Raw genomic sequence first — 72,089 nt, 5'->3', positions numbered from 1 at the left:
AGCAGTTCATAAAGCGGCAGTTACAGGAGATGCGGTTTTCATCGCGCCATTTCTAAGCACTTCGAGGCAATGCGCGGTTTATTGATTGTGCCTATGCCCTGCAAATCAATTCGTTAAATGTCGGAAAAGACAATGTGAGAGCATTTCTCACCAAGTGTGGGAAAATACGGAAATTCAATACACCAGAGTCCTCTCCCATTTGTGACTCATTGGAGCTAATGATAAGTATAGCTTCACCAGAGTACTGTCACCTTAGTGGCAAATTAGAACGAATGATACGTATAGCTACACAAGATTGCTCTCACATTAGTAGCTCAAATGAGATATGATAAGTATAGCTACATCAGAGCTTGTCACACGTGTGTGTCATGGGAGCAAATGATATTCAATATAGCTACACCAGAGTCTTCTTACCTTAACGGCTCACAGGAGCGAATGGTAAGTATAACTACACCAGATTTCTCTCATATTAGGTGCTCATTGGAGCTAACGATAAGTATAGCTACACTAGAGTCCTCTCACATTAGTGGCTCATAGGAGCGAATGATAATGATAGCTTGTAAAATATGAGTTCAAAGCTTTTCAAAGTTAGACATAAGAAGTCGACACACGAAGATCTATCGACAATTTTGGCAAAGGCCCGACCAATTGTCGCAATCTCTAGCGATGCTGACAATTCAACAATTCTTTCGTCATCTCCTTTGCTAACTCAGAATAACCTGTTAGGTAACAAGAAATATAAATAAGGAAAACCTTTTACTTGTGTCTGTCCAATAACAGAGATCGTCAATAGTTCTTGTTTATTTGTTAGAAAGTAAAATAACAAAACTCCGAGAAAAATTCAAATCGGAAAGTCTCTTATCAAAATGGCAATATCAAAAGCTCAAACACAACAAAGGAATGGAAAAACAACTGTCATATTCCTGACATAGTACATACATTTCCCTCTGTAGAAAATGATGGATTAAACCTGGTTTTATAGCTAGCTAAACCTCTCACTTGTATGACAGTCGCATGAAATTCCATTATATTGATAACATCAGTGAACCAAACAAACAGACATTTTTATTTCTCTTGATAAAGACAAAATAGACATAATAGGTAAAAATGTCAAAAATAGGGGTACAGCAGTCAACATTGTGTTATAATCTTAATCACTATAAAACAAATATATATGTCAACAAAGAAAACCAAAATGGCAAATAAACAAAACACATAAGCAAAAATGAAATACAGGAATACACAAAATGACCACAGCACAACAACACATTGGCGGGAAGCATAAGTTCCAAGCCACGCCTAAAGGATAGATCGACTTTACCTATATTACTTTTAGTCGTTAGCTAGGAAAAGTAGTATAAATAAGTTTATTCAATAAATTTTCAACTAGTGTTATTCATTGATTAAATGAAAATTGATAAACTCATTTAGTAACTTTACTAAAAACAGAAGGTGATATTATTAAATCAGACGGCGAGTGTCATTTTGTCATTTTATAGACATTCTAACATGGCACTGCCGAGAAATATTGTATTTCGCCTTTCGATTTTTTTTTTATTTGGTGCAATCTCAGAGAACTACAGATGAAAATTTGTTCTATTATTGTTTATCAATTAGAGTACACGTTTGGATTTTAAATTAGTTGAGTTCACTATTTTATTGTGTTTGAACTGCCGATTGACGTGCAAGTAGGTCTTAGTTGTTTAGTTCGGCATATTTTATGTGTTGATAATTAAACACCGCTTATTTAAGTATCATTAATGTTTATAGCTTTAAAGTTTATAGTTTAATTATGACATTATATGTTTTGTTTTTAAAGTTAAATTAATTTTATAGATTTTTTAGCAGTAATAGTTGCTAACGTGGGACAAATCTATGCAAAGCCATTAGTGTCACTTCAACAGATGTTGTCTATTTGTCTACTTTGAAAATCTATTTATGGAATATGCTTAATGCCAACCTGATTATCATACAGTTCGATATTTATTTCATGTTTGTTAATGCAATAATCTTATATCTATCCAAAGAAATTTATGTACTTCACCTAAATTTTATAGAGGTCAAAATGGTCTACGAGTGTCAAATCTAGAAATTCATAAGAAATTAGATTTGGTTAACAACTGTAATTTTTAATGAATACCTAGAATTACGGCATAGGAGTTGATGATTTTGTTATATGTCTCTTTGTAACTTTTTACGTTATAAATTGTCAACAACTACAATTAATAAGGCATTTGAAGTTGAAGTGGTTTAAATGACTTCACAAGTAATATTTATATAAGTTATGGACCTGCTGTGTGCTGTGTGGTAATTGCTGCCGTAGTTTAACTCGCCTTGGTTCAAAGATTTTGAATCTCCTGTTCATATTATCATATCCTTTAGTGTCTGTTTTGTATTTTTTTAAATATTGCCTAAACTTATCCCCTTTTTGGACTGCGCAATGCTTTACAGACCAAAAGAGTTGCATAGTAAACCAATTACTGTTAGTCAGATTTTTTTTATACTGAGAAATATTATAATATTTGGTGGTAGACCCGTGTTATCGAAGTAAATAATATTCTCGTATACTCCATACCCTATATAACTTTTATTGTAGTAAGAATTACGTATCAATTTTGTTTTATATTATCTGATCGTCTTAAATATTATTCTGATATACCTTATAGTCATGCCTCGATTTATTAGCAATTCATTTAGGGTTAATTTATAATTGCATTACTTTTGTTTTTAATTTTGTTTTATATTATCTGATCGTCTTAAATATTATTCTAATATACTTTATAGTCATGCTTCGATCTATGAGCAATTCATTAAGGGTTAATTTATAATTGCATTACTTTTGTTTTTAATTTTTAGAGCTATTTACATTGTCTATTTGTTATCATACGATCATGATGATTTCTAGTTAGGTGTTGGCTTTATTTTTGGTTCTGTTCAGTTTATAAGCTGTTCAACATTTGTTGGCTATATACCTACCTCAATATTTTTTTACAAATGATTAATAATTTGTCAACTTGTTCGCTTTAAATAATTTGGATTAATTATTACCTTCATTGTTCTTATAATTTAAGAAATATTTAGATTTATATATAGGTGTTTTGTTGATTTTAGGAGTCTGGTATGGAATTTGTTCACCAAACTGTCTGATGATTTGCTTACGAACAACAACCAGTTAGAGCAGGTGTAAGTACCACAGAAAGCGTGAAATTAAAGAAAGCGGTTTTAATTTTCTTCATTTAACTGATTTTTTTTGTTTTTGTTACATTTGAAAGCGGTGGAATTTCAAATTTCTTCGATGCCTTATATCAAATATATTTCATGTATAAAAACAAATATTACTACAATTGGATTACTGGTATCCCTGATTATAAATTGATCAATGTGCATACGACATCTTGAACAACTGAACCAACTTTATTATTTAAATTTTCTTTATAACAGCATATCAAACATAATATTATCTAAATTTTCAAGATCTGTTATTATTGATAGATAACTAGCAAATAAAGTAAACGTTTATATATGACTTTTGAAAAATTAAGGCATAAAATATTTTTTTATCTGAATTAAGATTCTAAATGCTGTTTTTACCAAAAGTGCTTAATGATTAAACAGCAAGAGAAATATATGAAGTAGACATGCAATATTGTAATATTGTAAACCTAATGCAACAAGTTTTGCACTGGTTTACTTATCACTTTACAAATTTAATGCGCTTTTTCGACGTGATTTGGCGTTAGGATCAATATGTGGCAATGATATCCACGAATATGTTCAATTTGTTGCAGCCTTTATTGAGATTTTAATTGCTTGTCCCTGTCACACACTATGACTTATACAAAATATATATATTTAAAGCATACCACAAGATGTGCTAGTAGAAGAGCTGAAACCACCCACTCCGTTTTTGGATTTTATATCGACTTCTGATAGTATTTGATTGCTTTATCCGATGTTTTGTGAAATAATGTTTTTGTTGTTGTTGTTGTTGTTGTTGTTGTTGTTGCTGTTAACACTATATAGACGCAAAATAGAAATTTCAGAAATTCTTTAAAAACAATCGTTACAACTATAAAAGTAACACTTTTACAACGAAGTACAAAAGTTAAAGCTATATATTTCTTCCATTTTAGATATATAACAGGAAATCCAATCGACAATGTAGAAACACATTTATTTGATAATAACAAAAACCTCAAAGGCCTCTTTGTGTAAGTATTAATCGACTAACAATATATAAAACTCATCCTAATGACAGGTTATCGTTGAGTCAGTGTCCAGTTGCACTCCGGAATACCTGACATCAGCTCATGTGTTTGGTGTTGGTTTGTTTTGGTCATTCTTTCATAGTTTTCTGGAGAGAGTTTCATGCACTGATGTTATTCTTTTCATCATCCCTTCGACATGTTCGTCATAACTGGAACATTATCATTGAGACCCTTTAGATTTTTCGTGTGCTAAAAAGGAAATTTTATTTGAAAAGTAAAATAACAAAAATACCGCACTCCGAGGAAAATTCTAAACGGAAAGTCCCTAAGCAAATGGCATAATCAAAAGCTCAAACACATCAAATAAATGGATAACAACTGTCATACTCCTGACGTGGTACAATCATTTTCTCATATAGAAAATGGTGGAGTAAAACTGGTTTGATAGCTAGCTAAACCTCTCACTTGTATGACAGTCGCATAACATTCCATTATATTGACAACAATTTTTGAACAAAACAAACAGACATAATAGGTAAACATGTCAAAAATAGTAGTGCAGCAGTCAACATTGTGTTATAATCTTAATCATTATTAAAACAAACAAATATGTCAACAAAGAAAAACAAATAGGCATACAGACAACATCCTTATTTTCCCTGCGTTCTGTAATGAAGAAGAAGATCAACTTGTTATATGTCCGTACCATATATTGAGTATTAGACAAAACACTATCGTCATGACTATACTCATATGGTCCAACTATACTGATATGGGCCGTAAAAATTAACAAAAATGAAACGTTATTCGTTAATATTGTTAATTCTATAAAGTGATGTCGCCAAAAATTTTTAAAAAAATTATATATTCAGTCATTCAATTATTTCGAAATCAGTGTTACATGATTACTAACATATAGTGACAATGAACAGCAAGGATAATTTTACTAGCAAATCATTATAGTTTTACAAATTTATTCATGGGCTTAATCAGTTTGTTCTCCAATTGACAGTTAGTTTTGCAAATATAACTGCAAGGAATATCGGAATGAAATAGATAAAAAGACAACTGCTTTTTTATAAAAGAAATTTAGGCGGGATAAAGACACTTTAAATTTACTGAATGAAAGGACTCACCCAGATTCATACCAAATGTCATTGATGGCGGTTTTCATTTAGTACGTTTACCGTTTCGGATTGGAAAATGAATTCTGTGTTTTCACGGAAAAGAGTAGAATTGGTTGACCGTTATGGAAGACCATTTCACAGATGATAGCGGATATGTTCCTTATGTCGTAACTACAATCCCGTTACCTTTTCACGAATGTGAATTACCGAATTAGACTAATTACCGGGTTTGTACTAACATGAGCAACGCGACAGGTTAAACATGTGGAGCAGGATCTGCTTAACCTTCCGAAGCACCTGAGATCACCCCCAGTTTTTGGTCGGGCTCGTGTTGCTTATATAAAAATAGAAGATGTGGTATGATTGCCAATGAGACAATTCTCCACAAGAGACCAAATGACACAGAAATTCACAACTATAGGTCACAGTACGGCCTTCAACAATGAGCAAAGCCCATACCGCATAGTCAGCTAAGTCTTTTTTTTTTTCTATGTTGTGTTTTGTGTACTATTGTTTGTTTGTTTGTCTTTTCCTTTTTTAGCCATGGAGTTGTCGGTTTTTTTTTTTTTTCGATTTATGAGTTTGAATGTCCCTCTGGTATCTTTCGCCCCTCTTTTGCACACACGAATCAATTATTGACCTTTCGGATTATTATGTACATGGCATAGATACACATATGGCTCGACCGTTAATAAAAAGATTAGTATATAATCATATGGTCCAACCAGAGGCGTATTGTCCGAATACTCATATGGTTCGAAACTGAAATAAATCGTTTTCGTCATAAAAAGGGTAGACCACGAGCGCTAAATTGAGTGCAAATGTAAATGTTACCATAAACGATCTTAGTTCTGCCCAAATATAACTACGGTTAAAGTTTTTATAAAATTTAAACAATCTTCCATGGCAAGATACCAATGACGTTAGTATATATAATGAAATTCAATGCTTTTTATAGTGCTGTAGCAAGTCTGAGAGGATAGTGGATAGTGATTTCAAAAACTATGAGCACTCTCAATCAAAACAATTCAATAAAATCCATAATAAGCTTGAAACTGTTTCTCTGAACAAATCAATTTTGCGTCGTGGCTCTGTCATGCTCGTACTCGTTCTCAAAAGAGGACATAGAGAAGTGCGTAATATAATAATGTTTATGTTTGTGAAATTGCCTAATGTATTGACGTTAGTAGGATGTAATTACATTGAACACGTTGTATAATAAAGAGAAAAGATACAGAGGAAGCAATCACAAAATCATCAGTCATGTAATAGAAACCAACACAAAACACAAGAACACGAACCCAAAAAGTACCCTGTAAGAAATTAATTTAATGCATCTTCCTGTAATATAGGCATATATGTTTGATGTATTTTCACAATAAATCAAAATAGCTTTGAGACGCACCTGAATAAAGAAGATTTGTCTTATGTTATCAATTGTAATCTATTTTCTAAAGATATGAATCAATAAAACAAAACTTTTAATTTCTTTTATATCTCGGACTAGATCTGCCCATTTCCGGCAATATCATTTAGAGAAACATTGTTTGTCGTGATATTCTATATGTTCTAACAACTGGTTTCGTTCATTATATAATTAGGTTAAATCTTCTGCATTCGTGCATACTATCTAGATTACATATAAACTAGCATTTGCCTTGTTAAGAGATAGATCAATACCCAAATAAATCTAACCGTATCAATTGCTTTATTATGAGATAGTCCATTACCCAGATAAATCATAACATAGCATTTATTAGCTAACAGAAAAATAGAAGTCAAATATCAACAAAAATATAATCTAAATATGATCATCAGAAACTCAAAGTACTACTCATTTGGATAAAAAAAATCACATTATCAATTCAAGTAACAAAAGGGATTTTAATCAGTGTTTTACCACAGCCTGTATCACTCTGCTCAGCTCCCTTCAATTTCATATCACGGCGTTGTGACGTCACGTGCGTTGACATTCCCTTAATAACGTTGACCCGGACATATCATCGACGTCTTAATGAACAAATCGACGCTAATGAGTTTGACCCACACTTATCACTTCATTTTCCAGTTTGCTGGTGCAACTAAGAATACACTAGTTTTTATCATACAAATACACAAATAAAATCCGATAAATCGACCATAAAATATATTATGAATCTTTTTCACAAGTAAATAAAATTATATAAAAAACTTCTGGATATTAGTCAACAATATAATATTTCAAATTTGTTGTAATTACTTTACCGTTGTCAAATTTGAAATATTATACCAGCTTAGATCGGTCAGTGCTGTTTATTGGGAATGTATTTCCACACAGTCGTTGTTGTAACATCTTAACTGTCGTCACTTTTGACATTTTAGAATTGTACCAGTTCATATCGCACATTACTATTTTTATTTGAATCATATATATGCAGTCTCTGTTGTAAATAGCTATATAACCTACGTCATTTTTGAAATCTTAGAATTGTACAAGCGTTTTGATGTTCTGTTTTCAAGATTGTTATAGTTAAATCAGAATAGATTGATATGATTCATTTTACATCATAATCATACTGATGAAGGATATCTGTTATCCGAAATTTATTTATAGATAATTACATTTAATGTTTTTTTTATTTATTGGTGTTGTTGTGTACACTTTTTAGACGTTTATGTATTTATACATATAACGTGCCTAGAAAATCAACCTAACGATGTTAGAGTAGATCAAATTCTTCACGTCCTCCCAGAGCGGGGCTAGAACCTGCACTTTATTTCTCACTTCTACGACAACACCGCCTAATGCTTGTTATAAAAATCAGCTTTCGTTTCGGGAGGTGTTACCTTCTCGAAGGAATCAGATACAGACATCTGACACAATACACGAAGTATTTCTAAGTGTAAAGGAATTTATCATCTACTCATCACTTCAGTATAATTACAGGATGCTAATCTATTATTAGAAGCATAAAATCATTGTAATTTAATATATATATATGTCTGCCTATGTGTAGTGATAACTGCAAATCATACCTTGTCCATCGGATTTTTTATGATTAAGAAATACCATTAAGAATATGCATAACTACTCTAAATATCAGCACAGCAATGTTAAATCTGCGGGAACAAATCTTTGTTCTGCCCTCGCCGCGATTCGAACTCATGCTATTGGGATATCGAGACAACTCCGCCTACTCTGTGTCCATCGCTCTAGACCACTTAGCCACCTAGACTGAACTAATACTTCAATATTTATGTATATGTATATTATTTGTCTTGGTTTGTGAATATTTGTATATGTGCTTGAATTTGCCTGAATAAAACTATATTTTACTATAATGAGGTCATCTGCATATTGATATTGTAAAATATTAGCTATTAGACACAATATGAAGCCGTTTGCGCTCACTCGAAAAAACACTTCACATTGTAACTCGCAGCTGATATATCACGATCATAATATCAAGACAAAATCGTTAGATATCGAAATAAGTATCATCGGCTTCCCTAGTACCTAATATATGTACTTCACATGTACTTGACACTGTTTCTTCCGTAAATCGGACGCCATTACTTCACAGTGAGCATACCTTTGTGGAAGTGCTAGCGTCAAAGTACCCAAATTGTATCCATTAAGCAGAAATAACAGAGTAAAACCATGTTTTTTTAGAGACTAGACAATTTGTGTATTTATGATTTGACATTTTGCACGTCTTTCAACATAGCTATATACATTTAAATACACACATACGTTCACACACTGGCAAAAGTAAAATCTACGGAAATGGCGCCATGCGACATCCACAAAGAGTCAACTTTAAAATTCAACAGTTAAAATATGTTACATGCATCGATTTCTTTGAAAAGGAATATTAAGCACGGACTATTGTCAAATTGTTCTAAATATTTAATAAATAGAACAAAACATCAGTTATTCAAATTTTACGGATGTGAATGCAGCATTGATGTAATTTGCGTTCTCCACATAAAGAATTAGTATTGTTTGAAAATCGATTCAAACCCTTTTTTTCCAATAATTCATTATAGATTCAAAATTAAATTAATTAAATTATATAATAAATAAGGATACATCTACAATAAAAATGCAAAATATAAACTTTTGTCTGGTTCATAAAAAATGTAGGTGAAATAAAACCTGTCAAAATAGATGCAATTTTGGTATCCTCATGTTATATGCTTCCCATGTTCCTGATATTGGTACTTCACGTGTAGTTAGCAATGGTCCTTCCTTTGTACTGTACGCTGGTTATTCACGTGTACTTGTCACTGGTTCTTTTTGTGTAACTGACGCTGGTACTTCACGTGTATTTGGCATTGCTCCTTCATGTGTACCCGACGCTGGTACTTCACATGTACTTGGCACTGCTTCTTCCTGTGTACTGGACGCTGATGCTTCACGCGTACTTGGCACTGGTCGGTCCTGTGTACCGGACGCTGGTACTTCACGTATACTTGGCACTGGTCCTTCGTGTGTACCGGATGCTTATATTTCACGTGTACTTGGCACTGGTCATAAACGTGTACCCGACGATTGTACTTCACAGTGAATATACATATGAGGAGTGCTTCATGTTTCCAGTGTACCGGACATTGATACCTTAAAGTGGATATACATTTGTAGGAATGCTACATGATCCCAGTGTACCAGACATTTATACTTTACAGTGGCTATATGTTGTCAAGAATGTTGCATGCTACCGGTTTACCTGACATTGACACTTTACAGTGGATATATACATTTTGAGGAATGCAACATGACAAGCCAGCGGCGTTTCATTTCTCGCCAATGCCAATTGTTTCAATGCGTTGCAATTTAATTCACTTCAAAATTGATCTGTTTATACATTTTACATGTTTTAATAGAACAGGGAAACAAAGGGAAGGGGGTATCCATCCACAGTAAAAAAAAAAACCCACATGGTTGTACATGAATGTTAATCTTATATTGCCTTATTATTTAAACATCACATCTCTTTTATTATGGAGGCAGGATATCAAGACTAAAACATCAATCCATTTAATCATCATACAATTACAAAAGACCCTACAAATTTTATTTTTGTCTTTCCTTGTGGTACACATGAAATAAGTCTAATTATTTCTCGCACTGCCTGTACATGGAGGAAATTGTAGTCGAAAGTAGCAAAGAAATACATTGGAAATATTGGAGTTTTTTCCTTTCAAAACAATAACAGATAGCTTTTTTATAACTCTATATTCATGATATTGAAAACAAAAAATGAAAGTTTGAAACATTCATTCTATTATTAACCACTTTTTGCAAAATTCTAAAATTGAGTGATTTTCAAATGTCCAGCAAGACATATTCACATATAACGCTTCTTATTTTTTTAGAGATTGCAGAAAATGTTTTGACTGTGACTGTTTGTCTGTTTCAACCTATAAATGGATTACGAAAATGGTAACAGACCTTGGAAGATTCGAATTCACATGCCGTAACGGAGTAGCTATCCCTAACACCGTCGTTAATTGCTCAGGTTAGTTGTCTTCTAATCATGTTAGCTTTTTTGTTATTATTGCTCACTTTTCAGACTGTTTTCTGTAATTATGAAATGAATATTCGGGATCTCTGTTTTATATAACATTCAAAATGTACAGTACTTTGCAATGCATGAGTCCGCAAAATAGCGACGACATCGCCCTCTATGAAACCTCTTTAAGAATAAATCTATCTTTGTCATTTTTACTTTTATCGTTTTATAATTGAAGTTTTGTCCTAATTATATTCTTATTTTACAATCTCCTTACAGGTGCACGTAAGTTTGGATTATTTAAAAACAAAACAAACAACATCTGATTAGAAACATGACAACTCACGGTAAGGATCTCACCTATGAATAAAAAGAAATCCTTGTCTAATGTGGAATTTCGTGGAATTTCGGGTAACAAATTTTAAGATGCGATCGGAATTTTTTGTAGAATTCAATCATGAAATTTCTAAACTAACTTTTGGAGCGGCAGAACAAACAAAAAAATTACCCTGAAGTGATACACAACCCCGCGGGATGACAGGGTTCTTTCCAGTAGTGTTAACACTAATCGCAGACAGACCTTGAAATTACTTCAAAACGAGTTAACGCTATGACAAGGTGTAATGTGTATTCTAGAACTCCATATAGACGATTGCTTGAACAGAAGTTTAGTATCAAGACAAAAATGATGCTTGGAAATAATAATTAAGTTTACGTCTCGCAAAGCATTCAACATGCTGACTGAAGCCATACATTACAATCGACAGTCAGTAAGACACAGAGTTGCACTGATTATTATTCAAAACAATCAAGGTTTGAGTATACGCGTATTATCACCACTTAAGGATAACATTTAGTTCAATGGAGATACGTTATATCCACAACGTATGCCAGATATGGTACAAAAAATCGAATCAAAATGGACAATCAAATAACTAATTATATACACTCTTGATTAATCACTAATACTAACTTTTAATAATGCATTGATAACAATGTCTTACAAACAGATATGTTTCTTGAGAATTTTTTTTTTTTCTTTTAACAACATAATAATAATCATTTTTCAAATCTTGCTTGGTACAATTTTCACCAAGGGTCCAAGCTTCTCTTGATTTACCCTGTTCCACTCCACTGATTATCCATGAACATAAACATCTGATCCAACTTATTAACTTATAAAAATAATATAAAAAAAAAATGTGTCCTATATAGAGACTAAATAATGCAAAAAATTCATTTTAATTGACAATAACATTGGACATCTTGATTTATATCTATATGTGTCTACTCTCTTTTTAAACATGTTAAATTCATTTTCAAAAATACTAAAGACATCAACAATTTGTGTTCTCTGCTCGGATACATAATATGACTTATAAATAGAAAAACTTAGTACCGTTATTAGATAATTCAAAAATAATATTTACTTTCTGTGATTTTATATCCAAATCTATTTTACTTCTTTTAAAGAGGTCATAGATTTTTTGCCAAAATCTTGTCAAATATGTACAATTCAGAAAATAGTGTTCATAATCTTCTTCTTAGTTACAAACATTACACTTATCTGTCTTAGTTACTTTTAACTGCAATAACAGTTTTTTCGTTGGACAAATATGTTATAATAATTTCCATCTAAATATTTTTATTTTATTTTCAGTCATATATTCAAAAATAAATTTGTGCAATGAATTCATATAAAGAATTTCTTGTATTTCTAGGATTCTAAGCCATCTGTTTATTCCTATTGAGGGCTCTAGTTTTATACTATACTTATTAAAGAGTTATATAACATTTTATTTGTTAATAATGTAGTCTCGGTATATTGATTTTTCCATATGATCTTATTTCTCTGAATATTAACTGTAGTTTTAACATAATTTTCTTTTTGAACAACTTGGATCCATTCTTCTGGTTTATATTTTTTAAATTTATGAAATTCAGCGTCTAGCTTATTTTGAACTTTAAATTGTTTAGAATGTAGATTTCCGATAATGACATTTTAACATCTAAGATATCATTTATGTAAATTAGATCACTCTTAATCCAGTTCTCAAATATAATTGGTTTATTACCAAATTTTATAAATTTATTTCCCCATATTACTTGTATTCTTATATCAACAAATGTGTATGGTTGTTTTGTTTGCCCCCCGCCAGTCAAATTCCAAGACGTTATTACCTTCTTTATAAAACTCAGGAATATCTTTAACATATTTTAGAGATTTTATATCACTAAAATTCATGCTAAATATTGACAAAATTCTGTTTGAAACATTTAAGTATTTAAATGGTATAAGCTTCCAAGTTGCAAGTTAACCATTTACCAATCTTTTTACCCATGATGCTTTTAAAGCCACAAAATAACTTTTAAAGTCAACCTTTTTTGAACCCCCCTTTTCATATGGACCTATTATCATGTTTCTTTTAACTTTGTCACGTTTCCCATCCCAATTATATTTATAGCTACTGTTTTCTTTTTCTTTTAGATAATTTTCTGAAGTTAGATAGATGCTTCCCAAGAAAGTAAACAAAGGCAATATTTAAGTCTTTATAACTAGGATTTTCCCTAAAATTGAAAGATTTCGTTTTTTTCATATCACAAATAATTTATTCATGTTTTCTATTTTACAATTCCAATTTGATTTTTGGCATTCCTCTTTATCATGTCCGAAAAACACCCCTAAAGGTTAAATAGGGTTTTCCCCACTTAATCCCGACAATTTTATCTTTACACAATTTCAATTTCCCAATCCATAATCCCTCTGTTTTATTTATATTTAATAGTAAACCTGAAAAAGAACCAAAAATTTCTATTTCGTTCATTGCAGTTACTTTATCGTTTTTATCCTTACAAAAAAGGGTTGTGTCTTCTGTTAATTGTGAAATCTTAATACTATGACTTTTCCCATCTAGTTTTATATTTATTACTTTTACATTTTATAATTCCTTAATCTCTGGGCCATAATTTCAACAGCCAAAACAAATAAAAGAGCCGACAAAGGACATCCTTGTCTTATTCGACGTGAGTTTCGGATACCCACCCATTGTTCATAACACATGTTTGTATATCTGTGTACATTGTTTTAATCCAGTTAATAAATGATTCGTTAAAACCAAAATGCTTCAAAGTCCAAAACATAAAATCCCATTCCAATGAATCAAATGCTATTGTAAAATCTACAAAAACTATTGCCCCCTCAATATTGTATGTGTCTGCATAGTCTATTACATCTTGAATTTGTCTCAGATTAAACCCAATAAATCTATTTTTAACATAACCGGTTTGATCTTCATAAATATTTTTTGGAAGTACCTTTTTTAATCTTTGAGCTAGAACATATGACAAAAGTTTAAAATCTGTATTAAGAAGTGAAATTGGACGGTAGTTTTCCAAAAGCTAAGGATCTCCTTTTTTGAATATCAGAGTTAATATACTGGTACGTTGTGAGTATGATAAACTTTGTCTATCGTAGCCGGTATTGAGAACATTCACAACTAATAATTTCAGGTTATCCCAAAATTGTCTATAAAATTCTACCGTAAGACCATCAAGCCCTGGAGATTTATTTAATTTCATTTCATAAATGCCTTGTGTGCATTTCCCTTCTGTAATTTTTCCATCACATATCAGTTTATCCTTTTCGTCTACTTTGTTTTCTAGCTTTGTGTTATTGATATATTTTTCAGTTAAATTTTTATTTGTAGATTTTACATTATACAAGTTTTCATAGAAATTTTTCATTCTATAGAGTAAATTTTCTTGATTAGAAATTAATTCCCCATCCTCTCCGTTGAGCTTACGTATAGAGTTTTCCACTTTACTCTTCTTTTCTAGACCAAGGAAGTAGGAATTGTTCTTTTTCCCAAACTCAACCCATTTTTCTCTAGATCTAATCTGTGCCCCTTTTGCCTTTTCCTCATAAATCTTACTTAATTCTTTTTCTATATCATTAATTTCTTTTGCCAAATTATAATTTTCATCAGTGTGTCTCCCATCTATTAGCTCCATTTTTTGTTCCCGATCTTTTCCTAACTACGCCTTCGTGACTTTTTAATCAAAATAGCTACACCCCTACTGGTTGTTGTACCGTTACTACAAAAGGTTTCATACTCCGTTTTATTATTAATTTCTCTTTCAATATTTTCATTAAAATGTGTTTCTTGTAAAAATGTAATTTGACTTTTTTGTGCTGTTATCCATTCTATAACTCTATTTCCCCTAGAACAGATTTCGCTTACATTGAGACTACCTAGATTAATTGTATGTGCTAAAGCCATTGTAAAAGATACAAATTAATATTCTAATTAAATTTAATATATTAAATTTACACCTCATATATGCTAAAAGATTGAAATAAGTATACGGCATTTTTACTCAAATCATATTTATAGCACAATCTTCTATAACATAAAAACATATAATATTTGCCAGTATGTATACCCTGATGTGACCTCCACATAATAATTGTTACAGTACCAAATCACAGGTATATTGTGTGCCCTTAAATACATGTTAATACATACCGATTTAAGTAATTGCCTTATTTAGGAAAAAAAGGCATACATGAATTTTATGCATTCCCTGTATTAAATGCTTTTGCTTGTGTATACAATCTAACAGATATTTATTTATCAAAACATCGTGCATTCGTGTTTCTTGAGAATTACAACCAGTGTAGTAAACAATGCACAGGTAGGAATATAAACCTGACTGCGCAGTTTTTGTTATACAAATTATCAAGAGTAGGGAGATGATTTCTTTGCTTTAGAATAACGTATTTTATACACAAGACCTATTTTGGTATTGTTTGTAATCTTTCATGGATGTTGTAAGCATTTGGAAAACTGTACATCAACAAAAAATTCATTGGATAATTGTATTTCCTTTTTGTTTTTTTTATATATAAACTAGTAAATGTGTAAAGATATTTAATCTCGTTTTTAATGTCACTCAAATCGGCACATAGTCTGCACTAACAACTTGTTGTTAATTACGATATTTTCACTTACGATTATTACCGATTTTAAGGTTATAATGCATGGAGATCTACACATCATAAAATTTGAAAGATAATCAATATCAGAAGCATTATTTCTTTGATCACATAAAAAAAGTTCCAATAAAATATTCCGAACAGATCTAGCACGAAATTAAATGCGAACATTTAATTAACGTGTCCTTTTTCATGAATGTTTTAACTGTTAAAAATTGGTTTAGAAATGTAAGATATACAAAGGATAAGAGAAAGCGTTAATCATATCATACTGATACATCATTATATATATATATATATATATTAAATTCTCCAAAAAAGATTAACAAGATACATTTTTTATAGACGACGGATTACGTTTAGCAGTTGCGAGAGTACAAAATGAATCATCGTGTAATTGCAAAGATTCTATTTCAATGAAATCATACTCTACGGATTTAACGACTGAAACAACCCCGCCTATGGAATCAACCATTGACAAAGTCCAACATAAGACCAAGACCAAAGGCAAGTCCAATTAACTATATTTAAATTCATAATTATATGTATTAGTTATTGAAGATAGGAAATCATTAATGTTTCAGCAAAGCAACAACTGAAAAATATATATATAATTATATATCAGAAAATTGATAAAAGATAATAACGGTTTTAATTCATCACTTTTACTAACGCTTCGACTGCTTTCACAGATCTTCAGATAATGTGACATATATACTTAAGTGTTATACAAAACAATTGATTGACGTTAACAATAGTATGACGTTAACAAATACAAGTGAAACTACTAATGTCATTTTATAATTTGAGCAAAGTTTTTAAAATGTTATTAAGGTAAAACATGAAATATCATTTAACATTTAATCCCGGGTTGAGAATGTTTATGAATAATTCTTCTATCTTCTTCCGGAGAAATTTATTTTGTCGATTCACCATATACAATGAAATAATCTTAAATCGTCCATTACAACGATGGAAATGGTCGTTAGACCAGATGATTGTTAAATTTTTACTGTTGGTTTGCTGTCTATGAACAGTCATTCAAGTCCGCAGTTCTTTTTTTTTTTTTTTTTTTGGCTCTCCAATATAGAATTCCTCAGAATTTCAACATATGAGAGAATAAATGACGTTTGATCTTTTACAAGACATGTTTTGTTTAACTGTGAAATGCTTTCCATTTTTAAAATAAATCAAACTTTCTTCTGATAAATCTGGACATGTCATACATCGTTTATCTTTACATTTTCTCACAATAGGCAAAGTTTCATTAAAGTCAAATTTTAAAGATGTTAAATATCGTTTTTGAATTTTTGACTGTCTGTTACTGTTCATAATCTTCTTTTTTGTAAGACTTTGTCCATTTTTTCACTTTTGTGTAATTATTTTCAATTTGTCGCATGAATCTAAATATATCATAATCTCGTGGATTATATGTTGTGACAAACGGGATGATTTAGTCTAAATTGTTTGATAATTCTTCGGTTGGTTCGGATCGACGTGATTCCGTACTGATTGGTCCTTTTATCAAAGCCTTTTGGATTCTGTAATCTATCACTTGTTCCGGAAATTGCTGCTTTTTTAAATACACTTTTAATTCTTCCAATTTTTTATTGCGTAATATTTCTGTACTTGTAATGGTAGTTATACTTGACGCTAGATTAAAAGGTATATTTAATTTTACATGTTTTGGATTGTTTGAGTAAACATTTAAATACATATGTGTATTGGTGTCTCTATAGAAGATATCTGTGACAATTTTATTGTCGTCCGTTATAAGCACTAAAATATTCAAAACGGCATTTTGTTGACATTTCTTTTAATTGTGAAACGAATGTGTGGATTTAAAGAATTTAAATCAGAGTGAAAATCTGTTACAGATATATCCGAATTCCTAATTATAAAAACAATCGTCATGAAAACTTTTCCAGTTTTGACGTATGTAAATGGCAAATTCATTTCCGTATTTATGATCCAGTTTTTTGTATAATAATTGTTCCAACTATCCAAGTTCCAAAGTAGAGTATGATGTAGCCATTTTAGTACCCATAGCTGTTCCTTTTTTCTGATGATAGTATGTTCCGTCAAAGCTAGGATTTGTATAATGAGAAGAATTGGAATCTCGCGGGCAGTTTGCATAGACTGTATAGAAAAAGCTGCATTTGCTGAGAATTTGCGAGATTAACCGTAATGCATCTCGTTTGGAGTTTTGCGTCCATCTTTACCCGTTAGATTCGTGTCACTTCAAGATTAAAGTCAGCATATTGTAAGTATAATCAAATATAAATACATCATAATGATACTTTTATATGTAAGTGTATGTCAGTTCTGATTAAGAAATCAGTTAACATCGTTACAATACACATTATTTGCAACTAAATTGACTAAGCATTTTCTCTCCTGGTCATCGTCATAATCCCGTCCAAACCACAACTTTCAGCCGGACAGCAAATCCCTGATTTGTCCGTTAAAACCCCTGATTTATTATTCGAAAATAAAATTCGAAAGTGTAGATAATTTCTGAGAAAGCCATCAACAGATGTTGCTGCTTAGAAAAATAATTCCCCGCGGAACACGACCCGGTAAGAAATCGTGAATTTGTTAAATTTTAAGAAACTAAACGTATTACATGTATCATGAGCGGTATACATGATATCATCAGTTTTACAATTATTTAATAGATATAAGAGTCGAAGTAATGTATCGTTGAAACAAAAATTCAAGTCATTAATTTTCAGTCTTTGGAAACGCCATTTTTCAACTTCGACTGTCATTGACAAATTTTCAACTCGGAACGAATGGACACAAGCCTGGTTTACCTAGGAAAAATAAATAAGAGCAGTTTATTTTGATTTTATAACTTTTTTTCATAACCCATGACCCTGTTTTATCTTGTGATTTTTTAAATTTGATAACATAAATTAATATCCACTAAAAATACAAAATTACATATCATTAGCAAAATGTTATTTTCAGTCTTTTTCACAGTATATTGGCATTTTACTTTTATCAGGTTTATAGCATGTTTTGCAGTACTTAGTTATTTGATATACATGATTGGGGATTGGATTTTTAAGTTGACAAATACTTAGTAGCAGTCACACCCAGAATACATCGTGATACTCTTGGCATTGTCAATAACTGTTATTGCATATATATGTACACATGTTCTATAAAGTAACTTGACATATCTGTTGGAGCCAGAAAGTGTATTTTTTTTAATATTTCTATACTCAGAACTGGTTGTTTCATTTAATTATAAGAGTTGGCAGTTTTTATTTTCTCTTGAAAAATATGAAATTTACTTTATCTCGTTAAATACAGACATGGCAACTCAAGTGGAGTGTGAATGGTGGGTGAGTATCCATGTCATATATATGCCAAGCTCTATATACTCCTAAGTCCTGACAAGTTCTGAATGATAAAAGAAACAGAAAACTTCTACATTTTATAAATGTTTTTACAATATAACCCCTTTTCTAAAATGAGACAGCACACAACAAAACAAATGACATGTTTGCAATCACTGTCAGGCCAAAGGACAAAATATTGTTAGAATGAAAAACCACTGCAAATTCTGCAAAGAAAAAATTTGATTCTAACATAAATTTGTTCAGGAAAGGATTATACTTTTTCACTCAGTCTCTATATAAAGCCCTAATTATATTTTTTATTATTTATTAATTTTTCTCAATTTGTATTACCTTGTAATATTACTACTTACATACACATAGAAATTATTTGATTGGTGAAGCCTTTTTATAGAGTACCTTGATATTTTAATTTTTGATAAACATTGTCATGGGTATCATATGCCAGTGACCAGGAGTTGTTACATTTCAGTGTTCATCATTAGACCTCAGATACATAATTACTTAATTATTGCATATATAAACATATGTAACACACATTTAGAATGGAAAAAAAACTTTAGTTCACAGACAATGGGTCTTAACAAAATTTCTCTAAAAATATTACTCCAGAATAGAATATATAAAACTTGTACATTTCAAACCCATAATCTTTATAAAAAGAAATTCATGTAGATCTACAAAGAAAGAAAAACTGTTTCTGAATCATTTAATGCTCAATCAAAATGAAGTATTTATGCGTATTGAACATGTTCAAGAAAAATACTTGATTCATCTTAGTAGATGTAACGTGAAGGTACCCAAATTGCACCTATTTTGAAAGTTTTTTCACCTACGTTCATTTATGATCCAGACAAAAGTTTCCATTCTGTGTTTATTTTGTAGATGTATCTCTATTTACTATATAGTCACACCAATTTAATTTTGAATCCATATTGAATCATAGAAAAATGGGTTTCAACCTACCTCCAAACGACCCAGGAGTTGGTAATGAAGATTACCCAAATTGCATCCATGGTTAAATTCACATCCTCAAAAATCGAATAACAGCTGTTTTGTTTTATTTCTTCAAATATTTAGAACAATTTGACATTAGTCCATGCTTACTATTCATTTTTTAAGAAATGGATGCTTGTAACATATTTTATTTGCTCATTTTTAAAAGATGACTTTTTCTGGACGTCGCATGGCGACGATTTCGTAGATTTAATTTTTCCAGTAAATACTTCATCTGTTGATCTATACTGTTAATGTTTTGTGTATATTTAAATATATTTACATATGTTGAAAGACGTGTATAATGTCAAATCATAAAAATGCAAATCCCATAATGGCGTCGATTTTATTATTCTGGTCACGTGATTTTCAGTTAAAAAATGACATTTTTTAGCAACGGCAATGACTTTACGAAAGCGACGGCGTAAAGATATGTTATGTATATACATTGCTTAACCAAATATAGATTTTGACACGACAGGTTTCAAACTTTCACTACGTTATTCTGTTAAGAATGAAAATGTAGGATTTCCTTGATTATTTGATTAGCAAATATAAAAAACGTGCCGCGGTCGTGACACTCCTCAATGAATAAATGTAAATTGAAATGACAAACGAAATGGTAACATATTTTCCTTAAGAGGGATGATACCTCCTAATATTAATAAAAATATGATCATGAAATGCCAATTGTTACCAAAAGTCGCCAGGTAAACCGGCCGTGTGTTAATTCAACAGGTCCAAAATTAGAGACCGGCCAATGGGAGATAACTCTAATGAAAATTCGTGCAAGGGACGGCTGATCAGAAACGAGAGAAACGAGAGAAAAAAAAATTTCGCTCAATTTTAGTAGGGGAAACAGTGTTTCTGGGGGATAATATCCAATAAATAATCCGTTTGCGAAACATTCCAGCATTAAAGGCGGAAAATGTTTCAGCATTTTCCCAAATTGCATGTTTTATTGTTTACCTCTATTTTGTCAAACTTTGATAGAAACAATTGTTTAAAGGTATAAAAATATATAGATGCAATTTGGATACCCTCACGTTACATATACTTAGATGAATCAAGTATTTTTCTTAAATACACATAAATACTTCATTTTGATTAAGCATTCAATGATTCAGAAACAGATTTTTTATTCTTTGCAGATCTACATGAATTTTTTTTTATACAGATTATGGGTTTGAAATGTACAAGTTTTATATATTCTATTCTGGAGTAATATTTTTAGAGAAATTTTGTTAAGACCCATTGTCAGTTATATCTGTGAACTAAAGTTTTTTTTTCCATTCTAAATGGGTGTTACATATGTTTATATATGCAAAAATTAAATAATTATGTATCTGAGGTCAAATGATGAACACTGAAATGTAACAACTCCTGGTCACTGGCATATGATACCCATGACAATTTTTATTAAAAAAGAAAATATCAAGGTACTCTATAAAAAGGCTTCACCAAACAAGTAATTTCTATGTGTATGTAAGAAGTAATATTACAAGGTAATACAAATTGAGAAAAATTAATAAATAATAAAAAATATGATTAGGGCTTAATTTAGAGACTGAGTGAAAAAGTAAAATCCTTTCCTGAACAAATTAAAGTACGAATCACGATTTTTCTTTGAAGAATTTGCAGTGGATTTTCTTTCTAACTATATTTTGTACTTTGGCCTGACAGTGATTGCAAACATGTCATTTGTTTTGTTGTGTGCTGTCTCATTTTAGAAAAGGGGTTATATTATAAAAACATTTATAAAATGAAGAAGTTTTCTGTTTCTTTTATCATTCAGAACTTGTCAGGACTTAGGAGTATATAGAGCTTGGCATATATATGACATGGATACGCACCCTACATTTACACTCCAATTGAGTTGTCATGTCTGTATTTAACGAGATAAAGTAAATTTCATATTTTTCAAGAGAAAATAAAAACTGCCAACTCTTATAATTAAATGAAACCACCAGTTCTGAGTATAGAAACATAAAAAAAATACTCTTTCTGGCTCCAGCAGATATGTCAAGTTACTTTATAGAACATGTGTACATATATATGCAATAACAGTATATGATTCATAACAAACCTTTCGAAAATTGTCCGTTTATAAATTTAAAAATTATAAAGAAACTAAGGTTTCAATTCCCTCAGGCAAAGTTGACCTTAGATGAATTTGGCTATTTGTTTTAGGTATTTTTGTCATATAGCTCTTCAACTGTTTCGGTACTTATACATCCCTCGGATTTCAAATGTTTGGCTTTGAGCGTTCCTGATGAAGGTAAATCCAGAAAAGCGCTTCGGACGCATGAAATTATTAAACGTGTTGTTTTCAATTTTTTTATTGACAATGCCAAGAGTATCAGGATGTATTCTGGGTGTGACAGCTACTAAGTATTTGTCAACTTAAACCCCAGTCCCCAATCATGTATATCAAATAACTAAGTACTGCAAAACATGCTATAAACATGATAAAAGTAAAATGCCAATATACTGTGAAAAAAAACTGAAAATAGCATTTCACTAATAATATGTAATTTTGTATTTTTAGTAGATATTAATTTATGTAATAAAATTAAACAAATCACAAGATAAAACAGAGCCATGGGGTATGACAAATAGTTATATAATGAATATGAAAAGCTTTTTAAGATCAGAGACATATAAAACCATCTCTGGTAACATATACTTAAATATGTGTAATAAGATTTAATTAAAAAAAAAATTCCATGTTGACCTTATTAATTAATATAAATTGTCCATCCTCATCAAATGCAGGTACATGTAAAAATATAATGGACTAAATCATCAGTCATCAATTTAGGTAAACTGAATGCAGATTGAACAACCATCTATGGAACAACTAATGAAAGATTGCTTGAAGATGAACAGGGATTCAGCACAAACAATATTATATTATAATAATGTGATATCATCTTCATTCTTTTGCAATTACACCTGTAAGGTACAAACTATATATCTGATTCTGTCCAAACTGTTTTTTCCTGTCTTTTATTTATGATTTATCAGATCTTATTAAATTTACACTGGAGTCTTGTCAATCAAGACAAATCCTGACATGGTTAACTTTTCACAATAATTTACACTCGTACTTCCCAAAAACAAATGCACTGATTAAGGGATATTATTGGGAAGCTTATTACCATATTCTTATATGCATAATGTACTGAATTCAGAATATCTGTGCAATTTATAAGAAAGTAGAAAACTTTTGTTCACATTTTGTAATTTTGTGTACATGTATTGAAAGACATCAGTGAGGCATGAAAAGGGAAAATAAATCACAAAAAAAATAACAGATTTTATTAATTTCAATGACATGTTGACTGTCTTTTCCTCTGTGACAAATTTTGTCATATTTCTTAGCTGTGTTGGTCAAGACAAATAATAGGGTGTCCCTGCAGAGCCTTACCAAATTGTGATGTGTACTGAAATTGTGCTCTTGTGTTAACAACGAATGGTAACGTCATGTGGCTATCTTAGTTCTTTTCTCCATGATCCAGTTTATCAAAATAAACTATTGTTATTTATTTTTCCTAGGTAAACCAGGCTTGTGTTAATGCGTTCCGAGTTGAAAATTTGTCAATGACAGACGAAGTTGAAAAATGGCTTGAATTTCTGTTTCAACTATACATTTGACTTCTTATATCTATTAAATAATTGTAAAACTTATGATATCATGTATACATCTCATGATACGTTTATTTTCTTAAAATTTAACAAATTCACGATTTCTTACCGGGTCGTGTTCCGCGGGGATTTTTTTTTCTACGCAGCGACATCTGTTGACGGCTTTCTCAGAAATAATCTTGATTTTCTAATAATAAATCCGGGGTTTTAACGAACAAATCAGGGATTTGCTGTCCGGCTGTGGATCTCGAATTTTCTGAGTAAACGTGATGGAAATGTTTACACATATACTTGCTTTTGTGTTACAATGGGCGTTAACAACAAAGGTACTGTTTTTCTCTACAGTATTATGTCTTTTAAAACGGACTACTAAATTCGGCAATTACGTGCATGTCCCCTAGTGTCGTAGTGAAGCACGTACAGAGACAGTCATATTTACCCCGATTCGTATTGTTTCTATAATTTTGTGTTTAATATGGTAGGAATTTCTACCCCTACAATATATGTATAACCTGTTACAAAGGTAACAGGAGATAGGTAAATCAGAATACCTTATGCACAGGTATATTCAGAGGTGAGTGCCACTGCGGGTTATTTTGTTTTTGGGAAGAAACTACAATATGATTTGATTCGTAGTCAAAATAATAAAATAAATGCCGGGAAAGGTTCTCAAGTACACAGTTGTGTGCAGAAGTCCGGCTGGCGTTTGAAAAACAGCATCCCCACCCCCAATTCATATATAATGAATTATGCAAAAATGCCTGTCCGTTCATTATTTTCATAGTAACATAACAATCCAAGAGGAAGGGTACACATGGTAGTCTTCAACATTAACTACAAGCTAGTGCTACAACCTAGTAAAATCTTCCTAGAAAAGGATCTGACAAGCCAAATAAATTAAGAGACAACGGTAACTTTAAATGTCTAAAATTTTTAGAATCTACTTTGGGATATATATCTATCCGAAATATTATCCTTCCGTAATGTTCAATTTTACTTTTACAAGTTTCCAACTGTTGCGAAGATTGCATAGGGTACGATTTCTGTGAAATGCATCTATAGAAAATACCTAACTAATACAAAAATAATATCAGGGCTCACTATTTGAAATGTATTAAAATAAACAACACAAGATTAGTAAAATTTTGCATGCTGTCAGGTGCCTAGACCATTTCTTATACTTCAGAGGGGCACAATACATTGTACAGTATATTTTTGAGAGGACATTTATTTTCAAACACTGAGAAAGCTTAATTATTTCAACTTTTTTAGCCAATCATTGACATGATTGAATGCAGAATAAATATTTATTTGTATTTTTCACTCCTTATTTTTTCAAACTTTGTTCAGACAAGGTATTTATTTTCATTTACACATACATGACATATATATCTTAATTAATGATCGGTTAAAGCAAGGATTTGTATATACAAATCCTTGGTTAAAGATAATTTCAGAAGACAAAACAATTTTGTTAAGCTTGAATAAACAGAAGGTAAGAGAATATCCTATCCTTGATCCCTGGGTTTTCTTATGTGTAATCAAAATGAAAGAATACTATTAAAACTATTTTCTGTTTTACGTTACAAAATGTACATGAAGTAATTTCATATTTTTACTTTCAGGTTTCATATTTCAAGATTTCTTGAGCCTTTATTGGTACATCATCTCTCTACATATAGAAAAAGTTCGTATAGATAATAGCCAGGTAAATATTTTCACTTCTTATGTCCATTGTCCTTGACCTCATTTTCATGGTTCAAGTTTATTTTTTTCTGTTTGTGAATTTTTCACTTATCATAAGTAATAGGATATCTATATTTGGTATATGGGTTCCTTGCAAGGTGCAAATGTCTGACAGGGTTCACATGATGTAGATCTTATTTCATGGATCAATGAAATAGGTTAAAGTTATATGATAAACTCTGTTTCTCAGTTACTGTAAGCAGTAGGTCAACTATAGTTAATTTATGGAATGATGGTGTACATGTCAGTCTGGCAGGTTTCATCTGATCTTAACCTCATTTTCACGATTCATTGGTCAATGTTATTTTTTTGTGTTTAGTTTATACCTGTATACGAATTTAAACTTTATGTTCGGGACTATAAACATAACAAACATAACATCAATCAAGGCTACTAAAATAAAGCAGGCAAGACATTTCAGCGTGTGTACTTTTGACTATCACTTAACGGAATATGATACAGAAAAGATCTCTTGCAGAATTTTTCCTTAAAAATTTTGACACAAGTCGATTTTGATATATACACTTTTGAAATATGCAAAGAAAAATATCCCATCATGACTAAGGAACATACTAATGGATAAAAAGTTCATAACACAAAAGACAGGAATTGGGCCTTTATTGTTCTTACTCATCTAAAATTCTAAAGTTGTGAACAAATGTCTGAAATCTTTATTTATCAATATTATTACTATAATTAGTTAACTTCATAAAGGAGTCATTAGAACTGAGGTTAAAAGACTAGTTTTTGTAAAATTACCATTATTATCTTTATAAATATTAAGCAATATGTTCATTAAGTTGCTACATTTTATTGTATTCCTTTTTTTAATTATTTAGTGTATCACACTATACAAATCCTTGTCCACAGTAAAATTAAATAAGAAATTTGTCAAACACATGTAATTTCTCTGAGACACATCATTTACATGTGCACTTACAATGTACCTGAGACACTTTACCTGTAACCAGGATCTCCATGTACCATTGACTGGTGATTTAATTAATACCCTGTGAACTAATAAAGCAACAGGTGGTATTATGATGTAATATAGGGGTAGTAACACCTTTGTGTTTCCCCTATTAGAGGAGAGGGTCTGAATGGGGTTTATAAATTTACAGACTAGAGAATAATGGCCAATTGAAATAATGATTAGAGAAAAATAAGCTAAAATAGAGAAAATGAGATGCAAAATTATAAAGAATAATTATATAAGATAAAAATGGAGGTAATATTTATGAACCATGTCCAGAATAAAGAAATTATCAAATTACATGAAATTGTAATAGCATTTTCATGAGAATTTGACCGAATATGCGTAAAGATCATGAAGATAAAGAAAAATGTTGTAAAAATTGAAATTATTATTAGTTCAAACAACCATAAAAGAGGGGCGAAAGATACCAGAGGGACAGTCAAACTCATACATTGAAAATAAACTGACAACGCCATGGCTAAAAAATAAAAATAAAAACAGACATATAATAGTATACAACACACAACATAGAAAACTAAAGACTAAGCAACACGAACCCCACCAAAAACTGGATGGGGGGGGATCCCAGGTGCTCCGGAAAGTTCACAATTGGGAATCTGAAATCATCTCTTTTGTCGTAAAGTTTTGTTTTCAACTGACCCTCATTGTCAATTTCTAGATGTAAGTCAAGATATGAGGCAGACTTAACTGTATCTGTAGTATCCTTTATCTCTAGTTCGATGGGATAGATTCGTTCAAAATATTCACCAAATTTTGTATTTTTTAGTGAGAGAACATCATCTATATAGCAGAACGTAAAGTTAAAGGATGTGTTCTTACGGTTTCCACTTTTAATCTAGAAACATGGAGTATGTAGGTAGATGTTTCTTTATTGTTAATTGTGTTAACTTTGAGATAAGCCTAAGCCTATCTTAAGGAAGTATTTGTTTGATGTTGCCTACCAATGCCTTATAGGGTTGGGTTTGTAGGTCAGGATTTTTTTAGGTAAACAACTTAAGTACACAAAACAAAATGTAACATGTTTAAGACTTGTAAGAAAACAATGGTAGAGAATGACAAAATCATTTAAACAAAAATTTGAAACAATTTCAGTTATTCAATTTTTCAGGTAAACTGCTTTTAAGGTGAGTAGGTAGGCAACATGAAACAATTTGAATCTTAATTTTGGCCTTAAAGAGATCACCTGACGCTTTACAACTTAAAGAGGGACTAAGGGAAATCTTAAACAAATCATTTTGGCTTTAAAATAAAATCAATATTAACCATAACTTTATGCCAACCCAATTGGGTGTGAAAATTTGATTTATAATTTCTGTTTTGTTAATTTGCAGAATGCCAAAGTTAAGGAAAAGGAGGGATGTTCCTTCACAGAGAAAGCGAAAGAAAGTTCAAACTACTGGCTCACATAATGACCATTCGTATTGTATGCCTAACGAGGAAATAGTTCAATCATGTCTTAAAGAAGAAGTAGAAGTGCGTGGAGAAAGGGTTGACCCTGACTTTATTGAGTACACAGCTGAGCCTGTAGAATACATAGAATGAACATCCTATGAAGAAGTAGTAGCTATAGAGAATACCGAATGTGTGACAGTATCGTATACAGAATGTGTAGAGCTATTCGACAAACTTAAGAAAAATGTTGTCCAGAGTAGTTGTATTAGTTCACCATATGTTTTACATACAACCAGTGATTATATCCAGATAATGCACCTATATCCGTCCGCTGAAAGAATATCTGTTAAATTGAATGTGACGATAAATAGAGACTTTTTAGCCAAAGTATTTGTTCACAGAATCCAGTTTAGCCAAGACCATGACCTATGGATTGGTTTACAAAGAGTTATCAACATATTCAGTCATTACTATTGAAATTACAGAGTTATTTTGTGTGTACAGAAAATTTCGAGGCAAATTTAATGGAGTTCATACCAGTTGGCACCTCAGTTGAGAACGCAGAAGGTTCTGAAAGTAGTCATGGTTTTAGAGATGGCGACTTTGACATGTTTGAGGCAGTGAAAGGTATCATTTCATACTCGTCTACCGTACGAAGCATGAACTGTTTACTACTTGTGCAGGGAAACAGATGCTCACCTTGTACTCAATTACTCAATTACGAAGAGTGTTGATAAGCAGAAAGCACAGAAGAGAAGAAAAAGAGAGAAAAAGTAAGGAAAATATACGAAATTATTTGCATAGTACTATAGGACATACCAAGATGTCTCGACATGAGTTAATCAGCAAAATTCACCAGCAGAAAGATAAGATAACAACCCTGCAGAGTGAAATTGACAAAACACAACGCAAGTTTCAACGTGAGGTTAGTAGTAGAGGTGTTACTTTTGACTTTTGTCAGTCACTTGAAATACAGCATGTTCAACTGAAATAATGAAAGTCTTTCCTGATGCCAATTCATATCAACGCCTTTTCTGGGCTGAACAGCAAAAGAGCACAAATGTGAAGTCCTTGAAGGGTATGCGATGGCATCCAATGATATTAAGATGGTGTTAGTACTTACGTCACAAATCAAGTGCAGCATATGAGGCTTTAGGAGATTCTGGTTTCATTACTCTTTGAAGTTCAAGGACATAGTTCGATTATTCTCATTACACTAAAAGTGACAATGGATTTTTGCCACATGTAGTGAAAGAGTTGAAAAATGAGGCTTCAGAAAGAGACATGTACAGTAAAGATGATCCGTGGAACAATTTTGTAAGACTTCTTTTCGATGAAATCAAAGTCAAATCGGATTTAGTATATGATAAGCATAGTGGTGAATTAATTGGATATTGTAATCTAGATAAGATTGGAAACCAGATATAGAACTTTGAAAGAAATATGAAAGATACAAGTACTACAGAGACAGATGCAGAAATTGCAAAACACATGCTTGTGTTAATGGTGAGAGGTGTTGCAACATACTTGAAATTCCCTTTAGCAGGCTTTGTTACCTTAAGTATTACTGCAGACTTTCTTTGTCCGATTATTTGGAAGGTTATACGCGTTTTACAGACCGGTTTTGCTCAACTTAAAGTACTATTTCTGACTTGTAATGGCGCATCTGCAAATAGGAAGTTCTTCAACAGTCATGGACAGGTGAATGAATTTATTCATTACACCAACAATCTATATGCAGATGACGAGAGAAAACTTTATTTCATCTCGGATGTTCCCCATCTTGTGAAAACAATAAGAAACTGTTTCAGCAATTAAAATTCACACAAGAACACCCGAAAAATGTGGAAAGGTGGGAAAGCAGTTCTTGGATGCATCTGTTAAAATTGTTTGAAGACCATTGCGAACTTTCCCTGTACAGCCCGTGTCCGAAATTGACAAGAAGACACCTTGACATGACAACCTATGGTTGCATGAAAGTCAACATTGCAGCACAGGCTTTAAGCTCCACAGTCGAAAATGCCCTTGAAATGATATATGGAGGTAATGTAAGTGAGACAGCGAATTTTTATCAGAATTATGAACACATTTTTTTATTGTTTAAATGTCAGAAACCTATATGAAGGTAGAAATAAGAGAAACCCCGATCTTGAACCGTATACGACTGTCGACGATGGAAGGTTATATTGGTTGAGAGAAGTCATTATTCAGTACTTCGATTTCTGGGAACAATCGGTGATGCAAAGAGCTGGTAGTTTTACAAGGAAACAACGCAAAGGAATGCTATTGAGTCATCAAACACTGACAGGTTTTAAAATCAGCGTGTTTTCAATTGTAGACTGTGTTAAATTTCTATTAGAATCTGGAGCAAAATTTGTCCTCACACACCAGTTTAACCAACATCCCTTGGAACAACATTTTGGACAATACCGACACAGAGTTGGGGACAATAACAACCCTACATTGAATGGTGTACGCCATATGATGACCTAGGTGAGAGCGATTGGAGCCCTAGCATTGGCACCCAAACGTGGAAATGTCAGTAACCAGAGAGACAGAAACTTTGTGATTGATAACACTTCTCTACCAATTGCAGAACATATTGATTTAATTAATGCAAGAAGTCTTTTGGAACAAGTATAATTTACATGTATACCTGTTATAAGAATTTATTTCCAAATATTGTTGGATTTGTTTAGGCCATTCTCATTACAATATGAGTGTTTGATAGATTGTAAACATTTATATGTACAAAATGTGTACTCGAAAAGTGTACTGTACACATGGTACATACATGTATGATTGCGTGTTTACTTAATATTTTGTAAATATGTTGTCTAGTTAATGAGTTAACAAATATGTGAAATAAATTGTGTATTAAGTTCAATATATGATAATGGTTTTTTTTTATTGCGTCATTATTTGTGCAATATTTTTTTCATTATGTTGTGAATGTGTAGAAATGGAGAGATTTAGAAAACGTACAAAGTCTGTCACATGCTTGTATTATAATTTGACAGTGTATGTAAATAAAACTGTTCAGCAAGAACAAAGTTCTATTATTGAAAGCTATCCGGAATAAATTTAATCTTCATGACAGCCAAGTAGATACATTTGTATGTGTCCCTGATTGTTTATTAGGTCACAGTGTTCCATTCATGTCGGGTTCCCACATTTAGCTGTGATCGTCTTATTCCAAGGGACAGGAATTTAAACGATATAAAGATAAGAGGCGTATGAATGACAATGAGACAACTATCCACCAGAGTTCAATGTTCACCAAAATTTGATAATTGTGTAATTTTTCTTTGTTTTGCTCCTAATGTGCTAGGTACATGTACGCCCATTGTTCTTGTGTATAATCCTACATTGACAGAATGTTGATGGTGATCCTGGATAGACATAAATTCATTTTATCTCTCATGTGTTGCAAACCTTATATTGTTCCTGTTTAATTATGAACTTTCATAGATTTTTGTTGACTAAGAGCTTAAACAACTACATCATATTGACATGATTGAAGGCTGTATGGTGACCTTAAGATGATGTATTTGGGATAATTTTGGTAGTTGGATTGCTGTCTCATTGAAATATACCCCACATCTCTACTGATGGTAAACATGTAGATGTAATGCTGTGAGAACCAATGTTCGGCTACATTTTCTTTCAGTTTTTTTGCTAGTTGGGTTGCTGTCTCGTTGACATGTGTGTACCTCACATCTCCTTTTACGCATGTTTAACATTTATTTTTTATGATAGAAGTGAAATATTTTAGAGTTTACAGTACTAGTTGTAAAGCGGTGTTATGAAAGGCAATAAATAAAAAGGCATGTATTTAACTTTTTCTTAAATATCATTCATGTTCAAACAACAGTTACATCAAGATCACGTGGAAATAATTTAGATAATCATTACATTTCATGAATGAAAAGACACAAAAGTAAATTTCACAGTGTTAACAGTTTAAAGCTTTATCCTTCAAGGCTTGTCTTAGACTGGATGAGGGTTGAGTTTTGGCTTTATTGGTCAGTTTATTGCGCTCTATACGGGTAACAGCAAAACCATGGATGGTTAAAAACAAACGAATAATGTCTTCAGTTATAGCTGACACAATATCTGCAGTTTCACCTGGCATAAAGATGTCACAGTAATGTTTCGCCATAAACGCTTCCATCATAGCTTCTTTTAAAGGATCAACAAGAAGTGAATGAACACTGTATGAAGGTTGCACTGTTTTACGAACTACTGTATCTAAATCGCGAACGGTCTTGAGTCTTGTACCACTTGTCATATTGTTTTACAAAGTTAACACAAAAGGTTAGACAAACTGGACTGTAAAGCTGTAGGGAATACTTCAGCAAATGAACTTTCGTTCAAAGATTCCCAGACTGTGCTAGGTAGTTTACTATCTGTATGAGTGCGTTGGTCTGTTGCTCTCTGATTTTGTCCATGTTGTTTCTGGACATGACCACAGAAACCTGATATTGTTTTCAGAGTCTTTTTGCACACAGGGCAACTGTATGATGGTTTACTACATACATCTGCAACTGGTTCAAACGTTTTCTTTTTGGCATTGTAACATTTTTCATCACTGTCACTTGGGTCTGGATCATACTCAGTATATTCACCTACCAAAGATCAAGGTCAATATCTTGGTCCCAGGATAAAAAATCTGACATGGTTGTAACATTGAATGATATATTGTACAAAATGTTGATAACTTAATATCCCATTTTATATTATATATCTGAGCTTATTCAGATACTGAGGTAATCCGTATTTATAAAAACAGAAAGTCAAACAACAAGCTGCAACAATCAAATAATTATTTCATCTACCTCTTTGAGTAAATTATCAAAGATGATAATATTGGACTATCAAAACTGAGGGCAAATGAGGAGGAATATTCAACCTTAATTTTTTTCCGGCATGAATATAAGATTTACGAATTTTAATACGAAAATTGCACAGATTTAAGACTTTAAAAACGCCAACAGTTCCTTCTGATCGATTGAAGTAATAATCACTTTGAAAATTAAGAGAAATAAAAATTATTTCTTCGTTAAGTCTCTACAAAATATCGTAAATAGATCGTAGCTTACCATAAACAAAGCAGATTGTTTCATGTTGTCAACCAAGCGATAAAACTGGATATTTACACATACAGGCGCGTATCAATATATATAATGGCGAGTATGTGACTTCTCACAATACGCGAGACGTAACGAGATACTGCTAGATTCCAATCTTTCTCACTACCAAGTAAAAAATGTTTCTTGCTAAAATAAGTTTCAAGGATGCAAGTATATATTCTTTTGTAAATCTGTTTTCAATGACGTTTTATATATATATATATATATTGTCAAAATTTATTATTTTTTTTTTTAATCATTATCAAACTGCTATTTATTTGGGATGTTTAAATACGCAGCCTCTGTTTGAACTACTTTACCAATGTCAAATTTGAAATATTATACCAGCTTAGATCGGTCAGTGCTGTTCATTGGGAATGTATTTCCACACAGTCGTTGTTGTAACATCTTAATTGTCGTCACCTTTGAAATTTTAGAATTGTACCAGTTCATATTACAAATTACTATATTTATTTGAAGCATATCTATGCAGTCTTTGATGTAAATAGCTATACAACCTACGTCATTTTTGAAATTTTAGAATTGTACAAGCGTTTTTGTGTGTCGGTTTTAATTGTTTAAATTGTATTAATTTCAAGGTTGTTATAGTTAAATCAGAATAGATTAATATTATTCATTTTACATCATAATCATACTGATGAAGGATATCTGTTATCCGAAATATTTATAGATAATTACATTTAATGTTTTCTTTTTTTAATCTTGGTATTGTTTTGTACACTTTTTAGGCGTTTATATATATATATATATATATATAAATATATAAGTACGTCTGAACCAGTGACAACTCTACGACAGATTTTATCCATCGGATCACCAGTGAAGGTGATACAAGGCTGAAAACACATTCTGTATATATAATTCGTCGAAATAACACCCCAACAATATATATATATATTTTGCCTTCGGGTTTATATGATCCGTTCATCCTATTTCGACTCTTCAAAATTCAAGAGCCTATCCTAAATTGAGGTAAATTATATGGTCTTCCAAATACCGTTTCGTTTCCTTACATCATTGAAGAGACATTAATTGTAGAAATCCGAATATAGTGTACTAATTTTTGTACCTTTTGTTTGCGTTATACCATCTTTTCCGCAAGTTTATAGTTTTCTGTTTGGTATTAAATTAATAGTTAAGATCCATTTTGTTACATCTGGTGATCTGTATATTTGGCGATCGCCAATGGCAGTCAGCAGGGTTTAAGAACATCCGTTGTTCGACCTGTTAGTCAAATGCGTTTTGTTAAAATAGACTTTTTCACTTTTTTGGTCTTTTGGAAAATGTTGTTTGTGCTGTATTTAGACCCCTCTACCAAGAAATTTGTTTTGCATGCACACGTATAAAAATTGCGTATTTCAATTTAGACTTATTTATATACATTTATATATAAACAAGTCTAAATTGAAAACAACGTTCAAACCTATGATTGCGCAATTTTTATACATGTGCATGCAAAACAAATTTCTTGGTAGAGGAGTCTACAGCACAAACAACATTTTCCAAAAGACCAAAAAAGTGAAAAAGTACATTTTAACAAAACGTATTTGACTAACAGGTCGAACAACGGATGTTCTTAAACCCTGCTGACTGCCATTGGCGGTTGCCAAATATACAGATCACCAGATGTAACAAAATGGATCTTAACTATTAATTTAATACTAAACAGAAAACAATAAACTTGCGGAAAAGATGGTATAACGCAAACAAAAGGTGCAAAAATTAGTACACTATATCCGGATTTCGACAATTAATGTCTCTTCAGTGATGTTAGGAATCGAAACGGTATTTGGAAGGCCATATAAAAAAAATTTACCTCAATTAAGGATAGACTCTTGAATTTTGAAGAGTCGAAATGGGATGAACGGATCATATAAACCCGAAGGTAAATATAATACAAGCCCAAACGAAAAAATATAAATAAGTCTAAATTGAAAACAACGTTTAAACCTATGATTGCGTTGGATAAAAACCGCAATTTTTATACCTGTGCATGCAAAACAAATTTCTTGGTAGAGGGGTCTAAATACAACACAAACAACATTTTCCAAAAGACCAAATAAAGTGAAAAAGTATATTTATATACAGAAGTCATCATTGTTAGGAGACTAGTTATCACTTTGAAAAATAACTGGCAAATCTAGAAACTTGACAAAACATGTATTGATACCATGAAAGATTTACACAGTGAATATCTTGTATCATGATACATGTTATAACATTCTCTGTACTAATTGAAAATGCACCAGTTGCACAACCGATTTATGATGCATTGATCTATAAATAATCAAAAACAATACATTTGCCTTGCCTTATTCCCATTGATAAAGTTGCTGTTGTAAAACTGATCAACCAAATATGCATTCGCTTATTTTGTTCTTAAAACATGTAAAAAGAAAATATAGTCATAACCATACAGTCGTTCTGAACATGCATGAAATATTTTCCACTGGATGTTAACCAAACATCAATGCATAAATGAATAGAAATAAGACAATTCAGCGAAATATCAAATTATACGCATTAAACTTAACGCACTCTACTGTTAAGAGGTCGTATCGATGGAAACTTTATTTAGGTAAAACAGCTAAAAAGAAAAACGTGTTACGTATACATAAGATCTTTATCATCGATAAACAAACAAACCGTATAATCATATTGCACTGACCAAATTGCAATAATGTTACAGAAGCTTATATTTTTGGATTCCCTTTAGGAGATGATATAAATCTATTTGTGGGCCATCATCTAATAGAACCATTATAGTGTTGAATCAATTTTTTTGAATTGATCTTAAATAAGGTTTATTTATTTTTCCTACAATTAGACTCATCTTACCCATATATTGCTGTTACATGTATAATAAGTGGAATGGCTGCATCAATTACACTTATAAAAGTGTTCACAACAATGAGAAGGTTCATAGACACAACGAGTAGAATTACACATGTAAGTATTCTTTTCTTTATAAGACACAGACTTACTTACACGTATATATAAAATTTGAACCACACGTTTCCGGCACAAAACGAAAAATGACTAAAAACAAACAACTGCTACAGAGCTCCACAGAGCTCTACAAAAGCAAAAGATTGGGCTACAAAAACCGAACCAAAATCAGAGGTAATATCAGGTGTCACGAAAAGGTAAGAAGCCATAACACACATATATATATATATATATATATATATATATATATATATATATATATATATATATATATTTATATACACTTTATCCTTTCCCTTCATAGTTTGCAACGAGGTACGGGTCAAAACCAAGATTTCTAAATTTGTAATTCCCGCGTCTTCATCAAGCACGTGACATGAAGGACTTGTCAGTTTGTTGACTGGATGTCTTAGGAGCTAACATGTAAACAATCAAACACAATGTGTCAGTCTGAAATTAAATAATAATAAGGAGATGTGGTATGGTTGCAAATGAGACAACTATCCAACAAAGTTCAAAGAACGTTACAAATGACTCATTAATATGTTATTGTAATTAATATATATGCATAGGATATTTGTCACAGAAAATTAAAAACTTATTAAAAAATGTCTGTATGAATACGATGGAGATGACAGGTCCTTGGTAGTTTGATTATTTGCATATGTGGTTGATAAATTAATAGTCTGTTTAATTAAGTAACATTTTGTCAAGATAATTGACTACTATGTTTTAACCCGTAGAGCTAGAACTAGTTTATCTCACATCTCATGTAATATACAAGTACTGAATACGTTAACAGAACATTAACATTATTGTACATCGTTTATAATGGTTAAACCCTCCTATTTCTTGTGTTATCTCGTATACTTAAACACATAGCAACAATGTTTTGTTGCGATACCTTGGATGTTTAAAGAGGATTTAATTTTGATTGTACATTTTCAACTTTATCATTATGTGTTATGCTTATTTTGGTTGCAATTTAATTGCAAACTGTATAATTGAATTTAATGACAAACAATGATCATTTTATATTATTTAGTCAAATCTGACTGACACTGAACACAACACCACAATCAATGACGGTATAGATTTCATTTCACTAAACTGTAATGAACAGATGGATAAGAAATACAACAACATCCCACCTAAAAGTCACATGATCACAATCAATGATGGTATCGATTTCATCAAAACATTAAACTGTAATGGACAGATGGATAAGAAATACAACAACATCCCACCTGAAAGTCACATGACACTGTCTTCGTTCGGCAACATTCCTTACACTCACCATATAATGGTTTTAGAGAGAAACTCAACCAGTGGAAAAAATTGACTTGTTTCATGTAGAAGCTCCCGAACTGTGTTAACTTGTGCACAAAACATGTGTCTAATATTGGAATTGAATATTGTAATGCAAGTTTTTAAAGTGTGTGTGTGTGTGTGTGTGTGTTTAAATCAAACAGTGTGATGTTGGAAATATTTTAAAGACAATTTGTTTGTGGTTTACAAAATGAAAAAAAGAGAGAAATTAAGGCGTCAGTGGTTTACCGATGTTGAGACACCGACACATCGTACTGTTTAACCAATTCGTGATGGTTACAATAAACTGATGTAATATTGATTATCTGTAAGGAGCATACCTATGTTAATGTAATTCGTATAGTAAGAAAATGCACCAGCGAAAATTATTAACTGAGATACATGTTTGTGAACGCCCTTGGGAGACAGGGTATGCTAATGCTGAGAAATGCAAATTGGAAAATTGTAAAGTTAAAAACATCACGTTTGCCAAAGATTCGTTTTTTTATTTCCCCCAACTATGGCAATAGCGAGATATAAATCGGTAGTTTCCTTAATTTGAAGCTCACTGGGATAAACACTTATTTCAATGTGGGTTATTAATTGACAGAACATCATCTCCATAAAGAAAAACAATTAGAAAAACGTGATCAATCGGCATTGTATAAACAAATGATACGATCAACAGTATATGAAAATACGCGTTTTCATGTTATTGTCTATGCATTCGACTTCGATCTTAATTAACTAAGATTGCAAGGTTTTCTGCAGGAGGTCAGTGTTTCTCTCCGAGCACTTCGGTTTCCTCCAGTTTATAAACACTGGCCAACACGATAAAGCAAATAGTGCCGAAGAAGGGGAAACACGAACAATTGATCAATATATATATAAATATATATATAATTCGTCTAAGCAACAGCCCAACAATGTTTGCGGAAACAAATTTTTTGTTCTTCTTTTGGCCGGGATTCGAACTCATGCTACTGAGATATCGTGGCACTAAATCGCCTTGCACTATGCCTGACGCGCTAGACCACTCGGGCACCTAGGCTCTATAATAATAAAGCTTTCGGTGGCCGGGTGTTACCTTTCCTCGTCAGTTTTTATCTAGCGTCGTAACACAGTACATGATATATAAGGCATGAAGATGGAACTGTTACAGATCAGCTGAATTATCTATTGTAAAGGATATATATATATATATATATATATACAAAGATCACTATAATCAATGTTCTTGTGTATAGAAATATATATAGATTACTAATAAATCCAACATTTCCGGTATGAATAGTTTTATTTCACAAGTACTTTCATGTTTTTACATAACAATCTTCAGGTGAAACTTTACATGATTAACGTAACTATGTAACGGTAGGTATGTAACGTCATAGTTGTCGTTGAGTATATAAAGGGAGATAACTCGTATTACACTTAGTCTATATATAGAAGTACGGAACGTCATGATCTCACAATAGAAAATGCATATTTTGCATTCAATCGTGATTTGAATTTTGAAATAAAATATTTTTCCTTTACTTCCCGTGTAATGTCACATCCCATATTCATTTTATTAAATGGGAATATTTTAAAAAATACCCCGTCACATTCGTCTTAATGTTTGCTAAGGGTTTTTTTTCTGTATTCTGGCTGTGTATATGCTGTCTATGAATTCGCACTCTTTCGGTAACACTGTTCCCTGTTTGGCCGATATAAATTTCCTGGCAACCATTACATTTGATACAATAAAATTAAATTCTCGGATTTACAAGTAATGTCCACGTTGGTAAAAAGTGATTGTCCATTTGGTATGTCCATTTCCTTGCCGACATGGATATACGGACATGCTCCACAACGACTATCTCGGCATTTTGACATGTTCCTTTTTGGTCGAATCTTGCTCGGGTCAATAGTCGTTTAAGGTTTTGTGGTTGCCGTTTACTTTGCAGAAGTGTTTCTGAATTTATCTCCCTGGTTCGGTGGTATGCCGTAAATACTACACGGACGTTCGTAAGGATGAAGTTTTAAATTCATCTACATTCAAGTCCGTGGTCCACAGAGAGTCATATAATAAACAAACATATCATAACCACATAACAGCTTAAGGCCTCTTCTGAACATTTGAAGGTCCCTACTATGTATTGGTTACCTAACCTAGTACACAAAAAACTAGTAAAATATCGTTTCATCTCGGCCTCTAGTAAGTGTTCTACAACTAATCTTACAGTGCTTTTTACTAGTTCCAGAGACCTTATCATAAACTTTTGTAATAAGATATATGAACATAGTGGAATTAAATATTTTTGGAGTGTTAAAATCTTTAGAATTCTTTTAAATAAATTACGTGCTTTTGATGGTTCTTTTGATTCTGTTGAGAGTTTTGACTTTTTAAATCTTTTCACTACACTTTCACACAATCTTATGAAACAAAAGTTTGCCTATTTAATTAAATGGTAGTTTGGTCAATCTGAATGCAAATATATTTGCTGCAACTCATTTAAAGCCTTCTTCTCTAATGAGAAAGGTAAATATGCTAGATATGCTTACTGTAGATTTTATGAGATGAGTAAAGCTGTTAATGTTCTCCTTGATGATATGTATGTACGTTTCGGCAACAAGGTTGTAGTTATTCCTATGGTATCTAATTGCGCCCCTTTAAAAGCAGACTTGTTTTTGTGCTGTTATGAATCACAGGTCATGTCCAAACTCAGTAAAGATCCGTCTAAATTACATTTAATTGATAAATACAACAATACTTACCGTTATCTTTATGATATTTTTTCGTTAAATAATCAAAAGATTTCTAACTATACTGCCGAAGTTTATCAAAAGGAACTTACTTAAGATAAATTAAATGTAAACGGTAATAACTGTCCTTTCCTAGATTTAGATATTTCAGTTTTACACCGGGAACTCAACACAAAAATTTACGACAAAAGGGACGATCTTTCGTTCCCTATTGCTAATTTTCCTTTTTTGGATGGTGATGTTCCTTTGGCACCATCTTACGGTGTTTATATTTCACAACTCGTTCGCTATGCCCGTGTGTGTTGCGACGTTTTAGATTTTAATGAACGTTATCTATGTATTACTGGTAAATTATTAAGTCAGGGATTTCGTTACCACAAAGTACTTTAAACCTTTACTAAATTCTTCCATAGATAGAAATATTTGGTTTTGAAGTTAGGTTGTACCTGTAGAAAACTTATTTCAAATGGGATAGCACATCCTCATTTTTACGGAGATGTTGTTTACCGTGCCCGGACATTTTGAAACGATCCTGGTAAACTTATCGATCCTTTAAATAAACATATTCTAAAATGTTATCAATTCAACACTGTAATTAGATCTTTGAATATTGTTTTTAATGGTATGAATATTGATTTTGTTATCAGTAAATTAAAAGCAAACTAAATATTATTATACACACATGCACATTCATGGATCTACAATCTATCGATACCTGTATCTTGGCATTGCACAAGGTCATGTTTTCTCTGACTGTTTATGACGTCTTTACACTAAATCCATTGCATGTTGGATGTGTACTGATTGATACTGTAGTCTTAGATGCATGATTTTTTTATTAGTTGTTATTGGCTTTGAATTAGCTGTCGAGTACTTTCGGATCTGTACTTAGTGTCTTTTTGTTGTTGGGATGTACAAGTACCCGGCCACGTCCCCTCTGTGTTTTTGTTAGATGTATTTCTATTTGTATCGATCTGATGGGTTAAGCCTTTTTCAACTGACTTTTATAGTTCGTTCTTATGTTATACTGTTGCACCACTGTCCTAGGTTAGGGGGAGGGTTGTGATCCTACTAACATGTTTAACCCCCCCCCCCCCCCCACATTCTGTATGTATGTGCCTGTCCCAAATCAGGAGCCTGTAATTCAGTGGTTGTCGTTTGTTGCTGTGTTACATATTTGTTTTTCGTTCATTTATTTTTGTACATTAATAAGGCCGTTAGTTTTCTCGTTTGAATTGTTTTACATTTTTAATTTCGGGGCCTTTTATAGCTGACTATGCGGTATGGGCTTTGCTCATTGTTGAAGGCCGTACGGTAACCTATAGTTGTTAATTTTTGTGTCATTTGGTTTCTTGTGAAGAGTTGTTTCATTGTCAATCATACTACATCTTCTTTTATATATATAAAGAACAATATCATATGCAGCTGATAAGAATACACGATGTTTTGTACAAGACACGCTTATTTGACTTTACTCGCGTTAATCACAATGAAACAAGAAGACATGTTGCCCTTCTGGGACTAAATATTCTGACCCGGTGCTAGCCATTACTTGCAGGTTTAATCCACCATTTTCTACATATTAAGAAAATGCCTGTTTTCGAATCTCAAGATTTAACTTTTTTTTAGTTCAAATCCCCAGTACATTATCTCATCATAGTTACCAGAAACAAAGTTGTGTACGCCAGATTTTTTAGTGACACTCGTATCAAAACAGATAAAATGGCCAAATAATGTACATAATAAAGGCATTATAGTTCTTATACAATAAAACAAATGTTGCTAAATGTTAAATAATAACATACGATACCATAACCCTGACGTATGTTAATTAAACCATACTATGAGAGTATTCTTTAAAATAATGTGAGTCATCTTTGTCCTTACTACTTTATTCGATAGTTAATTCAATGCTACGAACTCAAAAGCTCTGGTGAAACTTAAAAAAAGGGGTTGATTTATAAATGCATTTAAAGTTTAATTATTTTTACGATCTAGCTTTGCGATTTAAGTCCTAATTATTGTTTCAATATCCCTTAAATTACTAGTCTTATTAACTATAAATCTGAAAAAAATGCGATATTTGTTTTTATTTTTCCGAACATTTTACATGATACATATTGCCAAAAATATAAGCCCTATAGATATCTTTTTTGATTATTTGTCCCGTATAATATATAACACTCATCTCTACTCATATATTAATAAATTAATGTAAACACAATTTAATGTAGTTGTAGTAACAGCTAGAAAAGTATCATTTCAATATTGATTCGTTTGAATAATTATCATAAGTTTGAAAAAAATGGAATATAAGTGAGGTAGAGTAACATAAAAGAAATGATATATGGCAGAAATAATGTGGTTTTCGCATGTAACGATAAAACGCTGTAGAATAGGTTTAATTACAATACTCATCTTATTGAAAAAAGACATTAAAACTATAGAAACAGTGATGAAACATTTACTAAATTTTATCATCGGTACAAGAACATCATTCGTAAATATAAATGAACATGCAGACATCTTAGACGTTCAGGTATTTCAAATCCAATCTTTTATGTTGCTATATTCTATACAAAGCACAAAAATGTCGGCATTCATCTCAAAAGCTAACCAAACATTCAAACAGACTCATTAGACTTAATTAGAAGGGATAGAGTTACGATATTGTGTTAGATCATTAAATATGGCATGTTTTTGGTATTGATATTGATTCACTAATTGGGTCTTTGCATCGGAAATAAACACATTTATTCTAAAACCAGTTGTTGGCATGATACGGGTTATGTTCTTCTCATATATGTTATGATCGTATGATACTAAACTCCTAACGGGAGGGATGGTGTTTAATTTTCATATGATGAAGACATAATCTTTCAATCAGTTTAATTAAGGTTTGGAGCTGGCATGTCAGTAACTGCTAGTAGTCCTTTGTTAATTTATGTATCATTATTATTTTGCGTAGTTTCTTTTGTTACCTATTCTGACACAACGATATACACAACGCGAATATTCAAGATCTAGATTCAGCAAACAAACTATTCGAGAGAAAAGGACTTGTATTAGACCACTTTGCAAAACGTTGGTCTAACGAATGTATTAATGGGATTACGTAAATATCATCGACAAACATAGTTAATGTAGATCAATAAGAAAGTGAATCTTATGGAGATTATGAATAATAGAAGACGTTATCAAAGGTGGTGAACTTATTCGTGCAGCATAAGTACGGACTTCTATAGACCTAGTTACCACACGACCAATTGTGAAGTTATATCCCTTGAAACTATAGTTATTGGTGGAAACAAGACTGTTAACTGATTTTAGTGAAGGACATTTAACGTAATATGATATTTTACATAAACTTTCAATGTGATCTATTTTTAGAACTCAAATTGTGTTATCATTTTAAAATTAATTTATTTTTTTTTTGCATTTTGATGCCCCCATAATATTGTTATATTTAGAACGTAATGCTGTGTAATTATTTCCCGGACATTCGCGCACACGATTGTTATGTAAAGTAACGCTATTGTTACGTATCGACGAATCTTTAGAATCATCAAGCATCTCAACTAGCAAGACGTTGTTTTCTTTACACAAGACTAACAAATTAATAACCATCATGATACCTCTTTTTTTTTCTTTATAAATTTGTTTTAACGCTAAAAAAATGCAATCAATAAATTATGTTGATTTGTTTACTCATCGCGTAGCTTTGATACATTTTCGTCCTTTGGATTGTTATTTTTTTAATTACATCTCTTTGATAATAAGTATATCAACATATCATTCATCAAACTTTCATTTATACCCAAATACATTGACAATCAGTAAATCAGAATCGAGCCTTCAAATGCACGTATGATTGTGCGTTTCCATTGCAAGCTAGAAGAATGCTAAAACCCCAAAGTTCTTCTTAGATCAGGCAAAACTAAGAAATATATGTATTCTTTATCCTGATATTTATCTCAGGTCTTTCAGTTTATATTTTTTAGTAGGATAAACCATAGAGTACGAAGGAAAAATGCCTGTAAATCATTCATAAATAAGACATGTAATTTTACTGTTTACCATCTTAAACAATTGATCTACTGTTGATCTAATAATGGTGTTAGTATTTTGTTTTTCAAATTAATTCCTTTTGATTAATAGTTATCCGTTTGTTCTTCCGCTGCAAAGTGCCGCAAATCTTCTGATTTCTTCTGACGTACCCGTACCCATTTCACGACGCAAAAAATAAGAATCGAAAGAATTAGAAATCCGGAAAAAATACAAACTCCAAATCCTATAATACTTTTTGCATCTTTGTGATTTCCATCTTCTGTGCCTGCAAGAAAGAAATAATTTCAATATAAAACATTAACACATGGAAAACATTTTAAGAATTTCAATTTTTATGTATTCATGTTTTAGCATCAGTAAAACATTAGCAAGGGGATCACATTTCTCGCTTTTCAAAAAAGGCAACGCACACATTCCACGGATAAAATATGCAAATACTAATTTGTTTCTGTAAATTTAAGCTGCAAGGAATCAAAAGAAATTTCAATGGAATAGTATTCAATCGTAAATTCATTCCTGAAACACGGATAATAAATTTGGCTGTTTAAGGAAAGATAAAGAAGAAACATCTAACCTCTAAAAATACAGGAATAATATTTTTCTCTCAGTGTAGTAAGACGGGTGCCACATGTGGTTTAGGATTTGCTTACACTTCAAGAATACCTGATATCACACCATGTGTTAGGCGATTTTCTTTTGCTCTGTCTTTAGTTTTCTATTTCTATGTTGTGTTTTTATGCTGTTGTTTGTCATCTGGCCTTTTTTGTTTTCTTTTTTTTCCCCATTGCGTTGTCAGTTTATTTTCGACTTGTATACTTCGTAAAACACCATGTACAAATGGAATATTGAGCCTTTATAAACATGTTCTTAAAGGATATCAAATAAACACCGTAGATGTTGTGTCACATGATGTCCAGGGGTACATGCACAGTCGTTGTAAACTTGTCCATTAGTCATATCATGCAATTCAACCATACACTGATACCAGCAATAAGTAGGGCGTATGCCGTTAAGGATTTCTTCACAGGCATAACGGTAATTCGTTTTCGACATAGCATATGAATCTGTTAGGCATGTTGGTGTAATACCACCAAATCATAATACTTCACATTCAGTTAAATACGACAAAACGTCGACAAATATATTCCTTTCAATTTGACAGTTGTGCGAAATTAATCCTACATTTCCTTGCAGTAAAAAGATATTTTTGAGTCATCAACATATATTTTGGTTGTTTCAAAGCAACATTATTTTTTATTTGGTGTTTCTATAGAATATTATGGAAACTTGACGTTACATTGTTACTAAAGCTTGTAAACGAGAAAAAAGGGCTAAAAATTTGATTGTTAAACTGTCAGTGATTTTTATTTTCTTATATGTAATGGAATAGTATGTGAAATTATGTCTATAGTACTGGACAGGATAAAACTTTACTTTTGCCAAGTATTTTTTTATTTGAAACAAAGATAATTTCTGCACATTTTTTTGTTAAGTGCAAATTTAACAAAGACTTATAAGGGAAAATCAATAGTGGTATTACACCTGTCGCATACTGTAGTTTATCGTACTTGTCCAACAGTACACATTCGTAAAATCCGCTTGGTCCATAATCAGGATTGCAGTGCCGAGTACCCTTATTAAAGTTATTAAACCTAATATAAAAATTGCTATGCCCAACAATTTAAGACAAGGGGTACTGTGAAGAATTCCTAGGGGGGGGGAGAAATAATCAGGATTTAAACGTATCCCCGATTATAAAACCTGATAAGATGATATGTTGAGAACATATTTTTTTAGAAGTGGGTTAAATGTACTTGACATCGTTTTATCTTTTTATGTTTGGTGTAATGATATGCTACAAAGGACGTGTTAACATCAAACTTTGTGTAATATAAATATGTTTACACTTAGCTTCTTGTTACATGTCTAATGAACACTGTTTTCACATTCCATCTAATATTTTAACTTCCTGTGTGTATTGGGATTGTGCACACCAATGAATTACCATGTTAAAATAGTTTGAATGTATTTGAAATGGCATGTTCTCTATCAAGTTGGGTGCCAATATGCATCGATCGTTTATTTTTTGTTTAAAAGGGAGGGTATATGATAATTTGTGTTGATTCAACATTTCTGGACAAAATTTGTGTTTTGAATGCACTCGAAGTTCTTTGAGATTGTTAAGGATGTCACGATCACGTAATACGAAAGCACTGGCTAAAGCAGTAAAACATTTGGCGAAAAGGGATAAAATGTTCAGGTTATTTTATTATCGCGGAATTACTGCATTTTGTACATGAATATAATCCAAATTTGACCTTTTCCTGCAATGATATGATAAATAGTTTCTGCACATGGTCTTGTTGTATTTAATTTATTAAGGCCTCATTTCGTGGGTACCTCCAATTAATTCGGGAAGACGTTTTTGATTGACTTATGTGTAAAATGATTTCTTTAAGTAAAAATTTGGGTTACATGGAATAGTGTTTTAACGTTTAATAATACGTGAGTCATATTTTGTGTTTTGGAAAAATAAATCGGTTCATGACTAAATTCATAATAGACGGTTTTAGAAAAGTCAACACTACTGCTGGCGCTCGTGTTGGATGGAAGATGAATACAATATGATGTGGGGACCATCTCAATAAGTACAAATACTAAGATTTTTGTAACTTGTATGGGCGTGTTTGATTCCGCTGAGATACATCGTAAACAATTGTATTCATTAAAGTACGCAGGAAAAGATCAAATTTTTTTTCAAGAACCAGAAAAGGTTCAATAAATGTTTTTTTAGATAAATTAATGTTAGTCTTGTGAACAATTAATCTTCTTTGAACAGCTTGTAAAAATAAGGTAAAAGGGTGTGGTCGTATATATTAAATAGCATAAAGGGACACACACACACACAAAATCTGTGATCTCGGATTGATAATCAGTGACCTCGGATTGGCAATCCGTGATCTCAAATTGCTTAACTGTGAACTCGGATTGATAATCCTTGAAATCGGATTTTTTATCTGCGATCTCAGATTGACAATCTGTGATCTCAGATTGATAATCCGTTATCTAAGATTGATAATCCTGAACTGAATAACTATATCAATGGAATCACTTTTTTATTAGATAAAACTCACATTTACTGAAAGCTAACTCAGAGTCATCAACAACTAATAAATAATTCAATGACCCTTATACAAACGGAAGCCGTTGTTATTTACTTTGAGTTAGCTTTCAGTAACTGCAAGTACTCTAATATTGGTACTTTGTGTCTTTTGTCTTGTTAGTTTTGTTTTAACGCTTTCTGCAAAAATAATGAGTCATGCCATTTTCAACCGATTTTTATAATATTTACTTATGTTGCACTGTTACACCACTGTCCTAGGTTAAGAGGAGGGTTGAACGCTCATGAATATATTTAACCCCAAATTATTCTGTATGAACCTGTCACACACCAGCAGCCTCTTATCCGGTGATTGACTTTAAATTTAATTTGATTGCACACACTGGTAGTAAACACAGCAAATAAATAAATAAAAATAAGTAAACAGAAAATGTCAGAAAACAAATTTTAGAAACACAAAATAACCCACCCCCAGTTCATCTGTTATAAGACTAGAAAAGGTGTCCACGATTTTTGTTTCTATGTATCATAATCAAACTTCTTTGGAAAGATAATATAAGCTTTTCTAATAATTTAGATTTTTAGAAATAAATAGTTTGAACGACATTGAAAGAAAGATAAAAACAAACTTTGCTTCAGTTGACATTTGACAAACTTAGCTTCAGTTGACATTGATTCCCGTAGCTACAATCATATACCCTATCACGGGCTTTCATTAATGTTATTCAATCGACCCTTCGAGCCCCATTGGAATCATGTAAATAACATTTGTCTGCATTTCCGATTCCAATGGGTTTTATCCTCTCGCACTAAAAAGTTCGAGGGGATCTTGTAACTAAACTCTCTGTTCGTCTCTCCGTTCGTAACACAATTGTTGACACTCTATATGCAACATCGTTCCAGGATTTTGACATTATTTGGTTCATACTTAGTCCTTATGTGTATCTAGAATCCTATTAATTCTCAAAGACAAATGTCAAGTTGGTATTTATTTGATATCCTTGTTAACACTCTAGACTCGTCATAGTTTGTCATATTTTGACTTAACTTGGCATATACTTAACCATTATGAAAATCCATAGATCAATTCATTTTCAAGTTCATAAGTCAAAGGTCAATTTTCCACTTATTGTTACACAATATGATAGACATCAATTAAGACGGTAAACGCCGAGGGAAAAACGAAATGTAAAAAAAATAAATAAAAGAAATTGTGTGTGTCGACGCAATAAGACGTTTAGAGACAGTCATAGTCGTTTGGAAATTTATGGCGACAGCAAAGGAACGAACTAAAACAAACAGTTGAATTGTGTGCTGGACTTTTCGGGAGACATTAAACAAATTCTAACCAATCATGCAATGCTATGTTATTAGGCAAGTGAACAACAAAATCCTAAATTTGCATTTTAAAATAAGTTTTTTTTTTATTCTATTATTTTTTTTTAAATCGTACCAGAGTAAAAGCAAAATGATAGTTTGTTTCCATTGGGAGATCAGTTGAGCGGGAAAAAACCATTGTTCCTTTATTTTTTGCAAGAATTTGTTGATTCTGAGAATAAAATAAAATCATCCCCCCTTTTTCCTCAAACGGTAAAGATTTGCCATATTGTTTTAATATATTTTGCATTCTTAAATCAAAAAATTACAATAACATGTACGGTTATTATTATCTTCAATTTACAAATGTACTATGTAATTGATTTTAAAATTCACATTCAATGATTAATTTTGGTTCTTTAACAATGCTCGATTAATCATGTCTTGCACACTACAATTAACATATTTCAGTGGCCATTCATGTAATAAAAAACGATAGAGTATTTATAATTTTGGAGATGACCCCATATCATATTGTATCCATCCTCCATCCAACACGAGCGCCAACAGTAATATCGACTTTTCTAACACGTCCAATAGTAATATACTTTTTGGTATTCAATAAGACTATTTTTCCGTGGATATGCATAATAGAATTCTAGTTCTTCTGAATACCTAGTTTCTTGTGCACTTAACCCATACAAGACATATGTTAAAGGTGCAATCAAACACAGTATGCCAGTTGTTCCTATAAAAACGTACATATCACTCTCTAGAAAAAGATATAACAAGTAAATGCGTCGGCAATTTAAATTTATGAAACAAAATTTAACCGATAATTCAGTAAACCGTATCGCTACCTTGATAATATGTTTTGCTTTCAATAATCATGAACTTTTCGATTATATTGCAGAAATTTACCAAAAGGACATAACTAATGATAGATATAATATTTACAGCAATATTGTTCATACATAGATTTTAATATATCAGTTTCACTTTGGATACTAGAAAATAAACAAATCCTGTTAGAAAAGACCGGTGTTTGTACTCGTACTTAGGAAATGACGTTCCTTCGGACCCTCCCCACTCTGTGTATATTTCAGTGAACGTTATCTATTTGGAACTTGTACACTGTTAAGTTAAAAATATCGTTAACTTATTACTTAAAACTGTTACTATTTTTTCATAGATACAAAGATTTATTACGACAGTTTGGTTGTACCTGTTTAATTCTTATTACAAACCGGAAATTGAGCAATAGATAAATTTATTCGTAAACAATATCAATTTGAAACCGTAATAAGATCTTAGAATATCGGTGTTCCCACTGTCTGTATTACTCTGCTCAGCTCTTTATAGAATTGCATATCACAGCTTTGTAATGTCAAATATGTTGACCCGGACCATCATATATTGACCCAAACATATCACCGACGTCAAAATGAATGACTTACAAGTATCACGTCATCTTCCGGTTTACTGATGAAACAAAGAAAAAACCTTGTTTCTGTCATTCATATACACAAATACAATTCAAAAAATCGATGATCAGATTTTCATCATATTGATATTGTAAAACGAACAACTTTAAAGTTTGAAAACAAAGTATACCCTGGAAGTTTGATGGTAAGAAAATATGGCTGGCTGGACTTTGATTATTACTTCAAACGTTTTTCAGTGCTATAGACTTTCTATGTCTTTTACGTCATACAAGTGAGAGGTTCAGCTAGCTATAAAACTAGGTTCCCTCCACCATTTTCTACATAAGAAAATGCCGTACTAAGTCAGGAATATGACAGTTGTTATCCATTCGTTTGATGTGTTTGTTATTTTGATTTTGCCATTTGATGAAGAACTTTCCGTTTTGATTTTTCCTCGGAGTTTTTTTTTTTTGATTTTACTGTTTTATATATATAAATATATTTTTGTGTGTGTTTGTTTTTAATTTACCTTGCTGCATTGGGTATGTTGCATTCCGATGTAAATAAGTATCACTGCAGATATAATCACTGCATGCAAACATGGTATTTGGTTCCACACTTTCCCCGTCAACGACAAATTGAAATGTTCCATTCTCAAAGGCATCGGCCAGATTCGTCAATATATTATCAAGACTTCTGTCATCTGTAGTGTTATGATAATAACTATCATTTTGTCTAAGAGCTATAAGTATCATAACGTACTGGTGCTGTTCATATTTTGCAAGCCATAAAACGCCCTTCTCTTTCCACTTAAGTGCGTTGACGACTTTTGTGAGATACTTCTCGACAACAGAGTGTGTAATCCGTTTGATCTTTTTGCCAAGGTTAAGTTTTACCTTTCTCAGGACACTGACCATCTTTCCATTGGAACAGTCCTGAACTTTTGTTAAGAATTCGGTTATTTCGGAAACAATATTTGTAGTAAAGTACTCGCGTATTGCCCAAAATGCAAACCATATATCTTTAGACTCTAATTCACAAAGTGATTCAACTCCTAGTGGATTTTTAAGACATGTTTGTTGAACGGCACTCGCTTTTCTTTCAAGGGTGGAACATTTTAAATGTATCCATTGTTTTAAAACAGGGGCCATCTGTACCTGCAGGCATGCAGTTACAGATGCAAGCCATTTGTATCCGTTTGCGTCTTTTATTTTCTCTTGAGTATGGCATATGGCTAAAGCAAAGCCTATCATGTCGTTAAAGTTATTCCCACTACACGAATATTTCGCGCGCAAACATTTGTTGAACCATGAACAGTCACGTCCATTCGGACTGTAACAATTCCCTGGTAATTTGATATACTTGGTCATTGGATTATTTGTTAACGAGTCCCCTGGACTACACTCACAATCACTATATACAGGTCCTTCCGCTAGTTCATGTAGTTCCAGCATACACTGGTTCCAGCAATAAAGTGGTCGTGTTCCATCTGCCATCGTACGACAAACGTGACGATTATCGGAATTCAACTTTATGTATAAACTGGTTTGACATGTTGCATATTGGTACTTCTTGTAGTATGGTTTTAAAAGAACGCACGCGAAATTTCCGCTTGGTCCAAATGTTGGATCACAATTACTGCTAACATGACTTAAAAGGCTTCCTAGAATTATAATTTTCAGCGCACCTCTTATCGTCTCCATTTTAAAAATGTGTTTACTAGTTTATGCATCATCGATCACCATATTTTTAACTTTACATTGGGTATGTGAAGGGATATCTTTGTTTTAATAGAAAATACTATAGCAGTATGACTGTGCAATTAATTATTGTTAATAATAACGAAACGAATATTATTTACTGTCGCTGATGATGCGTGTTCTAATTGGTTTAAGATCTCTACATGAACAATTTATCAGATTTTAGACATGCCCTTTTACCAACTCCATATATTAAATCGTACTACATCCGTGTTTACTTGGTTAATTTAAAGAGGCGTTGTGCATCAGTAGAGTTAGTAACGATATTGAATTAAAATAACCACGAGAGAATTTATTGTATCCTGTTAAGTTCACTTATTCTAATATGTTTTTTTATTCCATTGAATCAGTAGTTTTTTACACGGTTGACTGACAGGTAAACACTTTTAAGAAAAGAAGTTCAATTAAAACGGGTAAAGAGACACAAAGATATAGAAATATTAATTAAGGTTACATACTTTGATGGACAGACAACCCTAAAGCCAGAAGAACGGCAGTAAAAAAACACTTCACAGAAAACCCTAGATGGGGTAAGACAAACCTCATTATACTTGGGCGGAACAGTTTATGAATTTCAAAACCCTCATCCATGTCTACCTATTTTGTAGAACTTGCATGTTATCATTCAGAGTCTAAGAATCCATGCAATATTAAGCACTGAGCGTTAAGCAAACAACAATTAATCAATCACTAATTAAGGAAGATTGGTAAAACAAAAGGTGTGCTTGAGGATGTGTACATTTTAATGTAGAAACTAGATAAGTGTAAATTTCGATAGCATATGTCACTATCGTAAATTATCAATATTATTATTGCTGTTTTGAAAACTTGTCTTCTTGGCTGCTTAACCTGCATTTTTATTTATTAAATATATAAATTCATCGATAAAGAATAATTTAATTCAAAAAATTCTATTAACTCGCAAAGATTCTAGTTACAAATAAAGATCCTTGATATGTTGAATGACATGTTCCTTTATTCACATTACTTCATACACGAGCTTCATCAGACGAATGAAAAGAAGCAACCATTATCTTTTAACTTTCAACTGTATAGATGATGTCCTATCACTGATCAATTCAGTTTGTGACTCTGTTGATCGTATATATTCCATTGAAAATGAAAAAAAACACTTATGCGGTATAGACTTTCCTCATTGTTGAAGTCCGTACGGTGACCCATAGTTGTTAATTTCTGTGTCGTTTGGTTTCTTGTGAAGATTTGCCAAATTGGCAATCATACCACATCTTCTTTTTTATGATAACAACAGTAACAGCTAATTCTACCACATATCTTGACTAACATCTAGAAATTGACGATGGGGGTTAGTTGAGAAAACAACTTTACGACAAAAGAGATGATATGATTTTCTTGATAGTTTTGGTTGACCTATAGAATATCTGATCTATCATTGATGATAACGGATATGTTCCAATCATCGTGATCACACTCCCGTTCTCTCTGTCTCGAATGTGACCTAGCGAATAAGACTTATCACAGGATTGGTACGTACATGAGCAACGCGATGGATGCCACATGTGAATCAGGATTAAAAATACTCCCGGAGCCCTGAGCGCACCTCTAATTTTAGTTGGGGTATGTGTTACTCAGCCTTGAGTTTTCTATGTTGTGTTTTTGTGTTATTGTTTGTTTGTTTTTTGGGCTTTTTTTACCTACTTTAACCAAGGCGTTGTGAGTTTTTTTTTCGACTTATGAGTTTTATTGTCTCTCTGGTATCTTTCGTCTCTCTTTTCCAATCTTTCCATTGGTGATTTATGATCACTTTGATTTAAAAGGTGATCAAGGATTGCTATGGGAGTTCTATTATACCAAATTCTTGGTTTTGAAAAACAAATGTGAGTTTCTTTAAAATTTATTAAGTTGCTTTATACATGATTTATACAATAGATAAAAATGGTCACTGCGTTATTAGTACTTAACGTGACACCATGAATCTACCAGACGTAAATTAATGTTGACAATTTTTCATTGACCATTCAATACATCTGAAACATTAACAAAATGAATATATAAAAAGAAGATGCGGTGTAATTGCCAATGAGACAACTCTCAACAAGAGACTAAATGACACAGAAACGTGAAGACCATTTAAGATAATTGAATAATGGTGGCAAGCTCTATTACAGCCCTTGGATGATGTAAACTTCCCAAAAAAACGTGTATGGTGTAATGGTGTATGGCATTTGGTGCAATGGTAGAAGGTGTATGGTGCTTTTGTGTATGGTGTAAGGAGAATGGCGTAATGGTGTATTAGGAATGGTGTGATTGTGTAACGTGCAATCGGAAATGGTGTGAATAAATGGTGTTCGTCATTTAAAACTATGCAAAATATTAATAAGAACTGATTTTTAATTTTATACATTGATTTACAATTTTGTGATCAAAAATATTCTAAAATAAATAAATAATTTTGTAGTCGAACGGTTTCTTCAAAATTGAATTGCATTATGGGTCATTTCTGATGGTGTAGATAGAATGGGGAATGATGTATGGTGTAATGTGTAAAGTGTATGGTGCAAAGGTGTAATGTGTATGGTGTAATGGCACAGGGTGTGTGGTGTAATGGTGTATGGTGAATGGTGTAATGGTGTATGATGTTAGTGGAAAGTTTACACCATCCAAGGACTGTACATGATATTTTTTAATCCAATCATTTGGTCATCTTGTTTTAATTTTTTTACGGTTCGTGAAATTTTGGTTTCAGTGCTATATTAGATACTTTTGGATTTCAAATTGATGTCTAAATTTCTAGCCAAGTGAAAAAACATTTAAAACAATTCCTAAATTGATAATATACAATAGATATATTCAAAAAATAGGTCTTAAGACTTGGTCTAGTATGGATAAGAATAGGTCGAATATGGTTCAGGTTAGGTGGAGCGTGGTTCGGACTTGGTCGGGAATGGTTAAGACTACATCGAGTATGGTTTAGACAGGTATAAAATGATTAAGTACTGGTTGAGTAAATGTCTTATTCAAGTTCAGACTGATAAGTATGGTTCGGACTACAGTCGAGAAATATCAAGTAATGTCCAGACCAGTTTAGACTGGTCGAGTGCAAACCAGTACAGTAGAGTACAAATGTAGCCAATTTCAGACTTTTACTGGTTTGTATGTAAATAAGTTCGACTTCGAAAAATCTTAGTTTTATCTCAATTGGCTCGTAGATTTCTTTTCATGCTTAGGACACCCTTTACTTTATTATGGACAATTATTGTCCTTTCGGATATTAAAAATTAGCGATGTGCTATCTAAACATAGTGTGCTTTCTAAACATAGAGGAACAAAACGATTACTTTTCGCAGATGGCAGTTTTTGGGGCAACTGCAAACACTTCAACATGTTCAATAGAACGCTGTTCCATGAACAATACAGGTTTATCCCATCTTAAAATGACAAAACAACATTCCTTGACCTAGTGATCATATATTTATTTAATGTTTTAGACAAAAATATCGATCCCATAAGATAAATTTTGATTATAGGGCATTTTCTAATTTTTTTATGATTCATTAAGACTTGCAATTTTCGGGAAATATTACGCAGCTATACCTCTCAATTTTTGTCCGAGTTAGAATTTCTGTATCTTGTTTTAAAAGTTTCATATCCTTTTTCGGAAAATTTTGTCGTACAAGTACCAGTAAATAGGTTTTCGTTTAATTATTGCAAAAAAAATGGAACGTTTATTCTTGACCTTTGACCTTGATTTAACGGAAATTGCACCGTACCGTTTTTTTACGACCAGGCAAAACAGAAAGTACAGATAATAAGCTTTCGAATGATAAATAAAACAGTCGTGTGCTAGGTGGGTGCATTAGAGATCTGAAAAAAAAGGTTTTTGAAAATTGTCACTCGCCTATAAGAAGGTAATTATTAAATTTATGCTATCGTGAAAATAGACCAAGAAACCTTAAAAGGTTATGTATGTAATTGTTTCCTGGACTTTTTGCGTACACTTTTGTAATCTAACGTACCTCTATTGTTACGTATCTCTAGAATCATTTAGCAACTGGCAAGGCGTTATTTTCTTTATCCAAGTCGGAAAAATTAATAACCCTCGTGATATATACAAAAAACTGAATTTCCAATGCACTTGCTGTGTCTAAAACATAATTGTCTTTTTTTCCTAGAGAAGCTGCTTTACAAAGTGCTTTTCGAGTGTGCTAAATTACGAGAGAACAAATCTCACCTCGTACCCGATATTAAAACCAAATATTTGAAAATGTTTCTGGGAGTAACAAACATACCACACTCCACGGCAATTTAAAACAGAGGAAATAAATAAAAACTGACCAAATCTAAATAAAGGAAACAGTAGTATACCGATGTTCGAAAGTCATAAATCGATTGAGAGAAAACAAATCCGGGTAACAAACTAAAACCGAGGTTAACACATCAAATATAAGAGAAAAACAACGAAACAACAGAAACACTTAAGTGCAACAAAAAACCAAACGACAATGCAACACACACAGAAACAGACTATAAGTTAACAACTGCCATTTCCTGACTTTGTACAGGACATTTTTAATAAATAAATGGTGGGTTAAACCTGGTTTTGTGCTAGCCAAACCGCACGCCATGATTTTTCCCCGGATTTTTTTAATCCCCCCCCCCCCCCAGAAAAAATAAAAATAAATGCCGACCGATCGACCTAATTTTTTTTTCAGGATGTTACTGGAACCACACATAAATTTTTATTTGAGTGTAGTCTTATTTTTTTCCTTATTTTAATATTTGGTAACTGTTATTGTAAAGTGACGTCACATTGCAACCTTGTCGAAAGTGACTGAGTATCAGGTAAATATATCTCAAATATTAGGTTGAAAATAACATGAAAAGTACAATTTATTTATCTAACGCGAAACGTTGTTACAAATTACAATTTCAATATATTCACGTTTTCATGAAATGGCATGATTAATAATAAATTCTTGTCTGTGGTAGCAGAATATATTTTAAAAATTTGTAAAGTGTATAATAAAATGTAACATTTTAAATATATTGTAACAAAAATAAGTCAATTTCTTCATCTTTTCTTTTCTTTTTCAAACTAGTTTCTTTCCATGACAGATTCTGAAATAAAGCAAGATGCAAATAGTATTATCCTGTCCAGTATTGTAGAAAAAATTTCACATAACATTTCATTGCATATAAGAAAGTAACCATCACTGGAAGTTAACCAATCAAATTTTCCCCCTTTTTTAACCTGTGTACAAGCTTTAGTAACCATGTAACCTCAAGTTTCCTAAATATTCTATAGAAACCCAAAATAAAAAAATAATGGTGCTTTGAAATACCTAAGATATATGTTTATGACCCAGAAATGTTTTACTGCAATGAAATGTAGGATCAATTACCTGCAACTGTCAAATTCAAGGGAATATTTTTATTTCGACCTATTTTCGTATGCAACCGGATGTGACGTACTATGATTTTGTGGTATTACACCTAAATTTTGGCTCATTTTGTGAATGAAATGTGCTAAAATAGCCATATTACTAAGATTTACAGTGTTTTATTCGAAATTGGAATATTGGCAGAGAAAATGTTTACCGACGGTATCACCAGCCAAGTAGTCAGCACTTCGGTGTTGACATAATTATCAATTATATGGTACTAGTAATTTTTATAAATTTACTGTTTGCAAAAGTATGATTTTTTCGTAAGTAGTTTCACATCCCAGGCATAGATTACCTTAGCCGTATTTTTGCACAATTTTTTTGGAATTTTGGGTCCTCAGTGCTCTTCAACTTTGTACTTGTTTGGCTTTCTAACTATTTTGATCTGAGCATCACTGATGAGTCTTATGTAGATAAAACACGCGTCTAGCGTATCAAATTATAAGCCTGCAGGTACCTTTGATAACTATTTACACCACTGGGTCGATGCCACTGCTGGTGGACGTTTCTTCCCCGAGGGTATCACCATCCCAGTAGTCAGCACTTCTGTGTTGACTTGAACATCAAGCCTGGTACCTTTGATAACTATTTGATAGAACAGGTCCTAGATGAATAATTTCCAGAAAGATCTTCTAGACGATGTAATAGTAGTATTTAGTTCCATCAGGAGGATTCTTCATTTGTCTTTATACATCGGATGTGAAGTTCGGGAGGGTAAATAGGTTTTGTTTAGATTTGGCTTTTGTTTTTTCATGGTTGTTGTTTGGTTCTGTTTGCACTTTTTTTGTCTTGGTTGTAACTTTCTGATTTTCTATATTTATGTTCCTGATTTGCTCATTTAAATATTGTATGTAATCTTGCTAACTGACTTACAAATATATTTGGATTAGGATGTTCGTTGTGTTTATTGAATTATCTCACGCTATAAGGTGGACACTCTGGAATAGGTCGAATACCTATATTGGGCTTGTATTTGTACTTTCTATTTTGAAAGTTTGGTTGCGATTTGATCGATTTTGCTTTTAAAGTTTGGCATGTTATTTGTCAGCTCAATATATTTTCCATTTTTTTTTATTTTTTTTTGGTTAGATCGTAGGTACGTATCCATAAAACGATAATAACCTTTTTCTTTTTGGTAAGTATTCTTGTGTTGACCAGAAAAATTGGTTGTCGGCTGTTGAAAGGCAAGGTTTGGAGATAATACTTAGATCCAGAAACTATTCCGTTGATATTTCTTCTTTGAGATAGTACCCTTTACTGTCAGATATAAGTATAGTTTTTTTTTTTTTTTGCTGATATTATTTCTAGCATCACCTGAGTTTGAACAAGTTGTTTTTGAGATTTTACGTATGACATACATGACATATGTTTACTAAATATTGTACATTTAGTTGGGTTCTTCATCAAGTATGAAAATAAGGGACCCCAAGTTCGAAGTTTTACCAAAAACTAAAGGGCTAAAAAATAAAAAATATTTACGAATGAGTTTGAAAATTTTAATTCTATACAATTGTGACACGGCAATTGATACAAATGAGATTGATAAATCAAAACTTTTCTTTTTCACACGTCTCTTTTCATCAAAAACATGCCCACTCATCATTGTCGCCATCATGCATTTTAATTCGTTCAGTGGCTTCGCCGGTCCATCGCCCAGGTTAAAAATGCCTTATTTGTAAACAAACACTGAGATTCATTTTTTTGCGGGAGCATATGTATGACTAATTCAAAATATCTGTATGGAGAAATGTTCCAAACTGTCAAATGCAGTTGATAATTCACAACAATCTAATTTGAAGAATCATACTTACTTGTTTTAATCTGTGTATCCATATTTATTCATTTAGTAAATAATGTTTTCACAATATCTTTGCAGTCAGGATTCTACTTCGTCAAAAGTATCTTTTAATTACGCCCCATAATTTTTCAATCGTAAAATTGAAAGCCATTGTAGGGATGACGCGCTGTCAATTGCCTCTTTAACACCGATAAATTTATCCATATAGGCCCAAGAACACGATTATTTCTTAGTGCATTTCTTTTAGAAAATAAATGAAATTAACAAAATCGCATCTGAGCTTTTTCAATGATAGTTTTACGGTATGGTTTACTACTTTTGGGACTCATTATTTCAAAATAGGAAACTTCTTCAGCTCTAACTCAAGATATGGACAATTTGTTGTTCCTTTGTTTTTCTCTTATAATTGATATGTTTTCCTCGGTTTTATTTTGTAACCTGAATTTATTTTCTTTCAATCGATTAATAACTTTGAAAACCGGTATACTACTGTTTCATTTATTTATGTTAAATGGGTCTTTAATTCTTTTGGCAGTTTCTGAAACACTATTTTTCACCTTTGTCAGCTGGACAAAATCACTACTTTACTGTAAATAAAGGCAACAGTAGTATACCGCTGTTCGAAATTCATAAATCGATTGAGAAAAAAAAAATCCCGGTTACAAACTAAAACCGAGAAAAACACATCAAATATAAGAGGAGAACAACGACACAACAGAAACATTAAAATGCAACACACACAGAAACGAACTATAGGATAACAATAGCTATTTTCCTGACTTGGTACAGGACATTTTAAGAAAAAATGATGGGTTGAACCTGGTTTTGTGGCTATCCAAACCTCCTGCTTTAATGTCAATATTAAATATAACACTTAAATGACAACATTACATGACATGACTAAAATACAAATAAATGGAAGAAAATACAAGACAGAGAAACACACAAATAAACAATACAATAGAACATTACGACAAGCTAATTATGACTCAATTTTGTTAAAGATGTTTAATTTGCTCCCCATGCTTTTCGAGATATAAAACATAGGAAATACATTTTGGAAGGCGTATGCAAGTAATACACTGTTCCATGACCATATCATCATTACGATCGGTATTTGCAAGTTGTACTTAAAAGACAAATGTATCTACTTGATATTAGCCATCGTTAAGTACACTTTTAGACATTTACTCAACTTAAAAGTATTGTATAATAGGTCGTGTGAGGGGTGTGATTATAAGCTTAAGAACACACACACACAAAAATAAGCAGATATTTCATGGAAAGGCAGACTACAATTTTCAGAGAAGGAAGACGCCCTACCATAGATAATTACAAATAAAACGTGGATTGTTTTTTAAGACATGTCTTTTTAATAACCACTTGTAAAGTCTGTTGTCGAGGGTTTTCAGTAACAAAAATGTTATTCAAACACACTTATTCTGTTGTTATGACCCATTAGAAGGGTATTTCACTTGACACATATGTTTCATTTTTTAGTACTGTGAGCTTTTTATGTTATTTTATCAGCCTGTAGCCTAAATATATACACTACCAAGAATTTACCTACGTTTTTGTGGTACATTTCAACCCTCTTACATATCAGTACTGTTCGGCAAGACTAAAAACTTGTAATGTTATACTTTCTATTAATTCATTACAGTTCGGCAAGACTAAAAACTTGTAATGTTATACTTTCTATTAATTCAGTACTGTTTCTTATTAAACAAAAACTGTACAATTACTAATTCTATAAATGCAGTACTGATTTTTTTCAGTACTGTTTCAATACTGATTTCGTCAGTACTGTTTCAGTACTGATTTTGTCAGTATTGTTTCAGTACTGATTTTGTCAGTACTGTTTCAGTACTTATTTCGTCAGTACTGTTTCAGTACTGATTTCGTCAGTAATGTTTCAGTACTGATTTCTTCAGTACTGTTTCATTATGATACTGATTTAGTCAGTACTGTATCTGTACAGAATATTTCATTACTTTTTTAAGTATATTCTTACTTTTATTCAGTGCATGGATTAATGTGTTCATTTAAAAAAAATGTCCTTTGTACATAGCTGTGCACTTTAGTTTATTTATCTTACAATTGGTTATAATGTTTACATTTGAATGCATACAGTGATGCCAATTTGAAAATAAAAAGAACCGAAAAACTAATCAACTAGGTAATTATGTATTAATAGCAAAATTAAGGTATCGGTGGTCTTAGGTTGTTTTGTACATTTGGGTTAGGTTAATTGTTCTATTTGACACTTACCCCGTTTCCATCCTTTTCTATACTGTGACATGTTGATGATTTCGTTATGTTTTTTTATTTCTCTGATTTTTTGTTCTGATTTTGTTTTGCTTTATGTCCAGCTCTAGATCTTCAACAGTTATTTAGCTTTTTTTTTTAATATTTTGGCATTGTCAAATTTGCATCTCATTCCGGTGCGGTCAGTTGATATGGTTTATGTTTTAGTAAGATCTCATAAATATAGGTTTTATATTTGACAATATCATATAACATGTATCTGTGTCTTGCTTGGGTCAAATCAAAACATATTTAACAAGACTTGGAACTGGGTATATTACATTTGAGAAGATAGATGGATGGATGTTTTGTCATCCAGTGGCAAGTAAAGTGCATAATCAGAACGAGGACTTGATACTCAGATGTAAATAATGACCCTATTTTGTACTAGACCAATATTACACTGAGCTGAATTTTTGACATGCTAGTTCACCACAAGGAGAGGATCTGCTAGAAGACATGTCAACCTAACTGGACTGGTACCTTCAGAATAAGCAGTCTATGTTTTTTCTCCTTGAAGTTTATGCTATGTGCTGAGGGAATGATTATAATACAAACACTTTTCCGGTCATAATTCTCGTAAATACATTTCCGTTTATATGCCCATTGTAAGATTTTTAATGTTTACATAAATTTATTGACAATCATTGGTAGATTTCCTTTTTTTTTTTGTATACATTAATCATGCTGCAATTTCATTCACTTGTAATTTGTGTATTGTGAATAGTATCTGCATTGAGGGTAGCTTAGAAATGAAAAACTCTTGTAATCTGTCCTATTAACCTTAGCTTCAAAGCATATTTAACTAAAAAAACAAATGAAATTTTGGTGTTAGAATTAATAGGTATCCTGTTAACGGGAAGTTGAATGGGTGAATTTTAAACTGCATTACTCAGTAAAGCATGTTCACATAAGGACTGACGACTTTCAGGAAACTCTTGATTTGTAATTCCTCAGAAAACTGTGATGGGTTTGCATATTACAGACAGACATACAGAGGATAAAAAAAGTATTAAAATCTAAAGACCGATTTCCAACAGACTGATTTTAAAATGTCTGAAGGATGTCATTTGGTACATATATTAACCTTTTTGATTTTGTAACATAAATTTCAAAAAAAAGACCTTCTCCTGTCATGGAAAATGACTTAATCAAATATACCTCACATTACAAGTTACAAAGATTATTACAAGTTACATGGATTTGAGTTACTTTTTGAAAATATTTCAATACTAGTACTAAAAAACATGATTACTAATTTTACATTATTCCTGACAATTGTGGTCAGGTGGCTATGTATGTATGTATGTATGTACGTAGATCCCTCCGTTTACGGAGCACCTCTCGAGAGCTGCGACTGTACAGTGGAATCCGTGTAGTGACACTCCCTATCGGGATTAATGGAGATGTGTCACTAATGTACATTTGTTGACCATTAAAATACATGTTTTGCTCATCAAAATTGATTTTTTTTCTTAACTGAATAAAACAAGATGAAGATCTCAAATCTTTAATGTTCTCTTTTTATCTACTGCAATTACTTCCATTGCAAGTACAATAAACAGTAATCTTAAGAATGAACAGCATGAAATAGTTACAAAATGTAAAATTTCTCTCTTAATTTGATGTTTTTAATCACTGTTTCATAATTCTGCTTCAATGTTATTTTGCACTGCTCTTCCAATGCATATGATATCATATATCTTTGCCAACTTGTTTCTGAAAAGGAAACAGTGGATTGTAACACTGTCAGATTTCAATGTTATCATTTTTGTTAAAGTCCAATAATAAGGTCAACTACAGGTCAACCATAACATAATATGTATAGTGTACATGCATTGCTAAAGGTGGTATTACGTAAATAAAGGTTCATATTATTATGGAGAAAAATGAAAAAAGAATGGAATAATGTATGGGTTACCTACTTAAAAACTGATCTAATACGATTGGGAGAAAAATTTTAGCGCCCCATGTCTGGGTTGGCAAATTTCCATGTTTTCAATATAGGCTGCACTCTGACATTCTTAAATTGTTTTGTTATAAATTAGGCCGTTAATTTTTCTAAATTGAATTTTTTCATATTTTTCATGTCTTGGTCTTTTGTAGCCGACTATACGGTATGGGTTTTCCCATTGTTGAAGGCTGCAGTTGCCTATGATTGTTGACATCCACTTCATCTGAAATTTGGTTGGTAGTTGTCTCATTGGCAATCATACAACATTTCATTATTTTATACAGCAGTTTAAAATTTTGAAAAAAAAGTATTCTTGTTGTGGAATTTTTCATTATTTGTAACACAAGCAATTCTGATTAAATTATCATTTCAATCTGTAATCCAGTTTCAGAGAAGGAGATCTTTGTTTAGATTTCCTTTAGGTTCATATGTTAAACTATGTCCTGATGTGACACTCATCTTTAGATAGGCACCAAAACAAAACATAATCTGATTATTCGAGCACAATATCAATGCAATCTGTCAAACAGTTAACTGAGAGGTTGTGTGTACGGATATGTACTTCCCATAGGATTCTTTGTTAACCATATTGACATTTTTGAATTGTTGAATGCTGCTCTCTATTCTTTTGAATTAATCGTTGTTGGTTTGTTGTCCCATGAGCGCACTACAACATTTCATGTTATTGAAATAAAATAATACGGACAAACTGAAAATGCTTACCTAAAAAAATCCTAATTGAGTGTAAAGCTATATATACCTACCTTTCGAATTTTTTCCAAAATGTTCTACTGTCATCTTTATTACTAGTTTTATCTCGATCTCATATATTATCTGTACATTACAGTTTTTAGTTGTTGATCTATGCCTTTATTTTCCTCATAGACTTATTCTTTTTGTTCGGATGGCTTCCATTTTTGAAAACTTATAATAATAGATACTGCATCAAATATTTTGCATCAATTTGTAAAAAGTTGTTATTCCCAACATGCTTTTTATGGTATTATTTATGGACCTAACACTTTATAAATTGTCATTTGAAAAGTACGTCATGAGAGAAAGATTGTATCGAAGTGTTACAAAGTTCTGTCAAGTGGTTCATGAGCAATTGATGACACATAGTGATACGTGGGACAAAAGGACAGACTCCCCCATCATTAAATACATGCACCATACCCTTTAGCAGGTGGGTTAAGTCGCCACATACACGAACAGGAATAAATGTGCCTGTCCTAATTCAGGAATCTTTGGGAAATAGTGGTCAATTGAAATTTTGTAACACATTTCTATAACAAGAGTGTCCACGCTGAAATGTCGTGCCTGCTTTACTGACCATGAACTATTTCTTTTAAAACTTGAAATGTTCAATGATCCATGACAATGAAATTAGGGTCTGTCAAATTATGCCAGACAGACATGTACACCTTATTCTATAATCATAGATAGGACAGTCCATATATCACGTAATGACCAGTTTTTCAATAACTATTATATAATTAAATTGTTTTGAACATGCATGTAGTAATTGCCACTGGATATTAAGCACGTTTTTAATACATGTATTGTAAGTACTTTATGAATATGTTATTATTTTTTAGGACTCTCACTGATTCAGTAGAATTATTTTAAATAATGGGATTATCCTCTTGAAATAAAGATTATTTATACAATAATTATATGTCGGATTATTAGGGTGTCAGCTCATTGGGTCGTCGGACTTTTTGGGTGTCGGACTAATGGGGCGTCGGGCTATTGGGGTGTCGGACCAATGTGGTGTCGGACTAATGGGGCGTCGGAATAACGGTGCTGCCCCACATAGCTCTATGGAGCTTTGAACCGACATAAATTCAATCATTGACCAATAAAAGAAATATATATCTACAAAGTGTATGTACATGATTTCTTCATAAAAATTTCACATGCAGTTTCTCTTGTAGTAAGAAAACCAGGACAAGACCGGTTCAAACAGAAAGATTTAAAAAGCAAACAAAACTGTGCACCTTATAAAAGGGTCTGGATGGGGTTTCTTCATTTCTGTATTCTTTAATATTTTATACCATTTTCACTATTTATTATAAATGTTGTCTGTTATTCTCTTTTCTTTACATTTAAGCACCACATTATTCTCTATTCTTCATTGCTACTTTCTACTTCAAGAAGACAACAATGGGACTGATATGAAAGCCTGCCATTCTAAAGTTGCATTAAATCCGTGAAAAAAAAGGACATAGGAAAATAGTCTGTTTTCTGTTTCTTGGTCTTTTCTCACTTGCCGTTGGAGGCAAAATTTATGTCTCTTTAGTTTGTATCTTATTATGAAAGAATATAGGTGAAAAATATAATCCCGCTAACATGTTTAACACCGCCACATTCTGTGACCTGGATGATTGGAAGTTCGTTACCCTAACTCTAAATGGAAGAAAAAATTCACAACCTTGGAGCAAATATTATGATTTTATCCACTGTGAATATAAATATTCTTTACTTATTTGCAAACAGTCTGATACACTTAATTGATAAATAGCTTCAGAAACATGGTCAATCTGTCTATGTTTCGTATTGTGACCAGATTCCGTAAAATAAGTAGACATGCTTGTAGATTTGTGACCTTTGTCTTGGACGGTGGCTTTTGCGCATGTGCAACAATATATAGTTCAGGCCTATTGTATTGTGTATTTGAACATAACAGAATAAATTTGAGATCAAACAACAAATAAATATCTCGAAAAAAAGAGAAATTGTGACTGTCCCAAGTCAGGAGCCTGTAATTCAGTGGTTGTCGTTTTTTGCTGTGTTACATATTTGTTTTTCGTTCATTTTTTGGTACACAAATTAGGCTGTTAGTTTTTTCGTTTGAATTGTTTTACATTTGTCATTTCGGGGCCTTTTATAGCTGACTATGCGGTATGGGGTTTGCTCATTGTTGATTGCCGTACGGTGACTTTTAGTTGTTAATTTCTGTGTCATTTGGTCTCTTGTGTAGAGTTGTTTCATTGCCAATCATACAACATATTCTTTTTTATAAACAAATATATGCAAGTCTAACGTTCTGTTACCCCTTATTGAACCCCGTTTTAACTAAATTCCAAAAGAAAGACATTTTTTGACATAATTGTCTCATACATAAATGTCAACATGCATGTAAACCAAATGTACACACATTTATTGTTTGTTTGAAAAAGCTATTTTTTGACGTAAAAATTTAACGGGAACTTGTGTGATGTCAAGTAATGGCGGACAAATAGCGATAAGGTGTATAGCAATCCGTAGACGATTCGAAAAGATCCCTCCATCTCTGACTTGTCGTGGAAATCGTCTGTTTCTATAACTTTAAGACTTTTTGCAAGTGGCTGGTAGAACAATATTTTCTCTGTTGTAGTCTCAAAATCTTGCCGTTGATGTTATTATCGTAATCACAAAAGCGCGTCAATTTTGAACATACAATTACGTATTGTAAAACGTTGATGTGATTGGATTTAAGACATGACGTCATTCATTGTTTACAAACGTTATGTTTGCGCTCGCACTGACATTTCAACAGTTCAACAGTTCAAACTTCTTCTGGACAAAAGGTAGGGTATATTGAATATTTTCAAACTGAAAAAATTGTCGCATGGCTAATTTAAAACACATATCCTAAGTAGGTGAATACGCGTTACACAGTGGTGTATCCAGGGGGTCCGGGGGTTGGACCCCCCCCCCTTTTTTGGGACGATCAATGGGGACATATAGTTGGACACCGACATTGGTAAAATATTAATGGAGACGCTAAATCGGGGGTTGTTTTAAATATTCATATTATTACTACTTGACCAAACGTTATGAAATAATATCAATCAATACTTGATATTTGAGAATGATCAACCTGAATGTTTCTGAACACATGATTGGGAAAAGTGGGGTGGGTATTGGCGGATCCAGGGGGGGGTCCAAGGTATGGAACCCCCTTTTTTGGCGATTAATGCATTTGAAACAGAAAATAAATTTGGGAACCCTATCTCCTGATTTGGATCCCCTTTTTAAAAATGGCTGGATCCGACCGACACATGCTCATTTCCTCAAATCCTGTGTTTTTGTCACACAGTACTTTTGTCCCACTTCCCACTTCTATCTCTTCTGTCCCGATCCCACTTGTTCCTATTTTGACCGAGATTTCTTTAACGATGCTTCATTTATTTGTGAAACATTTTGATATTAGTCCACCATTGTCCCAGGTGCCAACAAACTTATATCATCCCGCCACATTGACTGCTGTCTGTAATTAGGTGGTTGTTGTTTGTTGATGTATATAATATTTTTATATATATATATATATATATTTTGTTTATTATTTTTCTCGTTTGAAATGTTTTACAATAACATTTTAGTTACTTTTGGTTTTTTTTTAGCTTACTATGCGATCTGGGCTATGCGATATGTGGGTTTGCTCATTGTGGAAAAAACTATCCCACAGTCTTCTTATTTTTATATTGTAAAGATGGATGTCTGAGACATATTTTAATTTCTCATTTTGTTTTGGTACTGGCTACGGTTACATTGAAATGTAACAGTCATAAAAAAGTTATTGTTACATTGAAGCTAAAATTAATTGCCGAAATGCAGGGTTGGTTAAAGAACTGCATGATTAATTATGAATGTAACAATAATATTTATGTCTACGGTTATATTGTGTTATTGTTTATACGTTAATGCACTCCAATGTAGGCTGAACACTTTTATTTGAATTTTAAAATATTGTATATACGTTGTTTTCAATTTAGACTTTTTTATTTTTTTTATATATATATATATATATATATATATATATATATACATGTCTAAATTGAAAACAACGTTCAAGCCTATGATTGCGTTGGATGAAAACCGCAATTTTTATACGTGTGCATGCAAAACAAATTTCTTGTTAGAGGGGTCTAAATACAGCACAAACAACATTTTCCAAAAGACCAAAAAAGTGAAAAAGAATATTTTAACAAAACGCATTAGACTAACAGGACGAACAACAAATGTTCTTAAATCCTGCTGACTGCCATTGGCGATTGCCAAATAAACGTATCACCGATGTAATAAATTAATCTTAATTATAAATTTAATACTAAACAGAAAACAATAAACTTGCGGAAAAGATGATATACCGCAAACAAAAGGTGCAAATGTTTTTGTACACCATATCCGGATTTCGACAATTAATGTCTCTTCAGTGATGTTAGAAATCGAAACGGTTTGGAAAGCCATACAATTTATCTCAATTTAGGATAGACTCTTAAATTTTGAGGAGTCAAAATAGGATGAACGGATCATATAAACCCGAAGGCAATTATGATACAAGCCCAAATGAAAAAATATAAACAAGTCTAAATTGAAAACAACGTTCAAACCTATGATTGCGTTGGATAAAAACCGCAATTTTTATACGTGGGCATGCAGAACAAATTTCTTGTTAGAGGGGTCTAAATACAGCACAAACAACATTTCCCAAAAGACCAAAAAAGTGAAAAAGTATATTTTAGCAAAACGCATTTGACTAACAGGTTGAATATATCAACAGAAATATTCTTTAAATAATTTAAAATGTGCAAATCTTATTCTACCGTTATATGAAAAAAAAATGTAGTGGTGCTTGCAGGCAATATTTAATGAAATTTTTTTTTCAAATTCACCAAAAACATGCTTCATAGCAAGAATACGCCATGTTTGCCAGCTTTTATATAAATAAAAAAAAACTTAAAGGTCACTGGTACAGCCATGTGAAATAGAATCTGCTGCTGCCAAAAATCAAGATTAGAAATTATGTTTCTAAAAGTAGATTACAACAATACTGAACTCAGAAAAATTCTAAAAAGCGGGGAAATTTCATAAACATCTGGCAAAACCAAACGCTAAAGCACATCAAATAGCAGAACGAATGGAAAACAACCGTCATATTCTTCTAACTTGGTAAAGGCATTATCTTAATTTGCTCATAATAATCCTTCCAGTATTTCAAGTATTCTTACTCTGAAAGGAAAATATGGAAGAAAAATCATTTGCAACTTTACAAATTATCGGCATGAAAATTGTTGATAATTTTGTCACAAACTTCATATGTTTTTTTGACAATAAAGATTATTATATTAAAACAATTGTTATGATAAATAAAAGAATTCCAGTTATGATAAAAAAAAAAAAGGAGATGAGACATTGTTTAATGTTAATTTCAATACATTGCCTAACATATTAACATATGGAATCAATAATGTCAACATGTTTTAAGCAATAGCAAAATACCAAAAATTAACAGTATTGAAGATTCTTATCTTGTTAGATATATGTATAAATTGTCCGGTTTTATACACATTGATATTGTAAAATATCAGCCTCGAACCACAATGTGAATCTCTCTGGTGTCGATTGAGTATTTTGTTTTTTTTTTTATACACAGAAAGACAGTCGCAATCAAAATCAAGGAGTAAACAAAGACTCATCAAACCAAAGTGCATTTACAACAACAGTTAAAATACATAAAAAAAACAACACGAACTCGACTAAAAACCGGGAATGAATTCATGTGCTTCTAAAGGGTAAACAATTCCCTTGCGAAAATCCAATAAACTGCTTATCGTGCTTCATTTTTGTTGTTTTTCCCTTCACTTCAATAGTTTTTTCGATAGACGAAAGTAAGCTTGATACTTTACCACTTTTCCTCAGTCATTTTCACGTCGCTAAAAAGTCCTGCTCAGCAGAGTGATATAGTCGAAGAGAAAAACGATAAGTTTTAATATGTAACCAGCTAAACAAGGATAATAATTATAACACAGAATTATCCAACCTATTTTTGGATACCAATTGTACTCAGATGCACATGTGTCAAAATTTCTCTAATGATAGAGGTCAACACTGAATCAGCGATGTCTACACAAGATACAAAATATAAAAAAAAGAAATAAAAAAGAGTCATCAACATGTCACAATTTACCATACTATACTTACCTAGTTTATAAGTTTTCAGCTCCCGATATTTTTTGAAACAAATGCATAAAGAAATTTCTTGATATTCCTAAACGGAAGATTTTATACACACAGAAGAAGAAGTATACTTAACAACAAAATTATTTTCATTTACCTGTGTATAATATGACGCAGGTTTCTTCAAAAGTGATAATTTTCTAAAAATTATTTGACATTTCACAGTGATATCATACTTTAACTTTGTTTAAACCTGTTTATTTACTTTTGACTTTAATTATTTACCCCTTGTAATTTTTTATTAACTGTGTATTTGCATTCAGGTGTCACAGGTCAAATTTATTTGTTCATTGTGTGTTAATTTACGTTTTTTGATTGAGTTAAGCCTTCCAATTGATATTTTATCGTGTGTTTTTCTATGTTGTGATGTTATACTATTGTTTCAGAAAAGGGAGAAGGTTTGGTACCATTAAAACGTTTACTCCCGCTGCAAATGTTTGCACCTGTCCTGTTTGAATCTGTTTAGCTGTTAAAGCATTGTCCCAGTTTGTGGAAGGATAGGGCGCCCGCAAACATGTTTAACCTTGCTACATTCTGTGCCTGTTTCAAGTCAGGAGCCTGTAATTCGGTGGTTTTCGTTTGTTGCAGTATATCATATTTTTTCGTTCACTGTTTTGTACATGAATCAGGCCGTTAGTTTTTTCGTTTTACATTTGTCATTTCGGGGCCTTTAATAGCTGACTATGCGGTGTGGGTTTCGTCACTGTTAAAGGCAGTACGGTGACCCATAGTTGTTAACTTCTATGTCATTTGATCTCTGGTGGAGAGTGGTATCATTGACAATCATACCACATATTCTTATTATTATATTAACAATGGCAGATCTGAGTCAAAAATATATTAAAAGGCAAACAGTTCAAAATATGAATCTATTCCTATTTGTTTACATTATTTTTTGATAAAAACAGATTTACTGCTGAAGTATGATTCCATCTACAAAAACTAGTTATCCTAGATATTGCGTAAGATAGTTTCTTCATGTAGTTTTTATAATGTCACTGCATGACGTCTACTTTGAAGTACAGCCATATATATAATACTAAATGATCCTGTGTTTGTGTGTCGTTTCACCGAATTATATGCCTACTGGGTCCGGGATGACAGTTATTGTCATACAAATATAGTCATTAGCGTGGACAGTGTTTTACTTGCAAATGCTTGTCATACACTTTTCAACTTTACTTTTCATATGTTATTCATAAAATAGTACGTAGGGTGAAATTAAACTATATCTGAAGCTGTAAAATTAAATTCAAGACTCTCATAATATATAAGTGTCAACATTTGCAGTTACATGTAGACCTGGTTGAATTTTTACAGTTTTGAGATAACTAGCCCGAAAGTAGTTCCCTTTTATCGTAAAAATCTTAATGAGAAAACGCATGTGGATTTTTTTTTTATTTGAATAGTTCACAGTGCATTTATTGTTCAAACTAAATGCATTACAAATTAACTGTCTTATCGGGTCAGTTCTATTGGTATTATTGTTGCCATCCTTAGCATCAACCCAGATTAACAAATACAGATTGATGGGACAATTCAATTCAATTTCCAAAATAAAATCGTTCAACGTGTTTTGGTAAACGCTTCTGTAAAGTTTCAAAACATCTCAGTTTGTAGTGTCAGGACGAGATATTCGAAAATTATTCAAGCAGAATCAGAGATTTCTTCTGACAGTTAGAGCCGTTTATGCATTTCATAAAGTATTAATCAACTAACGATCGTTGATTAGATGACTCTCAATTCATCATTCTAGAAAAACTTGCTTCAAATTGGCAAAG

At 32.0% G+C, this 72,089-nt stretch overlaps 1 protein-coding gene across 1 annotated transcript; it reads right to left on the bottom strand.

Moving 5' to 3' along the window:
- Positions 1–42,579: 42,579 nt before the first annotated feature.
- Positions 42,580–51,797, bottom strand: LOC127712615 (uncharacterized). Its single transcript, XM_052219159.1, has 2 exons — positions 50,591–51,797; positions 42,580–44,464 (listed from the first exon to the last, which is right to left on the bottom strand). The coding sequence occupies exons 1-2, from the start codon at positions 51,762–51,764 to the stop codon at positions 44,283–44,285; spliced, it is 1,356 nt and encodes a 451-aa protein (XP_052075119.1). The 5' UTR covers positions 51,765–51,797; the 3' UTR covers positions 42,580–44,282.
- Positions 51,798–72,089: the final 20,292 nt, after the last annotated feature.

The sequence above is a fragment of the Mytilus californianus genome, unplaced genomic scaffold, assembly GCF_021869535.1.
Source record: "Mytilus californianus isolate M0D057914Y unplaced genomic scaffold, xbMytCali1.0.p SCAF_8, whole genome shotgun sequence".
NCBI classification, from domain to species: domain Eukaryota; kingdom Metazoa; phylum Mollusca; class Bivalvia; order Mytilida; family Mytilidae; genus Mytilus; species Mytilus californianus.
Note: the sequence above shows the minus strand (reverse complement) of the source record. Positions and strands in the feature narration are given on the sequence as shown.

Excerpts from the sequence above, each read along its gene's own strand:
- LOC127712615 (XM_052219159.1), bottom strand. The coding sequence starts at position 51,764 with ATGGAGACGATAAGAGGTGCGCTGAAAATTATAATTCTAGGAAGCCTT. Across the intron at positions 44,465-50,590 it reads AACATACCCAATGCAGCAAG|GCACAGAAGATGGAAATCAC; the intron begins GTAAATTAAAAA and ends TCTTTCTTGCAG.